Here is a 70,707-nt window from a genome sequence, read left to right as displayed (position 1 = left end):
AACCTCACTCCTGCTTCCTAACCTTACTCCTGCTTCCTTACCTTACTCCTGCTTCCTAACCACACTCCTGCTTCCTAACCATGTGCTTTGACTCCTCCCATTCTGATACCTATGCCAGTTTATGGTTACTACACTCTTCCCTTCTGAGAGCCTCTCTGCCAAATCTTTCCATCTCTCTTTGTTTCCCACTCCCCTACCCCACACCTATTCCTCACCCTGCTAGCCCAGAATATTTCAGGAATGAACTTCTTATTGGTTGACCAATGCAGAGTGTTCAGCCCTGAAGCCATATTCTCTCTCTCTCTCTCTCTCTCTCTCTCTCTCTCTCCAGATATGTATGTATGTATGCATGTATGTGTGCATATATATAAAACCTACTGAGCCCTTTTTGTTGTTTGTGTGTAATATACACATATATACACAATATATACATATATACATAATAAATATATCACATACATACAATATATATACACACACAGACACTATATGTACAAATAGGCATATATATGTGCATATATATATATGTACAAATGTATATAAGTACAATCTGCTGAGCTCATCTTTGTTGTTTGTATGTATATGGTTTCAGAGTTGAACATTCTTCATTGAACAACCAATAAGAGGCTTATTCCTGGAATATATATATATATATATAATTATTACATATAATATATGTATATAATTATAATACATTATATTATATATAATATATGCAATATATTATATCACATGCCTCTCTCAAAATATTACATAAAATAAAAACATATTACATATACTATATATGTAAATATACATGTGTATATATCTATGCATGTACAAATGTATATGTGTGTATATATGTATAATATATACTATATATAATATACAATATATCCAGAGAGAGAGAGGGGGGAAGAGAGAGAGGGGGGGGGGGAGAGAGAGAGAGAGAGGCATGGATGAGGTTAGAGGAAGAAAAGGGAAGAGAGTAAGTGATATAATTCTATTTCGTTTGTTTGATTGGTTGGTTTGGTTTTTCAAGACAGGGTTTCTCTGTGTAGCCCTGGCTGTCCTGCAACTCACTCTGTAGACCAGGCTAGCCTCGAACTCTCGAACCCAGAAATCCGCCTGCCTCTGCCTCCCAAGTGCTGGGATTAAAGGCGTGCACCACCACCGCCCGGCTTATAATTCTATTTCAATTAAAAAATATTTTAAAAAGTGATAGTATAATCAAGTTAAACTGACCAACTCAGTCATGCCTCCCTTCCACGAGGATGTTTCCCAAAGGCCCATGGTCAGCCCAGATATACAAGTTTCACATGGTCTCCTGTTTCTCTCGGTGGTTAAATAGATCATGTTGTTTTAATGTGCTTTCAGTTTGTTTACGTGGTGCGGTAAGTATTATACTCATGTAAATTGTCTTTAATGTCATGAGACCTATGGCTACTGGTAAGATTATAGAGTGCTATATGCCTGCTTTTAAGACATGTACACAGGTGTGGGTATATAGAGATGGATACATATGTTTATAGAAATATTTTAAGATGTTTTAATTTTTTTATACTGCATACTCTTTTCAGTATATTTAAAATGATTACCATGCTCTTCTGGAATTTATGACTTAAGCATTTGGAATACCACATACATGCTTTCTGTGTTTCAAATATGATTTATGTTTTAATTCACAATATAATATATAATATAATTTGTTTGTAAATCCTGTTTTCCTATTTGAACGTTTTTTTAATTTCTTGTGTGTATATGTGTGTGCACCTGAGTACATGTATGTGTACATGTGAATTGTGATATGCGTGTGTAGGTGACTGTGAGCTACTTGACATGGGTACTTGGAACCAAACCCCAGAGTTTTGTATAAGAACAGCAAATGCCCTAACTTCTGATCCTTCTATTATGTTACCATCCATCTTCTCCTTGGTTCCATCAACAACCTCCTGTAAAGTGAAGCACTTGGTTCTTATAGACCCCTCCTTCTCTGCTGCCTCTCTGCAGTTAACTCTTCTCTCTAGCCTCTCAGGCTGCATCATCAACTGTGTCTCCTTACCATCAATTTCTCTTTTTCTCTTGACAACCCTGCATTCTATTAGAGTTCTGGTGGCCCCTCCAGGCTTTTCCCTAACAGTGTCTTGTGGCTTTCCTGAGATCTTGCTCTACTTCTGGGGTTCGGATAGCTCCTCCTCTTCACTGGGTTCTTTGTCTTACTTCCAGGGTTCTGCCCATCTCTGTTCTGGGCTCTTGCTCTTGCCAGAATTTCTGCTCCTCTTTCCCTTCACCTCGATATCCCTCTGAGTTCTCTTGGACTCCTGTTCACTATTCACAGTGCTGATCTCTAAGTTTACCCATTTCTAAAAGGATAAACTGAGGCCCATAAATATGTTTGTTCTTTCCCCCATTTGTGGTCCAACCTTGACTTACCAAACAAACAACCCTCCCAAATGGGCACCACACAATCTTGCCCACCTGGGGATTCTCCCTTAAATGTTTTGTTCACAATCTTAAACTTACCTATTTTAGGGGGGTTAGCTATATATACGCATATTTTCTGGGTTTCTCTACTGCCATGTAATGAGGCCAAGAGCTTTCCTATAGAAGGCTCAGGAGCTGTTGATTACCAGACCTCCATGGCCGAGTTCTTTGGTTTTTGAGGAGTTACTTCACATAGTGTACCTTCTGAATTCATGTCATTTTTTCAGGTGAAAGACTGGAGATGCCTGCTCTTTTAGTACAGCCATAAGCTAACAGTTACATTTAAATGTGTGGTGAAACTACATAAAATCAACTGTCTCAGTAAACCTCAAATATCTAATACAGGGATTATCAACCTGTGAATCATGACCCCCACAGAAGAAGTATATTAGATAGCTTGTGTATCAAATTCTTGCATTATGATTCATAGCTGTAGCAATATTACAGTTACCAATGAAAATAATTTTATGGTTGGAGATCAGCACAACATAAAGAATTGTATTAAAGGGTCATAGTATTAGAAAGGTTGAAAACCACTGCTCCAGTAGAAGACCATTAACTATGTGACCACACTAGCTGATAGATGCCCAGAATGAATCGACCTCATGACTGAAAGTTTGGGTCGTCTTACTCCATCACAGGTTCTCATTTCACTTTGACTTCTTCTGATGCACTGATAGACAGTATAAACTTCACCTCTGATTCCTTCTGGCCTGAGGATTATAATGTTTTCCTTCTGAGCTGGAAAGTCAAAGGAGTGAGTCTTCTCTTTTGATTTTGCCCTGCTACAGTTATGTGTCTGAATACTCAGTGGCCTCATGACTCTTTGGTGGTGATGAAAGCAGCAGTGACTGCTGGCAGTCTATTTCTTGTTAGTAGAGACCCCGACACTTCTACGAGGACCATCTGTATGCAGCCAGTTTTAGCAGAGCCCTGCCTGCTAGTTAGTTTATCCAGGCACTGGCTGCTGAGTATCTAAGCATCCTCAGCATGCCTCATGTGACACATGCTAAACCTGTTCAGTCTTTATCAAGACAGTTAGATGATATGACACTATGTGATCTGACTTCTGTATATCTCTCCAGAATCACTCTCATCTGTCCCCACCTGCTCTGATATGCTGGCTTCTGGGGCCACCATCAATGCACTCCATTGACCTATGGGTTCTAGGCCCCAGCAACAATGAAACCAATAAGGAAGGATGTTAGAAGACAAGAGATAAAGTGAAGGTCATCTCTCAGTGACCTTTCTGTAAGATGACCAAACTCATTTGCTTCTTTGCCAGGGGCAAAGGCCATAGCTGTCCAAGGTCTATTGGTCATCTTTCCCAACCCCTCGGGACTAGACTTGGTCACAGACTTGCACTGGCATTTCTTTCTGCAACCTCTTGACACCTTTATCTGCTAGAGTAGGTGAGACCATTGCTCACTGGGAAGCAGACAGCACAGCCTATTATAACTTAGCAAACCAAGCTGGAAAGTCTACTATTTTTATCCATGCTCTGGAACATGTTAAATATTTCAAAAATGTTCTATTCTTTGAGGGTCAGAGAACTAGTCTCAAGTGCCCTCTTGGCCTAGTATTTTAGAGATGAGATTGTACTTTAACAAATGTTTAAAATTTTTCCCACAGTGGTCTCTTTATTTAGGTTTCTTCATTGGTCAAGTGTAACAGATATATCCTGGAAAAAAATATCACCCGTTTCCTTAATCATCTTAAATTATTAGCATGCGATAGCTTGTACAATTTTCTTTAACAGCTTTTATCTGTGGAGAAAGCACCATCCAAATAATAAAAGTTTGTATCATATTCAAAAGAAGTTACAATTGTTCAAGAAAGAATCTACTTGCAATCTTATGCAACTTTTCCATGGATCATTCTGTGTTAGGTTGTCATTTTTGATCATTCAGAAACTGTGTGTCTCTTTCTTATGCTTGGGAACCCCTACTTTATATCAGTCTACACACTGTGCTGTAGAAGTCAGGAGTCTATTTTCCCAGAGTCCCCTTGTCGCCAGGATAGATATGTGACCTGAGATTCACCAGTGAGATTTACATATTAGAAATTTCAAGCTGTGAAGAACCCGTCCCAGTGATATTGGCTTAAATGTAAAGTCTCTCTGAAGCTCTTGAGTCCCTGGTTGGCATCACTATTTTAGAGACTGGAAAATACATGGAGGAAGCCTGGCACTAGAGGCATGCCTTTGATTGTTGTATTTAGTCCCTGTTCCCTTCTTTGCTCTGCTTCCTGTCTGCCACAGGGTGAGTAGGCACTGACACATGGTGCGGTTAGCATGATGCTTTGCCTCACCTTGGCCCAGAATCAATGGAGCCAAGGATGGTGGACTAAGACCTCTGACTTTGTGAACCAGAAGACAAGCCCTCCTCACTTAAGTTGCTGGTGTTGGACATTTCGTCTCAATGATGAAAAGGGGACTAAGACAGTGGAAAGACCCTAATGACAGAATATCTAACTCTCAGGAGCCACATCGGCTTTAAAGGAACAGTCAGTGTCCAGCTTTAAAAAACAACTTAAGTTTTCTAGGCTCATTTGTGGTAGAAAGACAATCTCCATGGAAACTGTTGACTTTATATATACACATGGGGCTCTCCACAGGGAGAAGTCAAAAGAAATGATCAAGGGGCTGGAGAGATGGCTCAATGGTTAAGAACACTGATGTCCCTTCCAGAGGTCCTAAGTTCAATTCCCAACAACCACATGGTGGCTCGCAACCATCTGTAATGGGATCTGATGCCCTCTTCTGTGATGTCTGAAGATAGCAACAGCAAATTCATATACATAAAATAAATTAGTAATTCTTTAAAAAAAACCAGATGTTCAAAACCAATGATTTTATATCTTTTAGACAAAGAGCAATGATGTGTGAAAAATAGCAGAGCAGAGAGAGCTCTGGACTATGCCAGTAAGTTCTAGGAGAGTCACTAGGAAGAAGGAGCCTGGGGAAGTGTGAAGACAGTGAAAGAAATGCATGTCCTCAAGCCACAGTAGCCATGATGAGAAAGGCTAGTTCCCTTCCTTGGTATAGGGAAGGCCCTGTCTCAAAGGAGTTTTATGGATGCTGCACACAAGAGAGACAAGTCAGATAGTCTCTCTGTAAGTAATTTCTCTAATGATTTGCGGCCTAAAATCTTCAATATGCCAATTTGTCATATCCAGAGATGGCATATCCTTCTTCCTCTAGAGGGGTGCACATTGAGAAGGGACCACAAAGTGTGATGAGAAGTGTCATCATTACGGCATGTGTTACGTGAGCTCACTGAGGAGCTGAGCTGGAAGTGGGTTGCTGCTGCCCTCCCCACCCAGCACTTTAAACCAGAGCATGCCTATGCCAAATAGCCTTCAAGCCACTTTGTCTGGGGGTGGTCTGGCTCCTCTAACTCTGTGGCAGAGAAGGTAGAGAACAGTCCAAGAGTGAACACATCATGTCCTTATAAACAGCTGGAGGGCAGATCATTTCCAACAAATGTTATTTGTTTACTCCATGACATAAAAGTATTTACAGTGGGAGACAGAAGCTGGGAGTTCAGCCATGGAGGGTTATCAGTGGAAAGAAAAGCTCAATTAGCCACTCCAGCTGACAGCCTCAGTTCCCTGGCCAGTTTCTGCAGGGTTCTGTGAGTGCCTGATTCAATGGCATCTCCTCTATCCATTGCTATTCTTTTACTTGGAACCCTCGCTTGAGGGGACTCTGCTCTGTGTGGGACTCTCTTTATTGGAAATTCCAGCTGTTAGCGTCAACAGGCCTCCCCTGTTCAATTTTTGCTGGATGTTTTGAACAATGATATTTTGAGTCAATGATATTTTGTTGTCTGTCTGTCTAACTGCTACTTGCCATTTATTCTTTTTTGACTTTGGCTTGCTATAGTCTTAATAAACTCACTCATTCCAAACAAAAAGTATGGTGATCACATACCATTCTCTGGTCTGAGCAGGAAGGAGAGAGGACTTGGCCAGAGCCTTGATTGTAGATCTCTGACTTCTATAATTGTGAGAAAATAAGTACTGTTGTTTAAGCCACTCAGTCTGTCATATTTTATTTGATAATCCTAGACAGGAAATATATTAATAGTGTCCCATATACTATTTTCTGTTTAAATTTGCTAAAACACACTTGAAAAAAATAACTTTACAACCCTATTGCTGTCCCCCCTCCCCACCACCTCCTCCAGTTCCTTCCTCCCTACCGTCTAACCTTCTCCTCCAAGAGAGTGGAGGCACCTCCTGAGTAATTCCCACACCCTGGCAATCAAGTCTGCAGGATGAGGTGCTTCTCCTATTTAGGCCAGACAAGAAAGCCAAGTTAGGGGAACAGATTTCACAGACAGACAACAGTTTTAAGGATAGTCCTCATTTGAGTTATACAGGACCCACATGAAGACTGAGTTGCATATCTGCTACATATGTGTGGGGGACCTAGGTCCAGCCCGTGTGTGCTCTTTGGTTGGTGGTTCAGTTACTGAGAGTCCTCAAAGGTCCAGGTTAGTTGACTCTGTTGGTCTTCCTGTGGAGTTCCTATCCCCTTTGGGTCCCTCAATTCTTCTCCCAACTCTTCCATAAGAGTCCCCAAGCTCCATCCACTGTTTGGCTGTGAGTCTCTTCATCTGTCTGAGTCAGATGCTGGGTAGAGCCTCTCAGAGAACATCCATGATACGCCCCTATCTATATGCTTCTGCATCAGCAGCTAAGCCATACTTTGTGGTTCAAAATAAAAAACAATATTGCACTTCCTATGATAGATGAAATGCTTTCCTGACTGATATAGCTGCATTTCTATTATGTTTACCTTCTTGCAGATTATAGGTATAAACTAGGGACATAAATAAATAACTAAATAAAGCCACTTAAAAGCACTTAGAAGGAGACCAAAAGTAGAAAAACTTGGCAGATCTTGACCGATTAAATGCTTCACAGCCTTGCTCATGAAGAATTTAACCTCTTCAATCAGCTAGATCCCCCACATCCTTCACCAGAGACTAGCCTGCTAAGTTTCCCTAACCCTCCTTACCCATCTCTTCTCCACAGACCACCAGACAAGGGTCTTACATCCAGTGGCCCAGATTCAACTTCTCATGTGCTGCAACCAATCCCTAGGCTTCAGTCAAGACCCACCCTACCAATCCCCAAACCCACAAGCCCCTCCTAGCCTACATACAGCCTTTACACTGATTCAGATCTACCCTCACATTCTAGACTTGGACCAGGAGGCACATACTGTGTACAAGGCCAGTTGCCCCTGTCTATTTGACTTCATTTAACCAAAGCCATTTCCAACCTCAAGGTCCAATGACCCCGTACATCTTCTCTTTTGCCTGCAGTGCATATCAGATATAGACCTAAGAAAAGATGTTCACATGCCTAAATCTCATCACAAAAATACCACAATGAAAGATCAAGCTAATACTTGCTCTCCCAAACCTACTACTCCTATAGAAATGTTTACCAATGAGAATTACCTAGATCAATGCCAGGACATGGAATTTAAAAGACCTATCAGACACGTCTAGAATTTAACAGAATTATCAGACACTTCGTCAAAAAATTCAAGAAATTTAAGGAAGACAAAGTGATAAAGTTCAATAAATTAAAGAACAAAGAAAGTAAGGAGAATAAATGCCCAAGTGATGCTCAAGAACATATGTACACATAGGATTATGAAAATGATAAAATACAGGACTGGAAGACAGAATTCAATAAGGAGATATAAACAGTGAAGAGGACTCAAGCTGAAACAACAATGGAGTTGAAAATACAATAATGTAACTATAAAAATCAAAGAAAATCTTACAAATAGAATGATTCAACAGATGATGAAAGATCAGGACTTACAGATAAAGCAGAAGACCTAGACCAAATAAGCAAGGAATATAAAATTAAAAATAAAACAAAAAACAAACAAACAAAAATAACCCTAAAACATAGGTAAGAAACATATAGGAACTATGGGATATTATGAAAAAAATTAAATCTTTAAATTATAGGTGGAGATAAGGAAGAATTTCAAGTCAGTGGCATAGACTAGATCTTCAACAAGATCATAGAAGAAAATTTCCCCAAACTAAGGAAAAATATACCCATATAGATACAAGAAGCACACAGAACACTAAATAGAAAGGATTAGAAAAGAAGATCCTTACGTTGTATCGTTGTTAAAACTCTAAATATACATAACAAAGGAGGTATATTGAAAGCCACAAGAGAAAAAACACAAGTCACTTATACAGGCAAACTCAGAAGGACAGCTGATTTCTCAGGAAACTTTGGAAATCATAGGAATTTAGAGCAATGCATTCCAAGTCCTAAAAGACTATGATATAGAATATCACATATTCTAGATATATATACCCAGCCTAGAATATATACCCAGCAAAACTATCCACTATGATTAAAGGAGAAAGAAAAACTTTTTAAGACACTAAATGCTTAAAAATTTATGTTCAGCAAATCAAAACCTAAAGAAAATATAGGAATCAATAACCCAAAATAAACCTAAATAAACCTAAAGAAAATATAGGAATCAATATTTCTGGCTGAAAAGAAGAATGAATATAGCAGAGAGACTGCAGAAAGAAATATGAAATACCACTGAAAACACAATCCTAAAATTCCACAACTCAATAATCTCACTTAACATACATATTTCAATAATAACTAAATAATTCAATCAAAAGACAATGGCTGACTGAGCGGGTCAAGAAACACAGCTTTAAAGATAGGCATTACCTTACCTTCAAATAAAAGAACGAGCAAAAGAAGTCTAATCAAATGGGACCACAAAGCAAGCAGGTGCTATTACCCTAATATCTGACAAAATAGACTTCAAATTAAAACTAATCAGAAGAGATTTAATAAAAAGGGACATTTCATTCTAACCAAGGGAACAGTTAATCAAGAAGACATTACAATCCTAAACATATATGTACTAAACTCTGGGGTGCCAAATTAACACATTAACATGAATCCACTTTCTTCAGTCAACAGGTTATCTGGACAAAAATTAAGTAGAAGAATAATTGACAGCATACATCAAATGGACTTAAATCATGTTTACATAATATTTCATCCAAACACCAAAGAATACATATTCTACTCAGCATCACATGGATGTTTTGCTAAAACAGGCCACATCCCAGGACACAAAACAAATCTCTATGAATGCAAAAAGAACCACTTCTCGCATCTTATCTGACCACAATACAACAAAACTTAAAGTTGACATTCAACAAATCTCTAATAATTTCATTAAACTCATGAAGGTTTCTTAAAGTGGTCAAAAACAACCCATGACTGAATGATGAATGGGTCAAAGAATAAATCAAGAAAGAAGTAAAAAACTTCATGGTACTAAATGAAAATAAAACACAAGCCAACAAAACCTCTGGGATACATTGAAAGCATCCTACAAGGGAAATTGATAGCTCTAAGGGTCTACATTTAAAAAACAAATCAGTGAAAGCACAGATAAATGCCTTAATGATACAACTCAAAAAAAATCAGAAAAACAAGAACAGGCTAAATCTAAACCCAGTCAACAGTAAGAAATAATAAAAATTAGAGCAGAAAGCACTGGACAACAAAAACAACTGATGTGGGGGGGGGGGGTAGGGAATACAAAGAATCTATGAATCTAAAAGCTAGTTCTACGAGAAGATAAACTAGAATGACAGATCTTGCTAACCAAAAGAAAGAAAGATAGAACCCAACCCAAATTAATTAGGAAAGGAACAGGAAAATATAAGTGACACAAAAGAAATCCTGAAGAGACCACTTTAAGAAACCTTGATTAAGCTAGAAAACCTAAAATAAATAATTGAATTTCTAGAGTGAGCTAAACCACCAAAAATTAAACCATGAAGTCAACAAGGTAAACAGACCCATAAAAAGCAAGAAGGTTGAAGTAGTAATAAAAACCCTTTAGCTAAAAAAAATTGTTCAGGGCCAGATAAATTCACAACAGAATTCTACCAGACTGTGAAAACCAATCTGTCTTAAAGTATGCAAAAAGGGAAGTGGGGGTGGGTTGCGGGGAGGGAGGAACAGAAGGAAGAAAAGAGGAAAGGAAGCCAGTGTCACTCTAGTAAAAAAAACAAAACAAAAACAAAAACAAAAAAAACCAGAAACCTTAAACTTGTTAAAGAACAAGCAAAAGAAAACTTCAGGCCAATATCCCTGATGAACATGGTCTCAAAAATGTTCAAAAAAATATTTGCAAATAGAATATAGACAGATATTGAATAGATTATCCAACAGGACCAAATTAACTTTATCCCTGACATGCAAGGATGGTTGAACACACACTAGTCAATAAATGTGATACACAACATAAATGTACTTAAAGACAAAACAAAACCTCACATGATCATCTCAATGGATGCTGAATAAAAAGTTTTTAACAAAATCCAACATGCAATCCTGATAAAAGTCCTAGCAGATGTAGGGCTAGAGGAAACATACATCAACAGGTAAAAGATACATCTGAAAAACCTACAGCCAATGTCATCTTAAATGAAGAAAAGCTTGAAGCAATTCCGCTGAAATCAGAAACAAAACAGGGCCATCTGATATCCCACCACCCACATACTTTTTCAATATCATTCTTGAAATACTGATGAGCAATAAGGCAACAGAAGGAAATGAAGTGGATACAAATAGGAAAAGAAGTCAAACTACTCCTATTTCCAGATGATATACTGTACGTTAGAGATCCTGAAAATTTTACCAGAAAGCTTATAGAAACGATAAATTCAGCAATGTAGCAGGATACAGAATCAACTTGCACAAATCAATAACTTTTCTATACATTACCAACAACCATACAGAGAAAAAGATCATGGAAATACTCTCATTTATGATAGCCTCAAATAAAATATCTATGAATAACCCTAAGCGAAGAAGCAGAGGACCTCTACAATAAAAACGTTAAACCTCCAAAGAAAGAGAGAGAGACACTAGAAAATGGGAAGACTAGTAGAATTAATATTGTGAAAAAAAATGGCCATTTTACCAAAAGCTATTTACAGATTCAATGTAACCCTGATCAAAATCTCCATCTCATTCTTCACATGAATAGAAAAAAACTGCCCTTGAAGTCATAATGAACTACAAGAGACCCTGGGTTGCCAAAACAATCCTGAGCTACAAGAACAGTTCTGGAGGAGGAATTACCAGATCTCAAAGTTCTCCCCTTGCTATATCTTTCATTTTAGGTCTATGCTTTACATTGGAATATATTTTGATACTTCATCTTTGCTGTAATTCCTTTAAAATGTGTCAAATCCAGCTTTAGTTTTTAAAAGCAAAGTGAAATTTCTAGCATTGTTTCACATATACTTCAGCATAAGCTGTTAACAGAACTCTCTGGAACTAAGTCAACTTCTTGAAACCCTATTTGGAGGGTGGGAAGACCCTGGGGATAGTGACAGTTGGGTTGGTACAAGCTGCAGGAATGGGGCTAAAGGTACTCTCCAGCCAGTGGCTTCGCACCTGTTTTTCCCTGGATACCCATGTGAGGCTGTGTGGCTTTACTGTCTGCTGGGAATTTGATGTAGCACAGGCATGAGAAGACACTTGGTACCCACTGACCTCAGGAAATAGGACACTGGGTTCCAATGCTGTCAGTGGAACATCTGAAACCCTAGCTTGATTTGGAATTTGGCTTGTCCATTAAGGGTAGTTAATAAGACTAATTAAAGTACAGGAGACTTCTGGCCCAAGAGTACATCCAAGTTTCCCAGTATTGATTTAATATGAAAGTACAGAACACTGCATCATCCGTGCTCAGGTTCATTTAAATTCTTTATGTTTTTTAAATGCCATTTTTCCTTCAAAATACTCATACTTTTTGTATCTTAAAAGTTTTTTAATTGAAACATACATATAATTTATCATACATTTAATGAACAAACATGCTTTTCTTAAATTCTTAAGTCAATAGTACATCATCTCAGAGACACACACGTCAAGGAAAAAAAGTGATGGTGTCCTCTACACAAGCCGTGGTCTGCCTACTCAGTCCTCAGAGTGAGTTAGTTCTCCTGGCATCTTCCTGCTCACAGTCCACTGAGGCCTGGCACAGGAGTCTACAGAGGATGAAGGAGAGCCACACAACTCCTAGCTGAGACATCTCCAAAAGAAGTCTCCAGTCTTGCTGCAATATGCCAGCTGGGTTCTCAGAAATGCATGGATACTGAGAGCCCAGAAGAGGAAGGGATCCCGGGCCTCTAGGAGGTTGACAGAGGTTCTAGAATAGCAGAAGTGCAGAAATAAAGCTTCTTACTCAATCAGTATGGCCCCAAGCCAGCCGGACACTGTTTGCTTTCTTCCCTGCCACCCCCATTCACCCTGAGTAAAAGGCCTGAGAGACCTTGTACTTACTTAACATCTTCCACAGGAAATGTTGCTGTCATAGACTCAGACTCTGAAAGGGGGTAAAATATTAAAACAGAACATCAAGGAGTCAAGTCCATCATTTGTGTTGTTCTCTGACTTTCAGCCAAATGTGTTTTTCTGGGCACATCCCATGGCTAAATGTCTTGGCATCGCCAAGTACTCTTATATTAAACCACTTTAGCAATAAGCATTGCTTTACATCGTAGCATTTATTTATCAGACTTGATTCTCCTTGTTTTTCTGTGTTTTGTTTTTGTTTTTCCACGAAAGGAACAAATTTTGATTGCTTTCCTTTCTCAGTTCGATTATTTGGAGTGGAACCTCTGGCTATTCGCCACTTAGAGTAAATGGAAGACTCTGAGATGCAGAGATTGTGTGCATGCATAAATGTGTATGTATGTGTATGTGTTGTCCTGGGTCAGTCTTGGCAATAAAAACAGAATTGTTTTTTTTGGTATTCTGGATAGAATGTCTTGCCTAAAGACAGTATGCACACTGGGAGCTGATTGTCCTGGCAAAAAAAACGAAAAGGAAGCCAAAGTGAATAGTTGAGGGATCAAATAGAGAGGCAGGTTAGTTCCTTTTCAACCCCCAGTCTTCGGTCCGAGTCCTGGGTAGGGTGTGTGGCATGAGAGATGGCTTTTAGACAGATTACCAGGCTGGTGGGAAGAGGGCAGAAGTCTCCACTCTCTAATCTCTTGATCTTCTGGGAGATGATACTTTTAATTTACATCCACACAAGACTGTGTCCTAAACCAGAAGGGTTTTTCCTAATTCATCATGCTCCCGGGCCACACAATGGGACCCCTGACAAGCAGAACATTAGATAGTGAAAGGAAGGGACACCATGAGTGCTCATGAATTGCAAATACCTCATCATTAAAGGATGCGGCCTTGCTTGGGACCATCTGCTGGATATGCTGGGGCCCAGGACCTCAGGCTAGAAACATCTGCTGCTTTAATCATTTTACCTCTTAATTAAAGCACAGGCAAAGGGAAGCCAAACATAGCCATGACCCTGGACATATCACAGTTTAGCCGTTTAGATTGGAGACCACATCCGCCTTGCTTGGACAGGAATGAGAATACACAGGTGTGCTGTTCGTCCAACATATGTGCTCCCCGCTGAGATAAAGCAAATGTGGGTTCATGAATCCCCTCCCATTGGTATGATGTACCATTTTGAAGACACTTTGTTTTGCTGTTTCATTGATCCTCCAAGGATGCAGCTTCCTGATGGTTGCCTTTAAGCTGTTGTACCCTGAGGCATGTTGGTCAAGCAGTTAATGATCTATAAATAAACACTTTAGGGCACTAAGGGAAATGCTTTTTAAAGGAACCCCACTGCTAATCCTTTTGTACTGCAAAGAACTCTTTTGTAATGGAAACAGATACCCTTTAATTGAACTGTTTGGTAAATTCAGATTTTTATTTCAGTTTTCACATACATTATCAAAGCGACAATGTGCAGAAATGTGAACTCGATATGTAAACAGTAAGCACTAAATAAACAGTAGGTGACACTATTATTTCTTCATTCGCAGTGCACCCACATTATTTTGAACTCAGATCACTTGTAATGCTTGCCCATTCTGGGTTTGAGTCTCCCTCTCCTCCCTTTTCTCTTCAGCCTGCAAGCACTCCAGAGTTTAGCATGCTTTTCAGTTCTTTGACTTTGTTGTTCACATGGCTGTCTCAAATTGGGTTCTTTACCTCAGGAAGCTGTCAAAGAGCTGAAGTTATACTCATCATCTTTTTGTTTGTTTGTTTACTTATTTACATAATCAATGCCTACAATTATATTGTGCACTGGGAAAGCACAGTCATTATAGAGGCAAGGGTGTACTGCACAAGGCACTTGCCTTTCTTCAAGGAGAGTGGAGACAAGTACATGTCCATTTAAGTACAGGGATCAATAAAATGTCAGCATCAAATACTAACCATGCAGCAGAATAAAGCTGGGAACATGGGGAAGCCATGTAAAATAGGATCAGTGGGAACAGCATCCCTAATGGCCTGACTTAGATCCCTGGGACCTACATGTTAGAAGGAGAGAACTGGCTCTCATAAGTTGTTCCATGACCTCCACATATGCACAATAGCACATGACAGTGAATGTACATACACAGATATGTTTAAAGGTAATATCATCATCATCATCATCATTGATTGACTCCTATTCTTAGACTCTCAGTCTGTGGATGTACTTGCCAATAAAGAGAGAGAATATCCAAATTAACAAAATCAGAAATGCAAAGGGGAACATAACAACAGACACTGCGGAAATCCAGAGAATCATAAGGACATACTTTAAAAATCTGTACCCCACCAAATTGGTAAATCTAAAAGGAATGGATAATTTTCTCTCTATATACCACTCATTTAACTGGAGTTAAATCCAATTCAGGTAAGCAATTTAAACAGACCTATAACTCTTAGTGAAATAAATAGGAGCAGTCATTAAAGGTCTTCCAACCAAAGGAAAACAAAAACAAAAAACAAAAACAAAAATAAAGATGATTCTAGTGCAGAATTATACTAGACTTTCAAAGCAGAGCCAATGCCAATACTCCTCAAATTACTCCAGAAAATAGAAACATAAGAAAAATTGCCCAATTCATTTTATGAGGGTACAGTTACCCTGATACCCAAACCACATAAAAGACTCAACAAAGAGAATTATAATTTCCCTTATGAACATGCAAAAATACTCAATAAAATAATTGCAAACTGACTCCTCCAAGAACACATCTAAAAGATCAACCACCATGATCAAGTAGGCTTTATCCCAGAGATACAGAGATGGCTCAATATAAAAAAAAATCAATAAACTTATAAACACCATATAAACAAACTGAACGGAAAAAGCCACATGATCATCTCATTAGATGCAGAAAAGGCCTTTGACAAATTCCCCTTCATGATAAAAATTGTAGAGATTAGGGATACAAAAGACATACCTAAACGTAATAAAAGCAGGCCATGGATAGCAAGTCCATGGCCAATATCAACTTAAATGGAGAGAAACTCAAAGCAATCCCACTAAAATCAGGAAAACAGCAAGGTTGTCCACTCTCTCCACACCTATTCAACATAGTACTTGAAGTCTTAGCAAGAGCAGCAGGACAGGAGGGAGGGTTTGGTTCTGGGTGAATTCAGAGGGGTTGGGAAAGACAAGGCCTTCACAGGGAGATTTAGACAGGACTCTTTATGATGGCCAGGTAATTCTTGATGAAGAAATGGTCCTTGATTGTCCAAACTGTTTTATTTGATGGCAAATGTAAATGCATACACCTTTCTCAGGGTGAACCACAGGTTAAATACCTTTTGTGGGAAGGAATGCCCGAGAAGAGAAGTTCATTGACTAAACATTCAGGGCCTATCTAGATACCTCATTAGCATGGAAAACTCTAGGTTTTTATGTTACAGTGACTGATTGTCACAGTCCTTTCAGTGGGGTGTCGTAGTAACATGTTTCAGAGCAGATAGTTTGGCAGGGAGCTGGCCCCCACACCTACCTCAATTCTGAGCGTCACAGCACCTGGGCTCACTCAACCTTACCAGTTCTTCTGTCTGGTGGCATGATCCACTTGTCCCACACATGCATATAAATAAGAAGTAAATCTTTAAAAATGTTAAATGTTCAATGCCACTAGTCACTGAGCTCCATGGATGACAATCTCAATGATTACTACTGTAGACCATTAGGTGTTAGAGTTAAAGACTAGCAAATGGTGACAAGTTCAAACGTGCTGGAAATAGTTTATACTGAGATCACACACGGGGTACTACATGCTACAACCTGGAATAGTCTGACAATTCCCCCCAAAGTCAAGCTGACACTTGCTAGACCAGTGGTTCTCATCCTTCCTAATGCTGAGACCCCTTAATATAGTTCCTCACGTTGTGCTGGACCCCAAACATAAAATTATTTTTGTTGCTACTTCATAACTATAATTTGCTGCTGTTATGAATCTTAACGTGAATATCTGTTATGCAGGATATCGAATATGTGAGCCCATTGGGGCCATGACCCACAGATTGAGAACCACTGTGTTATAGTGCAGATCAATCGTCTTGCACTTTGGTACACCTACAGAGGCTTATATTAGAACGTTCATGGCAACTTTACTATAGTAACCCCATGCTGCAACACACTGAAACTCCCGCTTACAGATGAAGGAGTAACACAGTGTGTGGCTAATGGGAAGGAATAGCACTCAGTAACTAAACGGACTGAACTACTGATAAACACAAGAATGTACATTTTAAGGAAATGTACAATAAAATATGACATTCGTTTCAAAAAATTTACTTAGCCCAACATATCTAAGAAACTTTCATTTTACATACAGCAAACACTCAAACTACCAATAATAAGCAGAACATGAATTAGTTATGACTAAAGTTCAACACCTCCTCCTCCTCGGTCATGTGAACCACTTCCTGCAACAGTTCACACGTGGTGCATGGCTACTGTGTGAGAGAATGCAAGTCTAAGCCACGAGAGAACACTCTGGAGTCACGGCACCATCTGTATTGATGTGACAACAAGGCCCAGCCAGTGCCTTCACCACCCACCACAGATGACCGAAGCTTCCAAACATAGCCGCAAAAACTGAGAGGACCACATCTTTTCTCCTCTCTGTGTCTTAGCACCTCATTTTTAGAAAGAGATTGAAGTGGGCATTTGGAAAGGAGCTGGATGTGTTCTTCTAGTCCTGGCTCTTTAGACTCACCCCCCACCACCACCCCTGGAACACCCCCGAACTCCCTGAGACTGTTCATTTATTCATGTGAGTTCTATGGTTCTCCCAGTTCAGTCTAAAGCAAAGCCCCCATGCTTCAGGGAGGTTTTACACTCCTGCAGAGGCTTTCCATCTCCCACTACAGGAAAGCTCTTACAGGACAAGCTACCCCTTTGGAGCTCTTTTTATTATTGTGTTTTGAAATGAGTCGACTGACTAGTGGCTTCTACAAGGCTTTTCACACCCCTTAGTTTTGGCTAATCCATCCACCCATTATCCCAGCTCTTCCCCTCACCCACAATAGTGGCATGACTCTACAGGGGTAACTAACTACTTTCTGGTTGGATTTGAGGCCTGTTCCACAGAAGAGAGTTTCGTCCCTGGTACTGTAATTTTGGTCAAGAACCTGTAATTGTTGTTTTTGCTAAAAGTCATGCTGTCAAAATGCCTTGTAAATACACATGTTTATACACATAGGTCTGGGCTGCTCTCAGCCTTGGTCAGAAAAGCTTCTTTATGCTGTTGGTAGCTGTCAATGGAGAGATGCGCAGCTGATCAAAATGCCAAGATACAGCGTGCTCAGCTCTAACCCCCACATCTGCACCACCCACACCAAGGCTTAGGGAGTGCAGCAGAAGAGAAGGCAGAAAGAATGATAGCTCCGAAGGTGGGAAAGAATGCTGTAAATACTGTTTTATAGATATGATGCGCTTGTCAAATGCATGAACTCACAGCCCTGCACAAGATCAAGGCAGCCAAAATCCTGACATAAGCAGTAAGATGATTTCCAGGTCCCACCCCCACAGCTGAACCATTAGCAGTGGAAAGTTGTTTGAGGGAAGGAATGAGCATCATTCTTGTTTGAGAATTCAGTAGGTTTCCCATGCTGCAGTGGGTGGCACCACACCTCTGCACACAAGGGCAGCACTAGCAGAACTTCCATGGGTGTATTAGTCAGGTGTGTGTGCGTGTGTGTGTGCGCGTGCGTGCGTGCACGTGCACACTTTATTACAATTGCTTACAGACTGTGGTCTGACTATTCCAACAGTGCTGCCTCCTGGAAAGTATAAGAACGTAAGCTTTATTTGGTCCACAAGGTTGGATGTCCCAGGTGATCTTCAGTATATACTATAATCCTGAAGTAGGCTCTAAGGCCAGTGAAGGGACTTGCCAGCGTGCAAAGAGCAAGTGCTTCCTTGATCCATGTTCTTTATATGAGCCTCCACCATAAGGTATGGCCTGATTTGAAGTGGCTTTTCACACTTCAAATGATCTAGATTTAGGGTGGGTCTTCCCACCTCAAATGATTCACTCAAGAAAACTCCCTCTCAGGTTAATTCCAGCTGTTTCAAGAATAGCTCTCACAAGTCTGCCTGTTGTCAACTTGACACATAATCTCCTTATGTCATGTTTAATTTCCAAATGAGAATAACGACCAGATCATAATTGTACCCAACATGGTATAACTACCCAACATGCAACTCCAATGCCTTATATATTTAACCAGGTCTTTGGGTTATAAAAGCATCAACAAACAAACAAAAACAAAACAAAGATAGGAGTCCACGAAAGTGGATGTGGTTAGGGAGATATGGAGAGGATTGGAGGGAGAAAATAGGTGGTGGGTATTGATACTATCTAATACGATCTATTTTATTATAGATATTATTGAAATCTTCACTAATAAAAAGAAAGAAGTTTTAGAAGCTAAGACCGTCTCACACCTCAATACCTCCTTATGTAAACTGTGCTTTACTCTCTCCACTGTAGCCCCATGGAGTGAATTCCCACCCATGGGTAGATTGGAATGGAAGTGAAAGGGGCATTCCAGAAAGAGCTAGCAGTTAGAAGCTCACGATCACTGATCCAGCCCAGAGCAGGTGGGGCAAATCTTGTCATCAGTTATGCCGAGTTGTTGATTTCTTCAGTGTATATGTGACAGGCAGTTATAAGGTAAGCATTGTCTACTCGTGCTTACTGTAGCTCTTTCTTTCTTTTCCTTAAATGGAAAAGCAGGACACCAATGCTCAACAGGAGGAGTACTTTTACTGGATCCTGATTTTCTGTCTGCATCACAGGGCAATCTTCATGAGATTTGTTTTCTAAGACATTTTCCTCACAACTAAAATGAGATTCTGTGCCCACTCCTGTCATCTGTCCCCTGCATGGCCCTTCCCACTTGCCTTCTCCAAATACTGTGGATAGGGCCTTCTTACCTTCCACTAAAATTCAATAATAAAAACACACACAGAATATAGAACAAATTACTAGGAGAGGAGGCAAGAAGAGTATGGCTGAAAGCTAAGATCTTTGTTATCTGTTGAGTTCAAGCCCACACCCAAACAACCAAACTCATAGAGCCCCCTGACATTTCCCCCTTCCTTTCCAGCCTTCAGGTCTGAGGGTTCATGTACCCTGAAGACTCAGGTGTTCTGCGCAGAGCATATGCCCAGTCTCTTCTCAATTCTAGTTTGATTTCCACCACAGATGGCTGAGGAGCCAGCATAATTAATATTGCCCCTCAAACAACCATTTGGATAGCTTGGTACTCATTCCCTGCTATGTGAGGAGCAGAAGAGCAAGGGCTTGACTCACATACATCTGGACAGGCAAGAGTCAGGATGCTATCATGAGGACGCTGGCACCAGCTGGCACCTCTGACCACAGACAGATGGCAAGATGGGAAGTCACTGAATCCATTGCATGAGTTTCCCTGAAGCCAGGCCTGAAGTTTTGGAAGGGGCTGGACCTGAGATCGACGTGTGAGGGAGCAATTATCAACATTTGTGCCAGCAGAGATTGCAGTCAACAGTAACAGGAAAGACTGGGCTCTTTCCATGTCTCAGCACATCCTTGGAGCTACCGCAGCTCAGTGTGAGCATATGCTGAGGTTGACCAGTTGCAGATGGGATGATGAGTCAAAGTAGGGTTGCATGGGAAAATGGCAATGGTGTCAAGATGGCCTCAGAGATTATACACAGTGAATCAGGTGTGTTAAGATACACATTTGATGTCCTATTTTTCTACCTGTTAGTAGACTTAAAATTTTTTTAAAAATCTAGAATGTGTTAGCACAGCCTTGAATGACAAGACAAAGTGTAGTTTTGGAGATCAGAGGGCAAAATCCCAAGCACATCATTAAATCAGAACAGGCCTTGTCTTACCCAGGACATTCTCTGCAATGAACTTCTACGATAGCAACAGTGTTCCCTGGAGGCTTGTTGTGTGGATAAATAATCTTTGGGCAAAGTTTAGGTATTTTTGGTTTTCAGGTATTCCTAGGGTCATAAAACTTTTTTTTTAAGAGTCTGGAGAGATGGTTCGGAGGTAAAGGTCTCTGGCTGGTCTTCCAGAGAATTAGGGTTCATCTTCAGCAGCTACATGACAACTTACAATCTTCTTTAACTCTAGTTCATGGGGACCTGACACCTTCTTCTAGACTCTGTGGTCATTGCATGCATGTTTTGCAACAGACATGCATGCAGGCAAAGCATCCATGCACACAAAATAATAGAATAGAAACAAATGTGAACCCTCCTATGTATACCAATACAGTCTCAATAAACAAGCCTTATTTCAGTGTCCACAAACTCCTTCAAGGAAGAGCTATACAGATATTGTCAACTGCCTGGATATCTGTAGTACATACATTGAGTTATCCCAGAGGTTTTGGGACAAAGGTCAAAGATGGTATGGACTCACCCCTTTCTTCTGACCAGGAGCTCAGGCTTACAAAATCCTGTGCAAAACGCTGGACAAATCCAACTCTTAGTTCTGAATTCCAAAGTGACCACTATACCTAAGACCACCCGACAGGGTCCTGAACTCACTGAATGAGGCTATAACCCCAATACCTCACCATCATGCTACTACTCTATCCTCCTCTCCTTTAAGAAGTCCCTACCCCAGCCCAGACTTCCTTGACCCCCTCCTGTGAGATCAGGAAACCCACTGAGAACTGCCCCCCAATAAACCTGCCTTTATGCATACAATTTGGCTCAATTTGGTTTATTGCATTAGTGAAGAAGCCTTCCACACTGCTAATAAAATGAGTAAATAAATGATCATTGGGCTACAGTCAATTTAGCTGTCTGCTTTACCCAACAGTCAGCAATTATTATGTGTTAGTGATATAATAGTTGTTAGCATAAATTTATTAATGGAAAGAAGACTTAATACAGGGGATGATTTTATAATGTCTCTACAGAATATAAAGTATAATAATTGCCTAATCACATGTTCTTGATGCTAATCATATCAAGCTACAAGAATGGGCCAGAGATGGTGGGAACAAGAAAGAGAATTAAAGGACCAAAATGAAATAACTTCAAGTCCCCAAGATAAGCTGTAACGTAACCACAGAAGCAGGGAACCATGTTGACAGTGGCTAGGTGTGTATGGCACTTAACACTCAGCTCTGTGATACAGGTACCATAATGTCTCAGAAAGGCTGAACACATGTGAGTTGTATGGTTATTGAGTGAACAAGCCATGATTTGACTGCTTGATTCCTAAACCCCAGGTCTTAACTCCACCTGGGACCATTTCATGGGTCTATATTGGTTTTTCATTGCAATTTCTAAAATGAAATGATTCAAGAGTGAACATACATGGAGACAATGACAGAATTAAATATATAGATACTAACAATACTTATTCCTAAGTCTAGAGAAGCCACTAAGAAAATATTTTCCTTTCTTTCAAAGAGTGGTCTCTGAGTGCCCACCCCTTCAAGGACCCAATGATGTAAGCATCCATTCAGTTCCTCATTCTGTCCATTTGTGGCTTCTAAACTGCAGGAGGATAGGAGAGACTTTGTGTCAAAGAAACACAGCATTTTGGGCCAGACACTCACTAAATTTAGCCTGTGAATAAACACACAACCCAACTGCAGAATGCAGAATGAGACAGAGCAAGGGTCCCCTAGGACAGATGAAAGAGATTCCAAATGTCAGTTACCAGCCACCAGGGGGAGAACTTGTGAGCTCTACAAACACACACAGAAATCAGATCATTTCTGTACAAAAGAAAGCCTATTGGGGCCAGAAAGATATCTCCGTTAGAAGTGCTGGCTGCTCTTCCAGAGGACCCAGGTATGATACCTGCATCCACATGGTGGCTCACAACCATCTCCAACTCCAGTCCAAGGGATCAGATGCCCTCTCCAGGTCTCTGAAGGCACCAAGCATACACACAGACATGCAAGGCCGCAGAAGAGTGCTACTCACTGACTTGGTCCTTATGGCTTGCTTATCCTACTTTCTTATACACCCCAGGACCACTTTTCAGAGGTGACACCACCCATAGTAGTCTGGGCCCTCCCACATCAATCACTAATTTAAAAAAAAAGATTAGCAGACTTACCTATAGGACAATCTCATGGAGACATTTTCTCGATTGAGAATCGCTCTTCTCAAACAACTCTAGCTTGTGTCAAATTAACAAAAAGCTAACCAATGAAGTGGGCAACCAGAACTGCCTTAACCCCAGTTCTAGGATGCTTGGCCTCTTCTTTTAGGCTTTGCAGGAAATTGCACTCCTGTGTACTTATCTAAACATGGACACATACTTTATCGAAATGGTACCAAAAAGGGTTGTATGTAGTAACAATTTTGGCATTTTGGGTGTTTTTCTTTATTAAAAAAAGCCAGCAATATTATAATAATATATTTTCATTTTAATCCCAGATGTAGGATATGAGGCTGCTTCAGATTGTCCACAGCAGCTGACTATGATTTGCCTCGTGCTCTGGTAGAAGTGTGATTTTGCCAGGATCAGATAGTTTCTGTGATTGTGTGATGTTTGAAACTCTGGGAACCTTTCAGAGGGTATATAAATACTAGGGCCTGGAGAGGCAGAATGGCTTGTTGGTTGGTTGCTGTTGGTTGTTGTTGGTAACAGTTTATTAGGTATACAAAGAAGAAACAAGAAGTTAGATATCCTGACAGTGAAGATCAAACTTGTCCCAAGGAACTTAATGCTCCTAATCAGAGGGAAGTAGTCCAACAATAACATCGCCCCCTTTCCTCTCTATCCTTTCTCCCTCTTATTTAATGTTAAGAGTTGAAAGGGTAAAAAAATAAAATAAAAAGAACTCACTAAGTCCAAAAAACCAGCTACCGTTGTAATGTTAAAACAAGGCAAAACAAAACTATTTTCAAGTCCTATACATGTAATGGGGCACAGGAAATGTTACCTTTCAACATGACACATTGGTATACTGCTTACCAGGATGGGACTAGATAAAAGAACAGAGGCAAGAGAGTCTCTGTGACCAAAACTGCTGAAGACACTCAAGGAACAGGCGTCTCTCCTCAGACATAACTTTCCACAGAAGGTCACCCTAACCTGAGCAAGCGGGCCTGGCTAAGTTGCCATTAGGTATATCTGCATGTCTGTTCCTTCTTTGTCAAGTCTATGAATAAGGACACAGCATTCTGGATTCCTGGCTCTTAAGATCTCTGTTTCTGAGGGCTCTGATGTCATATAAAACTTTGGTTTAATAAATGTGCAATGCTTTTCTTCTGCCTGTCTTCATCATAAATCTTAAAGCAACCAGGACAAGAGATTTACCTTGATTCCTCCTTGTATTTTAAAGTGTGAATTATAAAAATGCATTTCTTAAAAGCTGAAAGGGGCTCACAGGATAAAAGGGGAAGCATGAGGTCAGAGCGAGGTATTTGGAGCACTTCTGCACTTTGTTCAAATCTGAAAGTTAAACAGCTGTAAGTTCAAGAGTTTTAAGAATCCCAATGTCATAACAAACAGAAATAATAGAAAGATAACATGGTCAAGACACTGAAGAAGTGTTTGCAGTAAAAAGTATATAGTTCATGTCAAAGCAGGGACATCACAAGATGTTAACTGTTAAAAGCAAAAGCTTAGATGAAGGAACACTGCAGAGATGCCAATGATGAGACACAGGGTAGTGATGTGCAGAGAACATGAGTTGAAACAGACAGAGCCACACTGCATTCTGGAGGGTACAATTCAGTCAGGTAAGCAAAAAATTCTTAATATAATGAATGTATCATGCTATTCATTATATTATTGAATATATTGTATAAAACACAAAAATACTACAGATCAGAGGACAGGTCAGTCAGATAATCATAAGCTGAAGGAAAACAAGAGATTAGGAGTGCCCGTGTATCAGCTAAACCTGAAGAAATGATTAAAAAATATTTCTTTCTATCAACTAAGAGAAATAAAGCACTACCAGGCCTAGTGTGGAGAAAAATTAAAGATGAGAAGGCGCAAACATGCACAATTAGGAACAAGAAAGTTGAGACAGGAAATTCACATGACCGTTTCAGCTGTCTCCAATGCTCCACAAAAACAAACTCAGAAATACAGACAAGGGACAGTGCTTCCTCTGAAACATATACATTTTAAGATATGTTAAGAACTCAGATGGGTAAACAGGACATAGATGAGGAGACAAGGATTTTCAAAAGTGGTAGGAGTGCCAGCCTCTGCTAGATAACTATTCAGCACCAGAACCTATCAATCCTTCAAGAAAACCAGCCTTGCTCCCAGCTGTCCCTGCATTTCATATCTATATACATTGGGCTTCTGTCTTCAAAATGGAAAGTCCTGGGCGAAGCCCTATCTACCTAAAAACTATGCTTAAAATCTGGATGAAAAACAGAAAACAAAGCAAGAATTAACCAAAACAAAACTTCACTTTAAAACATTGGGGCAGAAAGAGGGGAAGATAAAGGCCCCAGGATGAAAACAAACAACAAACAAACAACCCACTAACTCTAGTTAGCCCAATAGTTTCTTCTGATATCTCCTTCAGGAATTTTTTGGTCTGTGAACAGCATATAATGCTGCAAATAAGCTATGGTGCAATGCAGAAAAGGCAAGCAAAGAATTAGCCCCCCCACCCCCCAGGAAAAAGAGGTAAACAGATCTCAACCCTTCTAGATAGGAAGTGTGCTCTGTGAAATGTTGCTCCCAGAGTCCCAAGCAGAGCGGAATGCGGAATGTAGTGGCTAAAAGGGCAGCTTCTAATCAAAACTGCCCTGCTGTAAATTCCTAAGGTTGAAGGATTTCTCTGAAATGCTCAGGATGGAAAGAAAATGTCATAAAACAATCCCTTGGGAGGACCCAAGATTCTGTTGCTAAACAAATGTTAACCGTTCATCTCCATTGTTCTGTTTGGTTTCCCTACTGCTGTTTTAGAAGGAAGAAGAATGTCTTCCCTTAAAAATAAAATAAATACACAAAGAGCTGGAGAGACAGCTCAGTGGTTAAGAGCGCTTGCTGTACTCGCAGAAGATCCACATCTGGTTTCCAGCACCCATGTCAGGCGGCTCACAACACCTGTAAGTCCAGCTCCAGGAGATCCAACACCCTCTCCTGGCCTCTGTGGGCACTGCACAGATGTGCAGAAATCCACACCCAGACACATACATAATCTTTACAGGTAAAGTAAAATCTTTTAAAAATGGCTTTTAAAAAACAACAATAATCAAACCCACAGAAAAAGAAGACATTCTATTTTTTTAATGAGATGGTAAAGGACAGTTGAGCACACAGCTGCATCTCCCTGTGACATTAGTGCGAGCTTTCACCCCACAGGTGTGACCGCACACACAAAATTCACTACCCCCACTCTTAAACATCTTCTGCGCTATAGAAAGCAATTTGCCGTTCACCAATCCTTTATCCTTATTTGCCCCGCCCCAGCCCCACACAACTACTAACCCACTCTTGTGTGTACAGTTCTCCTGTTCTCGACCTCACTATAAATAGAATCTAGCATACAGTAGACAGGCTTCTGTGACTAACTCTTTTCACCTATCATCATGTGTTCAAGGTTCACCCATTTGGTAGCATGTACTGATATATTACACCTTTTTACAGATAAAACATGTCCTACGACACGAAGAGGCCATATTTTACCATTTATTTCTCAGTGGTAATTTAGGTTGTTTCCATTTTGGAGCTGTTATAACATCCTTGTGTAAGTTTCGATACGGACTTTGGGTTTGTTTCTCTTGGGATTATAGGAGGGCAGGATCTGCTAGGACAAACAGTAACCATGCTTAATCCTTTGAGGAAGTGCAAATACATTCTCAAAGTAGACACCACACTGTTTAAATATCCAGTAGTGGCCTGTGAGGGTTCCAGTTCTCCTGCATCCTTACCCAAGTGTGTGGTTAGAGTTTAGAGTCAAACTAGCCTGGTGGGTATAAAAGAACATCCTACTACCGCAGGTTTTCCCCATGACTAAGGCTTCTGGGCCAATTCTGTATCTTCCTTGGACAAATATTTAACCAAGAATTATTGTGGGGTTTTTTTTTCTGCTAGAGGGAGGAGAGATTGAGACAGAATCTAGCTATGTAGCCCAGACTGGCATCAAACTGGGAGCAGTCCACCTGCCCCAGACTTCTAAGTCCAGTGATTATAGGTATGAACAGGTCTTTTGACAATTTTTAATTTAGTTATATATTTTTAATTGAATTATATGAGTTTGTTATATAATCTAGGTACAGGTTCCTTGTCTGATACATGATTTGAAAACACTTTTTATTAATCGGTGGAATGTATTATTTTCACTGTGTGTCTCTTGAATCATAGAAGAGTCTTTAAAGATTTGATAAAATTCTTTTTATTTTCACCTTTTCTCACTATTTCTGTAAAATACCTAAGAATCTCTGCCAAATTCAAGGTCCTATATTTTCTTGTGAAAGTCTTACAGATTTAGCCCTTCAGTTTAGGTTGCTGACTTACTTCAAATTATGTTTCATGTATGATTTTACACAGGGGCCCAGATACCTATTATTATACTGATAGTGTTGTTGGGATTTTCAAGATGGAGATCTCATTATGTAGCTCAGGCTGGCTTCAGGGAATGCTTCTGAGCCCCTTGTGTGCTAGGATTCTAGGCATAGATCACCAGATGCGTATCAGCATGCAGGCGTCTTCTCAATGTGATGATCTGTTTCTGGTAAGCATTCTCTTGCTCACCACTGTTTTAGAGCAAGTCTTGAAATCAGGAAGTTTGAATCTTAGTACTTTGTTTTAGGCTATCCTGTGACCCTTGTCACTCATTGTGCTTTATAATCAGCTTGCTGGTGGTCTAGTTTCCTCTCTATTGCTGTAATAAAATATTATGAGCAAAAACAACTTAGAGGATGAAAAAGTTGTTTCCATTCACAGGATACAGGCTACACTTGTACTGAGGGAAGACAGAACCTGAAGGCCAACCAGCTTGCTATTCCACATAGCATCACCTCCATACAAGGCACTAACCATCAAGGAAGAACAGCAGAAACCATGATGGTTCCCATAGGTTATGCGGAGATAGATGCAGCACAGAACCACCTGCCAAGGGAATGGTATCACTCACAGTACGCTGGGCCCATATGCATAAAATAACAAGCAGTCCACCTGATCTGGGCAGTTCTCAGTAGAGACACCCTTCTCGGTCATTCTAGGCTGTGTTCAAGAGTTACAGCTAAATACCATCTGATAATGGAGGAATTCTTTTTATCTTACAGATTCCAGCATTTCCCCCTTGTCCTTGTTGGGCTGTATTGCAGAGCACTATGTTTGGGAATCGTTTCTGTTTAACATGGTTTGTTCAGCTTCCTGAAGGTTTGGAATTTACTGATTGAACAGCTAGGAGAATATTTTATTAAAATTATATTTGCAACAATGCAGTGTCTATTTGGTTCTTTTTCATAATTTCAGTCTCTGGATTTATAGTCTTTACTAAATGCAATATTGTCATAATGCCTTCCTTTCTCACTTATGTTTAACTTTTATTCTGTGACATCTACATGATGGCCCCTTAGAAGTCAGATGTGTGTGTATGCACATATGTGCATGCATGCACATGTGTGTGCATGTGTGTGTGTTTATACACGTGTGTGTGTACATACATGTGTATATGTGTCTGTGTCTATGAATGTGTGCATATGTGTGTGTCTGTGTGTATGCATGTGTGTTTGTGTATGAATGTGTGTATGAGTATGTGTAGATATGCACATCTGTGTGTTCATGTATGTGTGTGTGTATGTGTATATGTGTGTATATGTGTGCATGTGTGCATGTATTCTAATAGAATGGACAGCCCTTCTCTAAACTTTCATATATGTAATTTCAGTTACTTGTTGTCAACAGCAGTCTGGAAATATTAAATGGAAAATTCCGGAAATAAAAACACCATGTATTTTTAATTAGTTGCCACTCTGAGTCACATAATGAAACCTAACAGTGTATGGCTCTGTCTTTTCTGGGATACAAATTTGTCGTTTGTCCAGCATGTCCATCCTGTGCATCCTACCCACCTGCAAGTCACTTGGAATTATCCTCATTGTCACTACATTCATCCCAGCATAGTATACAGTAGTTTGGTAATGTTTTCGAGCGTCCACTAGGGGTCTTGGGGCACTATTCCCCACAAAGAGACTACTTACTATACACACTATCAGCTCTATTTCCAAAGTGCATGAGCTGTACTTCTCTTTTCCTTTCCACATCTCACGATTTTTATGCATGAGAAACTAGATCTTACTTTCTCTATTATAGCAACTATGAGCAGAGAGCCTACTCTCTCACCACTTAGAGCTTCTGGTCATTGTTTCCTTGTTTATTTAGTGACTGGCTGAATTATTTTGACGATGTCTACTGTACTTTGGATATAAAATGTCATCATTTCCCAGTCCCCAAGCCTCATGTGTTGAAGCTTCAGTTCCCAGTTGGTGGCCCTACTGGAAGGTGATTGAACCATACAGACGCTAACTTCATCAATAGATTAGCCCACAGATGAATCCACAGCTATCTGGACTATTAGAAAGTGAGATCTAGTTATAAGAAAGTGATCACTGGTGCTGTGACTTTAAAGGGTGTATCTTGTCCCTCGTCTCCTATTTCTCCTTCTTTGCTTCCTGTGGCAAAAGGGTGTGGGGAGCAACTTACTATCAAGATTAATATAAAGAGAAGCCAGTTGGTAGAGAGAGACTGGAACCCCTTCCTCACCTGTTTCATACAACACATAGAGTGTACTCAAGAAAACCCACAGCGTAGACATGGGTGAGGAAGTAGGTGCTATAGAAGGATCCTTCACAGCATCATGTAGCTTGTAGGCTAGAACTTTTGGGCTTTTCCCTCAGTTCTCTGGGCCACCTCCATTTTCAGGCATGTTCTCCTATTCTTAATCCAATACCTCTAATCCCACTTCTAACCACATGTCCCTGGTCCAACTCTTTCCTGATGGTCACATGAGCCTGGATGCTTCAAGCAAGTGCCCAAGACTCCAACCCACACCCATAACCCTCTTTCACAACTATCCTACCCTGGTCATTCTTCCTCAGCAAAGGCCTGGACTAGTCACAATCAATCCAGCCAACTGTGAACGGAAACCTCAGAAACTGGACCCACAAAAGCCAGTTTTTCAGTGTCAGTTACCACTATAACGTTCCACCTCTAATGTTCTTCAGAGAGGCAGAGCGTCCCTGTTGACAGTGGTTTGGGAGGACTCTCCTCTGTCCCTTACCACACCCAGTAGTCAAACTCTACTCATTACCAAATGAACCCTCTACGCTGTGGGTTTCCAAACAGTGTCCGGGGCTATAAATTGTTCTACAAAGAACTTGCCCAGATTCTGACTCCTTTGAAAGAATATTTTGCGTGGTCAGGGTTTGGCTTGGTTTAGGCCCAAAGCCCCTTCCCTGGATGTGTGTTTGGTTTTTCCTCATGAACCAGGGTGCCCACGCTTACTTTGCATCTTGGATTATTCCCAGATATCTGCGCCATAACCTTCCTTTTCCTTCATAGTCCCTTTGGACTTCGATTTCTTCACTCTGAGGCAAATAGCCACTTCCTGTGGGACAGTTTCAGAGCTGTTTGCTCCTTGGCCCATTTTTCCCTTGCCCTGGCACTCTGGGAGCTAAGGCTCTGACATTTGGCATAAGAGCAACAGCAAGCTTCCCTCAGAGGTCTCCTCATCTCTGAGTCAGGTGCCTTGAAGAGCAAACTCCTGTATTAATGTCTTCAATGTGACTTTCTATTTACTTTCGGCTAAATCCCCATGACATGGCCTGTGGATATCCAGAGGCATTCCTGTCCACCACTGTAGTTTAATCCTAAACAGTGCTCTACGATCTTGAGCTAATTATGAGAAAATGAAACAAAACCATGTTCTGTCTTCTTAAATTAACACCTTTAAGCTGATAGTGAGCTAGAATGTAACCAACTGAGCATGCTCAGAAATGTGCCCACTGTCACAGTGGTTTCGATTGTGTAGACTCCCAGCATAAAATCTCAACGCTTCATTTCTTGAGGGAAGGCACTGCTTTGCAAATAGCTCCCAAGATCTCATTTGCTGCAAGAAATCTATCCTTTCCTGCCTCATGCCTTGATCATGCTCAGTTCAGCTTTTCACTCACAAAGTGTGAGCCCACTGCTCTCAGTTAGAGCTGCATTGCTTCAAGGATCTGAGCATTGTGAGAAGCAGGAGGCTCTGTCTTCCTGATTGAAACAGGACAAGAATGAGCAGGATCCAGTAATCATAGCACAGAGTTCCTGTGCCTTCGTCTTAAAGGTGAGCCTGCCTGAGGAAAAGAAGCCCTATCTCACACTGCACTCAGCTGGGGCTGGATCTCAGGAGTGGGTAGGAGGGTAAGATGAGAAATGCCAAGGACCAGCTCCCCAGGGAAGAAAGCTTTTTGCCTAGATGCTGAGAGGCAGAACCCTGTGTTTTGGCTCTTAGAGTTTAGTGTTATCTCAGTCTCAGAGAACTGGGATAAGAGGATATGAGAGAGCAATCTTGGTTTGAACAGCAGACTCTTCGAACTTTCACCAAAATTTCTTGATGTTTTTCTATGTAACTTTTCTTGCTATCTGCTTGGTACCATCTGCACAGCGCCATTTTCTGGTTTGATCAAGGAGTGGTTTAGTGGAGATCCTTGTCCTGTGGACTGGAAGCCAGTCTCTGCTCTTTCCAAGCTTACTGCTGAAGGTTAAGGAAGTAACAACTCCGTGAGATTACAGCCAGGTTGTGCTCAGGGTGATCTCTGAGCAGATGGTTAAAGATTTCCGTGTGGTTTGGGCGTGTCTTCTTCCAAAGGTTCAGGGCCCCAAAACGGCAATGTGGCAGAGTGGCAGAACCTCAGATGATAGAGTGTGGTGGAAGGCAATTATACCTCTGGAGGCATTTACTATGTCAACTGACTAAATGCTGGTCAAGATCGGTGATCAGCCCTTAAAAGCTTAAAAGCAAGCTGCCATAAAGCAAGGCCACACTACATACTCACTCCCTGCCTTTTATGCAGCCATTTGCCTTTCTAACGGGATGTAGTGCCGCTGCAGGGCCCGTACCATAGACAACACAAATAGGATTACCCAGTTTTGCAGTTCAAACTAAATAAATCTCTTTTCTTTATGAAGTATCTAGACTCAGGTATTTGTCACAGCGTTGAACTAAGACAAAACCACATAATGCATAATGGCATTTAGTGCTTCGAGTTGGACACATGCCCCAGTGCCCAGCCTCCTACACATCAGATCCTAGATCAGACTCTATACTGCAGCAGACAGGTCAGCAAGGCAGTGAGACCGTCCCATGCAGGCCCAAGGGAACTGGTGACAGAGAAGCCATTTCTAGCATCTTTGTTGTAGCCTTCCTCTTCTTGTCAAATGAATCCCAAGAATCAAAAGCAGAAAGTAACACTTGACTGTCAAGCATAGCTGGTGTAAACTGTTTGGAGATGAAACTAGCAACGTCAACTAAGTTTTTAAAAAATACAACTGTACCTTGTCTTTGTACTTTCTCTACCAGGAATTTAAGATGAGGGCAAACTCATCAATATCCATGCATGAGAATGTGTGTAGAAATAGTCTGAGTAATAATAAAAAGCAAGGCTCCGTTCCTGTCAGTGGGGGACAGTAAATACAGGTGGATTCAGCTATGTAGTAAAAGACTAAATCAGAGATCATTGAAGGAAATAGAGTGTGTTCTGACATAAAGTGAGCTCCAGCTTTTATCAGAGAACAAAGCGCAGAACGGTGTGTCTAGTCTGGCCGCTTGGTGTCTACTTTATAGAGATCAGTGTCCAACCTATTTCGAACATTTTTTTCTGGAATAAATCGTAAGCATATATCAGCTTAGAATCCCCGTTATTGGTTTTGTGGCTACTTATGTCAAGAGAGTATGAGGTGGGAAAAGGCTTTAAATTTTTGTTATTCTGCCTAGATACAGATGCTCCAATCCTAGATTTATATGTATTGTATAATATGTGTGTATATAATAATATATATTAATCAATGGAATTGCTCACATGGGCAGAGTTGGAGGCCATTGTTAGCTTTCATTTTTGTGTGTTATCTACACCAATTTAAAAAAACCATTTTAACGTTTAACTTGTTTTTTAAGGCAACTTTTATAAAATGATAGTGTTTTCAAAGTACAAGCTGTGGGACCAAAGTCCTGTTTTCTCAATCACTCACACTTACATCCCATGTCTGGCTGTTGAAATGTGGCCAAAGTCTTTGTGTCAAAAGCATTAGGAACAGTCACTCGAGAACTTCAGATGAAACTTACAACTCTGCCCCCAGTGTTCAGGCAAAGTGTCAGTGTCAGGTAGCTACAGGTGTCACAGGTGATCATGAAGTGTCAGGTGGCTGCAGGTGCCACAGGTGTTCAGGCAGAAGTGTCAGGTGGCTGCAGGTGCCACAGGTGTTCAGGCAGAAGTGTCAGGTGGCTGCAGGTGCCACAGGTGTTCAGGCAGAGATGTCAGGTGGCTGCAGGCGGATGCACTGTAGACTCCTGCTTCTCAAACATTTCCTGTACACCAGCCTCACCCAGGCACTAGGTGGAAATGCAGGATCTCAGGCCCTGCTCATATGTGGATCTGAGTCTGTAATATCAAAGGCTGCCAAGAGCCTCGGGAGCACACTGAGGTCTGCTGAGCCTAATGTCATTCTCCCGAGGGATTGATGCTGGTCCTAAACAGAAACCTGGCCCTCAAGACAGCAGGTTGTCATAAAGTGACAGCAGGCCACCTCCTACATTTGGTCTCTTCTATATGTAACCATTCCCTTTTCTGCCTTTTTATTGTGCGGTGATGCTACTATCCACGAAGTCCAGGTGTGTCTGGGTGTGTGTGGGGTAGTGGGGACAACAGGGTGTGATGTGCTGGCAGGGACAAGACCAAGATAAGCAATCATGCTCTTCCAAACACTCCTCTAGGGTAATTTGTGGTAATTAATTCACGGAGTGTTTCCTGGAGTCTGGTCACTAATGTTCCCATCACCTTCTTTTGATGCTCACAACCTGGAGCCTTCACACCGGAATCCATATCTTACAGATGCGGGACAAGAACGTGCTCCCGTTGGGAATCAGATGAGGGCAGGCTCAGGCTTGGGCTGCCTACTTTCCACACTCTTAACGCTACCACAAGGTTTACCTTGCTCAGTATAATTTACTGACGGGAATTTTCTCATTCTTTCTTGACCTCTGGTGCAGTTTAGAGTAAGGGGCCAATAAGTATAGAAGACTATATCACCTGACACACTGCATCACTGCAAAAGGCTGGGGAGTAACAGAAGCCTGGAGCTAAGTAATGCGTGTGACCTTTGCCTTCTCGATGGGGTTAAAAGCTCAGCCACCCTACTTTATGACCATTACCATTCAAAGCACCATTCAGGCAATAATTCAGAGGCCATGCTTCTCAAGATGATCTGTGTACATGAGCACAGCTCCTGCCATGCCCCTGCGCTCCCTGTACGTGCCATCTCAGAGCGGGAGTAGATGAACACTGAGGTTGCTTCCAGATCGCTTAAAGCCTGACCTTTAGTTTCATTTCCCAACTCTGTACAACTGACAGACATTGTACAGACGCTGAAGGCATCACATGCTCCCTCCACCTGTGAGACAGCTATCACCTCACTCCTGAAGCACCACACGGGAACTGAACCCCCAACTGCACCACAGTCTCCACTGAAGTGCTTCAGCTCACCTTCATTTGTGCCGTACACACAGAGCAAGGACTCACAAAACCCAGGAAGAGACAAATGAGTTACTCTGATGTTTATTTTAATGCATCTTAGTCCACACAGTTGGTATAAAATCAGAAAAAAAAGCAAGCAAAAACAAAAAAGGTCTGGAGTCTTAGCATCAGAAGGACACCATATATACATCTACAGTTGGTGGCCAATACAAGTCATCGCCAGACAGTCCCTGGAGGCACAGAACACTCTAGACCCAGAAAGCCAGGGAACTCGCTAGTCCCAAGGATCTAGATGCTCGTCCTGACGCTCCGACCGTGAGAAAACTGTGGGAGTGACGAAGGCTTTGAGATTTATTTATTGTAGTAATAACAACAGCCTAGCTAGGTACGAAAGCAGTTATGAACCGTTTGTATCAGGTCTTCGTGCTGCTGTATGTCATAAAACTGTTAATTGAGTTTCCAGTGAGTGGTTTAAATGATTAGTAATAACAAGGAATGGTAAATCTATAGCACCATTTCACAGATTGCTTGTCTCTGACTTCTCATTTAAACGTGTGGCCCCAGTACTCTGCCTACAGGGTCAAGTGTTCCAGAGCCACCAGCTATTGTTTTTGCAGAGGGCTCCGGTCAGGCTTTTTCGTCTGTGAGTGCTTAGGGCTTCACACATCGATTTGGGCAGTGGATATTCCTGCTAAATGCACTGGGTCACCCATGGTGTGAAGGCCTCTGGCTGTCTGGGGTTTGTCCGCACACTTTGGTTATCCTACGAGGTTGAGTGGGAGGGAGGTATCTGCTTTCAGATGAAAGGGGGCCACGTGGAGTGTTTACGTCCGAGCAAAACGAAAAGATGAAAAAAAAAAGAAACAAAACAAAGATACTGAACTTGGTTATAGTGTTAGGATGTAAAGTTGTTTAAGATTCAACACGAGGCTGACGGTCAACATAAAAAGCAAACAATCCTATGTACATATATGTAAAAAGTGTTATAAATAGGTTTGATAAACCATAGATATTATATACATCTTCAATCGACAGCAATCCCCCACTCAACTGCGTTCTGTTTGGTTTGGCTTGCGTTTGGGTTTGGGGCTAGCTCTTTTTGGTTGGTTGGTTTTGCTTTTTGGTTTCCTTCCTCCCTCCCTGTGTACCCTACGCGCGCTCAGAGCCTAGACGGATGCGTCGGGCGCCTCATTCGCGTTTCCGCAGGATCACGTAGATGATGCCACTGAGGAGGGCCAGGGGAAAAGCCACCCAGGCCAAGATGTAGGCGAAGCCATAGGAGTAGTCAGTGTTGACATGCCACTCACTGTGCCTCACTGTGTAGATGGCCGCTGCACTCATCACACACAGACCTGAGAGGAGAAAGACAACAGGTAACTGTGGGGTTCTCGGTGGGGGTGGACATCCACATTGCTAGACAAGGAGGATGTGTCTAACCCAGCTGGGCCTCCCAGCTCAGAACTAGGGGGAGATGGCTGAAAAACACATGAAAGGAAAATGAGCGGCTCCCTACGTCCAACAGTGGCTGCCCAGGTCAAGGCCCCTCTCTGGGAGTTCAGCACACTCTCTCCTTCATTTCTCCTTCTTTTACCATGACACTTTTCTCAGGCCACTCAAGACAGACAGATGAGCCTGCCTAGCTCTTCCAAGAAACAGTCTGGTGCAGATACAGCTGAAATCCACTGTACAGATGGGTGGTGTCGTGCATGACCAAAAAACCAGTGGAAGTGAAGTGATTCTGTACCACTGGTGGTGTCACAGATCAACAGCAAAGGCTTGACTCTCTGCTGACCACAGGGGACCTGGTTCCCTTAGTACTGCTGTCCCGTGAACGTAAGTGAGCAGTACCTATTGGTGATGCAGGGCAGGCAAAGGTTTGCAGTGGAGGAGGATGGGAAGCAAGGAGGAATTGAGGAGGACTGCAAGGGTGAGAGTCAAAGCCCCCGTGAGAGGAGATGGATAAAGAGCAGCTCCATCCACCTGGTGACTCCAAGACCAGGCCTGAAGCTCAAAACAGATGAAAGGACTTCAGGCATGCAGGTGAGTCAGGCCACCCCAACTCTTTGGTGCAGCTGTCGTGTTCAAGTTTGGCCACCTCTGCCCATATGGTCCCTCCACAAAGAAAGGTCCAATGACATCAGCATCCTAGCCTGGAGCTGGACAAAGCCAGATCTGTTCCCTAGTGAAAACAGAGCCTTTGAGAAGCTCTGAAGGACTATTATAAAGGCAGCAGGCTGTGTGGGATTTGTGCGATTCTAAGGCTCCAGTTTCCCGGGCCACCTACAGCTAACCTCACTGCTATGTGGGCTGCTGACACGCTGGACAGTTCAACTTTGTTTGAATAAACAGCAGAAGAGGGATGATGTCACACAATCCACCCTGATCAGATTGTCCTTTGGCAACTCAGAGGAGAATATGCCCACTCAGCTTGCCTCCACTGGAAAAGCCACACAATAGTCTTGGGACTGCTGTGGGATGGACCTAGGACCTGACATTACCTATAGAAAGTGCAGAGACAGCAAAGCTGGCTGTGTCATGAGAAGCCATCATCCTGCTGAAGGATAATAGCAGTTTAGATGTCCTGGGACATGTTTGATCAGCCTTAATCCAGGGTCCTCAGTCATCTTGTCCTAGTGGTCCCTGGGACCCCTTCTTCCTAAGAACTAGCAGGGTCAGGTGTGTGAACCAGCATGGCATACTTACTTAGCATGTGCAAAGCCCATCTCTAGCTCCATAAGCACAAAAGAAAAGGAAAGCACACACTAGGCATTCGTGACACAAGCCTCAAAGTCTCAGCATTTTGCAAAGCTGGAGCAGGAAGATTTTGAATTCAAAGCTAGCCAGGGCTAGACTGTGGGACTCCGTCTTAAGACAAAAAAAAACCAAAACAAAACAAAACAAAATAAACCAAGACAGAAAGCAAACAAGGAAGGAAAGAGGGACAAAGACGGCAGGGTTGGCAACACTGAATAGCAACGGCAATCCCAGCCAAGCAATTAGAACTCAGCACCTTTGGAAAGAGCCACTACAGGGCCAACTGAGAATCTCTTGGTAATTCCTCATCATCTCCATCTCTTTGGGTTCTTACAGCAAGTAAAGGGTGTTTACTACATGCACATACTGTCCTAGATAGTGAAAGTTCCCGGATAGATGTGACAAGGCTCCTACCTTCAAGGGATGCCTGTCCAAAAGACAGACATGCCTTTCAATACTAAGTGATGTAGAAAGGAGGAACATTCCCAGTGCCCTGAAAGATTAGATGGATTGAGCTCCACACAGCAGAACAGAAGCCTTGAGGGGTGATGGTAATTTAGCTGGGTCTTAGAGATGTGAAAGAGGTGACCAGGTGAAGACAGGCAGGATGCAAACACCAAGAAGAAGAGCTAGGTCAAGGCTAAGACTGGGAGAAAGCATCAAAAGCTACCAGCAGGTGGTGACTGGCCTGACATGATGGGAGGCTGGATCTCATCCAGAGTGGAGTGGCATGGCAAGGGGACAGGGAAGGGAAGCTGTGTAGGGATCTCCAGCAAGGAAGGAACCTGATTGTGCTGGGAAGTTATTCCCAAGGCCAGATGGGGTGGCACAGGTCTATAATCCTAACACTAAAGAGGCTGACACCAAGCATCTCAGGGGCCAGCTTGAGCTATATCATGATCCAAAAATAAAAACAGATCTAGAAGAGATGACTCAGCAATTAAGAGCACTTGCTTTTTCAAAGGACCTGGGTTCGATTCCCCGCACCACATGACTAACTCCAGTTCCTGAAGAGATCTGACATCTTCTTCAGGCCTCTACTATAGTGGCATGCAAGTAGGACACAGAAATACATGTAGGCAGACAAGCACTTACAATAAAATAATAATAAGATTTAGTGAAAACCCCAAAAAAGGCAGAAGAGAGATCACCCCGGCAGCTGAGCAGAAATGGGATTTTGGGGTGGGTGTGGGGCAGGAGTAAGGAGGTGCAGGGGTAGATCTGTACACAAGTGCAGTGCATCAGTGAGTACAGAGAAAAGAACTGGCACAGCACCCACAGAGGACACCACACCACAGCACTGCCAGGTGGTGGACTGGGCAGAAGAGGAGGAAGAGGAGGAGGAGGAGGAGGAGGAGGAGGAGGAGGAGGAGGAGGAGGAGGAAGAGGAGGAGGAGGAGGGGTGGGGTGGAGGTGGGGGGAGGGCGTGGAACGGGGCCATCAGCTGTGCACCTGGAACCTGACAACTCAGCAGCCAAAGAGAGACAACTCAGAAGTAGATCTAGTCATCAAGTCTAGAAAGCAGTGTTGACATTCAACCAACGAAAGACTCCTCAGGACCTGGGAGGCTGTGCAGAGCCACACCGAGAAGACTAACCTCCCCATCAATTCTTTTGTTCTGTGTTAATCCCTTCTTTCTCCCTCCCTTCTTCTCCCCCGACCCCTGAATCCTGTGTGTGTGTGTGTGTGTGTGTGTATAAGAGAGAGAGAGAGAGAGAGAGAGAGAGAGAGAGAGAGAATATGAGAGAGAGAGAGAATATGAGAGAGAGAGAGAATATGAGAGAGAGAGAGAATATGAGAGAGAGAGAGAGAGAGAGAGAGAGAGAATATGAGAGAGAGAGAGAGTATGAGAGAGAGAGAGAGAGAGAGAGAGAGAGAGAGAGAGAGAGAGAAGAAATAAAACAAATAGGAAAGATGAGACTCACTCAGGAGTCTCCCTCAACCACAGTAACTGGGACCAGCCTGGCAGAAATGAAGATATTCTAAAGAGACACTTGAGTTCTTCAGTCTGACTCCAGCACGGCTGAAACAATGGACCCCAAAGAAATAGGAATTTCTCTAGAAATCTCATGCTGGAAGAAGAAAAAGGTACCAGCAGGGGGAGAACTTGCCTCCCTGAAAGAGAGAGTTCACAGGTTTCTATGGACTTGTCAGAACATCTTATGATGAGTCTGAACCCAGATAATGACTGGTCAGTGGTGGGTAGGGCCACACCCTGACTGGGGATGCTTAGATGTGCACATTCATGGCCCTCTACTTAAACTTTGATGTTGCCTCAGGAGCAAATACCCTGAAGACAGACTTGGGGAAAATGAATTCTGGATCCCTTTGTCCCTCTTCCCAGTGTGGTCCCATTGAATAGATCTGCTTTCCACTTTTAATGCAGTCCTTTATAAATCGGCTTGTTGAGGAAAGGTGGCTGGATCTGACTTGAAACACAAGCTGTGGCTCCCAAGTTTGCTAAGATACCTACATATTTGTATTGAGCTGGATTCTATCACAGGGACACAATTAAATAGGCACCAATCGGGGGTTTGAGGGTCTTCCATGTGCCTGCCCGGAGCTAGTTAGCTGCTGGACATTAAAGCACAGGACTCTTTACTTCCAACTCCACGTTTGTGTGGTTTTCTTGATGTTCTCTCATTTAGTCATCCTGACACAACACAGCAAATGTAAGGATAGCAAATGTGTAGGAACAAAAATGACTCCAAAATCTAGAAGCAGGGTCAGGACATTCTCCCCTACGAGGTTTAGAAGAATTCACAGCTCATGCGTGGGCTTTGCTCCTAATAGAACAGTCCTAGGAGACCTCATAGCAAGACCAGGGCATTTTAATAGCTGCACAAGTCAACCAGGGAGAGAACCCACACGGAGGTATACCTGAGGCTCTACAGGGTAAAGCTATCTCGCCCTGATTCAGACAAACAGCTGAGGAGGGCTTTTCTGTTATTCCTGCAGGAAATTGCCAAGCCAAATAAGTGTGTGATCAAGAAGAAATAGAGTTCACTCAGAGATGTTGGCAGTGACACAGCAGAGCCAAGAGAGCTGCTGTGACTTTGATGAAGGCACAGGCAGCAGGAGAGCCCACTCAGTGGTCTCCTGTCTTTCCCCTAAGCTCCAACTCACAAGTATGATCCGTAGTGACCACAGCATGCCCTTCCAAAGGGAGCTGTAGGGCCTGGAGAGATGGCTCATGAACTTAGAGCACTGGCTGCTCTTGCAGAGGATCCAGGTCCAATTCCCAGCACAGACATGGTGGCTCACAACCATCTGTACCCAGTTTCAGAGACTCCAATGCCCTCTTTTGAGTGCCTCAGAATGAGGCGTGCACATGCTGTACATGCATACATTCTGGGGAAACAAAAACTTCTGTACACGTAAACCAAATAAATCTAAAGAGTGAAGTAACAGCTTAAAATTAAAAATAATTTTTCAAAAAGGGAGCAGTGATGGTACCTGTAACAGTATCTTCTGAAACTCAATGGATTCTCTACTGCTTTCTACTTAATGTGCTTCAGTACTCTGAAGACCTGTCCTTCATGGAACGTAGCTGTCCACTGTGGTAGCCACACTCAGGTTTTACATGCTACCATGAGGCTACTTTCTCCTTCTTCCTTCCTCTGCCTCTTTCTCCACCTCCCTCTCTTTCCTTCCCAGATGCTTTAGTTTTTCTGAATTCTTCTTTGATGTTTAACTGTTAATTACCAAGTACAAACTACTTCTCATCTCCACCATGCTACCCCCATCTTCTCTCCAGCTCATATAAACACCATGATCTGGGGAGGGAAAGCCCACAAGGTTGACTTAGAACTATCACACTCTGAGAGAATCTGAGGTAATCTGAGAGAATCTGCGAGAATCTGAGAGAATCCGAGATAATCTGAGAGAATCTGAGGTATGTAGGCAAAGCCCCAGTTCTTGGTTTTCAATTTGAGTAGGAAGATCTACCAGCAATTTCAACGAACATTCTGGAGACCCGAGATTCCTAGGAGAACTCCCTTCAGATCGTTTTGACTGGAATTGACTGGGCACAGAATGTTCTTAGGCAATCCCAGCCACTGTTTCACTTCAACATTTCTAACTCCAGATAGCTTATTTACGTAAGGGCCACTCAGCTGATGACCCGTGGCTGAAAACAAGTCTCGTGAGGAACAAGCAGATAGATTCAAAGGGCCTAAATAAAAGCAAATCATGTGCTTTTAAAGCCAGAGGCATCTGAGGCAGTGTTCTAGAATGTTCACATTGAGTTCAGAGTTGAAGGAAAGATGTAAAGCAAGTACCACAGTAAGCAGACTTCTGAAAAGTTAGGGGAACTCTAAGAATGTCTGCATGGAGGGAAGGCCCTTAACCCAGAGGCCACTAGGGTCACATGGGTCCTTATCGCTGGACCTCAGAGCTCTTCTCCTAGGCCTTTTGGCTAAGATCAAGTGTAGTATCTAGACTTGATGAATAGTCACCAAAGTGATACTTTAGAAAAGAGCCTGCCTTGGCATTTACCTCTAATGTTGTGCCCATATTGTGGCTTTATTCCCAGTGATAGATCTGACATGTTGGAGGCTTTTCTCCTAGAGCCCATGACTCTTTTATATGTGTCTCATTCCACAAGAACTGGAACATTTGTAATTTCTAGTATATATGCTCATGCATGCTTGTGTGTGTGTATATATACACATACTCACACATGTGATGGGATCATGGGAGAAAGAGATAGAAAGGCACACAGAAAGACACAGAGGGAAAATATTTCAGGGTAAACATCCAATTGTCCAATGCACAAACATCCAACTCTCTGGGAGCGTGTCCTTCAAGACCCATAGGGACGTCACCACCCACAACTTACCAGCGAGGATTTGGAAGAATCCAGTGATGTAAAACCGGCCGCCTTTGGTGAGAGTGAAGAGCTGGCAGAAGAACAGGAACAGAGACAGGACGCTAAAGATGACAGACAGGATCATGGTGGCCTGGACAGACTGCAGCCATTCTGGGGGAAGAAACACCTGGTTAGACAAGCCTGAGAATGGTCAGGGAGGACCTGCCACAGAGCATGTGGGGACAAGGAACCTGATTGGCTGGCTGAGCCACCAACCTGGGGGGAATGGTTCACTCCTGCATTTTAAAAAGACAATTGTCAATCCACCTTTTCTTGTTGAACCCTGGACATTGACATTTCTGGAAAGGATTGTAGGGAAGGCATGTGTCACTAGGAGTTAGGCGCCATTTAAAACATCCTGAACTGCCTTCCAAGTTGCTTTTTCTCCCAAATGTGCTGCTTAAGCTAGCAGACAATTCAGGACTTGTATCGTCTAAGTTGTAATTTTCAACTTTACAACAAAAAAAAAGTAATACAGGGCTAGTAAAAGCTGAAGTGCACATTAGGAATCTGGAGCTTTTCCTGGGCTGGCCTGTTTGTGTGTAGTATAGTTATCTATCACAAGGGGGACAGCAGCAGCAAGTGGCAGTGTGGGGCAGCTCCCAGCTAGCCACCATCATGAGCAGAAACAGTCCACACTCCAATGTGTAGGGTGCAGGGTGCAGGGTACAGGGTGCAGGGTGCAGGGTACAGGGTGCAGGGCCCTCAGCTGTTGCTGTTTGCTGAACGCATCTTTGATTTATATTAGTTTCTACTTACTGAGCCATAACCCCATAGTAACCAAGGAGCATCAGTGTGTATACTTACTAAAGGGTCTGAGCTACGTCTGTTGCTTCCCAATATTCAAAGGTCGCCCCCCTCCCCAATATTGGCCTCTGAAGCGCTTGTTGGAATCCTTCTACTATATTCTAAAAATAATAGTTCATAAGAAATATTCAGCAACTTAGCATCCCCAAAGAGACCCCAGGAATTGCTGTCAGAGCTAGGGGTTCTCTTTTAGAAAGCAGGTACTAAAGATGAAGGGCATACCATGTTCTCTGCCAATTCTTTTTCTTGGTCAGTCTAGACCGGAGCCTTTGGCCTCAGTCATCTATGTTCTGTCAAATCACCAGATAGGATTGTGGCTCCCATGTTCTCACTGTTGTCAGACCTCAACAATTTTAGCAAATCCCTAAACTTCCAACTGAAACTCAGGCAAAGAAGGGTATCCCCAGCTCAACATCTGCTGCAGGCTAATCTGACGTTAGACAGAATGAGGAGGACCCAAGCTGAGCTCCGTGTGACAGGGGAGCATGTACGATGTCCACCAGATGGGTGGTACCATGCCTGCCCTGCTCGCATCAAAGAAGAGAACCGGAAGTGAGCAGTCTATCTTCTTAAGCAGTAACCAGTTGGTGTGCAATATCTTGAAAGTGCACATGTCACCTGGTGGTAGCAGACACCTATCATTCCAAGCCTGGAGAAGGATCAAGGTGAGTTCATGACCAGCCTGGGCTACACAGAAGGACCCTGCCATCAAAAGACGCTTGCATCATGCCCTTAGCACAACATTCAAAGCTTTGGTATCTGAATTATTTACAGATGTCAAGCACCCCTTTACCTAAATCCTGCATGTAAAATGTTCCAAAATATGTAAAGTTTTAAGCCAGCATATTGCCCCAAGTAGAAAATTCTACCCCAAGAAATGCTGGTTTTTGCACAAAATCACTAAAGAGCAGATATAAAACTACCCCCAGGCTACATATGCCATGGTGTATATGAGTATTCAATGTTTAGACTTGGGTCTCATGGCCAACACTGTGTATATGAACATCTTAAAGATTTTGAAAGAAGCCCAATTTTTAAGTATTTCTGGTCCCAAGCATTTTGAATAGGGAGTACAAAACGTATGATTAGCTGAATGAGGCGCCCCTGTTGTGAGTTCCAAGTAGCTCAAGAGAAATCTTTCAGGTACAGAGTCAGAAAATCGATTCTGGAGTTTCCAATAAGGCTTTTCCAGATGTGAACTGGCAGCCTTTTCAGATGAAAGAAAGTCAAGCTCAAGTAATCTAGCTTGATTGTTTGGAAAGAGATTTCCAGAGGCGTTGGATGAGCCCAGGTGTCACATATCTATCCAAGAGGCCCTGACTCCAGACTTATGCTCTCTCACCGCAGCAATACATGCCGATGATTGCTTTCTCAGTTGAGGCAAGACAATGATATCTGAGGGGCCAGGAGCAACCCCGATTTCATTTCAAACAACCACCACTAATGTGTGTCTTTTCCTGATGCTGTGGCTCTTCTGGAGAGTCATTCTGCAATAAAGCTGGGTTACCTACTACATTAAAACATATATAGCTCAGTGATGTGAAAAAGAAGATACAAGTTCAAGGTCCCAGTCTGAAACTAGAGCTGTGGCCTACTGTGGGTGAGAGGAATCTCCCAGAATACACTATCCTGGGGGGCAAGGCTGGAGCAGACACTACACTGGGTCTCCCTCTCCAGTTCTAAGATCTTTCACTAACACCGTGTGAATTACCTCTAGACCTCACAAATCTAGCAAAACTTGAAATCTGTATGTGTTAAGTTTATACAACTATGAAAAGTACCCTGGACTCCATCTACTGTCAGTTGACCTTCGTTATACCCAAGTGAACTCCATGTTGGTTCTCAAATCAGAAGAGAATCAGGATCAGGGAGATTTATTCTGTGAGCATTTGCTGAGCATCCTCACTGGCTGTGGGGATAAGACGATGAAGAATTCTCAACCATAAGCACAATAGATAAAACATATTAACTCCCCTTAGTGAGAGCAACTCTATCCTCAACCATAGGATGTGGAGTGAGTTCAAATTACTCAGGGAATAGCTCTTTGAGTTAAATCATCCTAGCTAACTACCTAAGAGATCTACCTAACAAACAGCAATCTGAAACCAAACAGAAACACGAAATAAATGATAATCAAAATAGAAGATGAACAGCAGCATTCAAGAAAACAATTCGAGCTGGAATATAAGGGGATGGAAGAGAAAAGCTATCTTATCTTGTTCCAAGTAGGTAAATCAGAAAGCTAAACACAGGGATCAAGTATTCCACAGCAGAAGTGGACTCAATGAATCAGACACATAAGAAATTTACATACAAATGATAAAAACTATAAACTATGTTCAAACTCACATGGCATAGGTCTTCCTAACTGACTTTGCATTAGGTGGGTATATGGGAAGGGGGTGGAGAACATCTTAGGAAAGCAGACATGGTCTAAGCATAAGATATAACCAGGAATTAGGAAAAAAAAAAGTAGCCAGGGCAGAGGCTACAGCCCAGGGTTTAAGTACTTGCCTTGCAAACATAACGAACACCCCAGACATAAAGATAAAACAAACGCCAAAATAAACGTGCAAACTTACGTAAATAAAAGGATTTAAACAGTCCTTTAAGGAAATGGGGCTGAAAGGTAAGAATTTCCCCAGCAACGAACAGCACTGATGTTAAAGCAGCCTTCAGAGAGGATGCCTGCCTCTTACGCCTTTAATGAAAAATAGTAAAATGGGAGGTGGGGGAGGGTTGAACTGTCAACTGAAAAAGTCAGAAAACAAAAACAAAAAAAAACAAGAATGTAATACGTCCAAAATTAATGGAGTTAGTATAGATTAATGAAATTGAAACAGTATGAGAGCATGTATTTTTAATAAAATACCCACTACATGAGGGCCGAGGTCAGGGGAGGCAAACATCAATGTGGTTGACGGCTTTTATTAAAGAACAAAGAAGCAATGTTAATGATGTTCCTGGACAAAAAACACTCAAGGCTGTAAGACTCCAATTTTATCAAAAGTAATGAGCAATGTACTGCTACTCTTGTAAATATCTCAGCTGGGATTTGACAGAGTGATGCAAAGCTTCAGCTAAAAGATGACTGTAACTCGTTTTGTTGAGTGCTCACCCAGTCTGCACAAAGCATTGACTGCAGTTCCCAGTACTGTATAAACTAAGGGTGGTGACTTATTGAAAGTTGAAGGTGATCCTTAGCTACATAGCAAGTTCAAGGCCAGCCTGGTTACGTGACACCCTGTCTCATTGTTTGTTTGTTTTTTTCCTTTAAAAAAAAAGAATAAAAGCAAAAAATAACAGCTAAATTTTTTTTAAATCAAGCACAGTAACAACAAATAGATCAACAATATAAAAATAAATGGAAGAAAAACAGAAAAATAAACAAAAATTACCAGACATTAAACATAAACCCCCAGGGTGTCTATTACCTTACATGTGATCTATTAGTGATACACTCAATAAAATGTATCTCTAATATATAATTAAAATACTGTACATGCAAAACTTATACAATTTTAGCAAACTAAACCATATGTTCTAGTCAAGACAATGTTAAGAGTAGGGTAGGGAAGAAGGAAGACTTTAAATGTATAGACACAAACTTAGTATACATTAAATACAGTTCAAAAGCCCTAAGGAAGGAAATGACATGTGAGGTTTCAGCTAAGCTAGGTCGCTAGCTCACAGATGCACAAGATTAAGCTGCAGAGGGATCAAAGAACCAAGCATAAAGTTATGCAGCCACATAGACATGTGACTCACAAATGGATAACATAAAGCCAGTAAACATAGGAAGACACTCTACCCCACTAGATAACCAGAGGATGTGTAGGAAACTCATGGAGAACATGATACCAATTTTTATCTATCCAAGTGTCAAAAAAAATTACTTTCTTAAAGATAGCATCAGGTCTGCTGAGATGGCTCAGTGGGTGAAAGCACTGGAATAATCTATAGTGGAAGGAGAAAACCAACTCCCAAACACTCTCCTCTTACTTCCCACACACATACTATGACATGTGAGCACAGGCACTAATAACAAATATAATTTAACACCAATCACATCACCTGGATCAAAATGATACACTGTTCACAAAAATAAGGGCAACACTATAGACATGTATACTTAGAAATCCAAAAGAATATATTTAAATCATTCAGTGCTCAAGACATAATAACCCAATAATTTAATATCTGTATCCAGAAATAAATACTTGAACATATACCTAAAAATATACTTAAAACAGCAAGGAACGACATTGAAAGTAAACGGGCCACACCCATGAGCTTCAGCCAAAGCAGTCTTTCACAGGACAATGTCTGCCTTTCGTGCCTTTACTAGGAAAATGCTAGCAAGAAGGGGGATTGAACTGTCAACTCAAAGAGTTAGAAAAACAAAGAAAGAAATCCAAAATGAATTGAGTACAGATTAATGAAATTAATCAGGGTGCTCACAGTGATGTCTCTTGTATCATTAGTAGCAATGAATTAGCATATCTTCCTACACTCTCCCTTGCAGTCTCCTGCAGTAGTGAACTAGGCCATCTGCCCACAATGAACTTGCAGCAATTGAAAAATGACAAATTAGTCAGAGGGACCTTTATAAGACCTCAAGACAATCATGAATAAAATGTGCACACAGCATGGGTCATTAGGTAAACACACCAAAAGACAGTACTTGCTCCAGCATATCCTACAGAAAATAACAAAGATCTGTCAGTCTGATGCCCAGGAGAACCCCAGGAACTTCAGTCATAACGAGGGGAGTTTGGTTAAAAATTCTTTCACTGGATCTACATCTTTTGGTTTCATTTTAATAAGAAGAGAGTGTACTCTTCACCTGTCTGAAGCTTTCACATCTAAAGACTCAACCAGACAGGTCAAAGACATTTGTAAAAGCTGTGTCTGTAGTGGACATGCACACACATTCCTTATCCACACCCTTTCAACAGTACAACGGCAGCTATTTACACAGGCTTGTGCAAAGGTTATACACAATACTAACTGCCCACTGAATGTGAGAAACTTGAGTTCGTGAGGAATTTGGCATTAGGCCTGGGATAAATCCATGCTCCGATGACAGGCAACTTCACATGTATTATTTTAACATTTAAACAGGTTTAAAAATTACAAGGCAATGAAGACATGACATCAATGGTAATGGGGGGGGGGTCCCAAAACTGCAGGATTTCTGGGAATAGAGAAGAGAGACCCTCTTTTCACTAAATGCCACCCATCAGGATTTGCTTAAGGACATCAGAGGACAAACAGAACCGAGACTTGGGGAAAGCAGCCTCCATGACAGTCCCAGGGCTGGATCAGCCAGCTGGCTGCTCAGGGGGAAGCCTGCAGTGCCCTAAAGGGGCTGCTCAGCTCCCCTAACAGTGCTCTCCAGCCAGAATCTTAACAGATCAGGAAGAGAGGGGGTGGGCAGGGCAGAGGGGCAGTGCCTGATTCCATGTGAGAACAGCTCAAGCCATGGCGAGCAAAGCCATGCTCTCCCTAGCCTCACGTGCATGTGCTCCTGTTGGAGCAACCCGGAAGTGACTGCTGCATGCCTCTGCTGGCCAACTTCTCCTTGCCTCTTAGAGACTTGAATGGCTCTCCTTTAGCTTGACTTTCTAACCCAGATTACAGGGTTGCAATGACCCGAACTGCTATGAAAGCCCTGTTAAAGGAGGGTGCACAAACTGGTACCTGAGACCCTGGGCTTCAATCTCATTGGCGGCAGGGAAGGAGGGAGAAAAGAAGGAAGGAGTGATGGGAAAGAAAGCCAATCCCACTCACACAGATGATGCTGAGCAGCAGAGAAAAAACCATTTACGTAGTGCCTGGAGGCTCCGTTTCTGGATGTCTCCATCCAGGTCACACAAAGCAGTGTTGTACTCGTGATCAGAGAATTCATAGAAGTGAGAGGATCTGTTCACCAGTTGGAACTCCAGAAAGCACTTGAGACAATTTTGATTTCACTGTGTATCTCTTTCCCAGCACAGCAGCACTGTGAAGCACCAGGAGATAAGTATCTGTCTACACAGCAAGCCGACTGCAGTCAGCTGGCCGATTAGGCTCTGGAGGCTGCTGGACCATGGCAATGACTACCTGTAGGACAAAATCAGGCACAGCCATGCAAACCAATGGATGTGGCTGACTTACCTAATAAACCCTTATTTAATAAGTCAAGTGGTGGCTTTCCATTGGCCTCTAAGGCTAGAGTTTGCACATTTTGCACTAGCATAGTAAGAGGCTAGAAAGGGCAGTAGAGAGAAACAGAAGGGGGCTGGGGAGAGACTGCTACCAGTTTGGGACTTGTTTATGCAGATACAGTGAACTACAGAGGCCAGTATTCTAACGATAAACAAGCCCCAGTGTGACAATATTCTGCCCCCCACTGATTACAAGCCTACAATAACTTGTACGATAACAGAAGCCAAGAAAACCTTCTCGTTCTCCAGATTTCACTCAGTACTGAATGCTCAGTGGATACCTGGCAAAGGTCATTAGAATTTCGGTGCCAAATCTAAGTTGATCTCAGCCCTTGGTGCTGAATTCCAGAATGAAAAAGCCCTCCTGCTCTCGGCAGGCTTGCTGTTCCGACGAGACTGCCAGGTCCCAGGACTACAGACAACTTTCTACTGTGGGCTATGGCTGTAGACAGGCCCATCCCCCAGAGCACACAAGGGATGGTGGAGCTGGATCATCCAAGCTTCCCTTCAAGGTCAGATTCCTGCCCAGAGCCAGCTGAGCAGAGGAGGAAGTACATCTGCCCCCTCGGCTGTATTCTTAGCCCAGGGCCTACAGTCTATTTGGTTAAAGGCCCAGGAAACACAAAAAGTTCATCTGCTTCTGTCAGTGTCAGCCAGCACCGAGCCAGCCTCTACCCATGACCTCCCGTTTCCCCTGGGCAACTCGTGAATGGTTTTCTGATTCAGGAAAGAGAACTCCTGGATGTTTGTAATGTAGCTTGTAGATATGTGACTAGATATGTGCTCAATGATACCGGTTAGATCTGGATCACCAAAAATAAAATGTATAAATATATCATTATGTTGGAAACATACGGTAGACTAAGATAGAGCACAAACTGATAAGATGGAAGAAAGCTATTTACTGGAGGGGTAAGTCACAAAGGCAGGGCTCAGCACCTCCTGTAGGCACAGCACTGCACTATTTTCAATGTCACATGACAACCCTGAGGGCAGGACCCCACCCCCAAATCCAACCCACTACCATCACACACAAATCACCATTTTCCCTCATTTCTCAGTATGAATGTCATTCCAGAAATAGCTGGATTTCCAAGCAGCCTCCACCCTCAACAATGTGGCCTCTGCTCACCCTTCGCCCACCGGCCTGACTGCCCAGAGTCCAGTGTGGGTCCTGTCCCATGGCCTCGGGCCCTTCCCCCAGCAGACCAGCAGAAAGTTTGAGATGAGAATCAGGGTACAGGCGAACTTTGCCCTTGACTCCTGCAGCAAGCCAGTCAAACAGAAAAGCAAGGTATAGCCCTGGGGCTCACAGAGTCCGTGAAGGTCTCTCCAGAGGCCTTTTCTGCTGGTGGTTTAAGGAGGTGTTTTAGTGAGGAAAGCCTGTGTTTGGACATCAGTGAGCACAAAGTACCCAGGGGTAGAAAGAACCTTCAAAATCACGGATTCCAAAGACACCTGATAGCAGGCTGAAGGCACTAATCCAAAAATCCAAAAAGCTCAAAAAATCTGAAACTCACAGGGTAAAGTTCTTCCTCTGACAGATACAATGTGATAAATGTACACATTCTGACTGTGTGTCCAGCCTTAGCACAGACTACTAGTAAGACATCAGGGCACCTGGCAGTCTGCCCACTTTGCTAGAGGTAGACCAGTGTGAAAGAGCATGGATTCCTGGAGCCTCACTGACTTGTTTCTCCACTACAGTGCACTGGAAGTGCCAGAAAAGTCAACCACATACTTGAAATCAGAGTCGGTGCCTTTCTCGCCAACTTTGGATTTAGAATCCATAAAAGGTAAAGAAGACGGGGTGGGGAGATGATGTGGCATGGATGGAGAGACAGCTTTGATTTTTTTTTAACCAATCAGTCAGCTGATCCAAAACCATAGGTTCAACTCAGAGAGGTAAGTCAACGTCACATTTGCTGTTGACCCAGACCCTACAGCGGGGGGTCCCCCGAACAATCTCACTAGTTCCAGAGAAGCTGTGGAAAAGAGGAAACAGCAGCCCTCTATGATTTGAGTTGTTAAACAGAACAAAGAGCGTTGTCACCCTGTGGTGGTTCAAAGGCCACTGTAAAGATTTCCATTTCTTGAGGGTGAGCGATGGGATATAATAAGCCCAAGTCTAGAGTAACAGCACAGAGGAAGGCAGCCTTCCTTGGCAGATCCCCGTTAACCTCTGTCCAAGACTTAGCTCAGAACTGTGCTCCTTTCCTTTGTCCTCTCTTCTCTACCTCAGCACTAGAACCCTGAACACCTTTCCTCACAGATGCAGGATATCCAAAAGTGAGGATCCAGCGAGACCAGTCCCTAGGGACAGCTAAATCCACAAGAAATCTTGCTGACACCTCTGTTTTCCTCCAGCTCTATAAGCTTAGTCCAAGACTCCATCTCCTACCTGTCTCTTGCCCCAAAAAACCTAGATATCATTTCCAACCACGCTTCTCACAAGCCCTACATGTAATGCAACAGCAAAAGCTAGCACTAGCTTACCTCTACATGAATTCCTTGAAATCAGCCAGGCCTCTACCAATGCCTTACAGTTCTAATGTTGGTTGAATGCAGGGCTCTGAGAAGGCAGCCTAGCCTGGAATGGCTGCTTATATCATCTTTGTCATCAGGACTGTCACTGTCCATCATTCACATCCCGGACCATCAATCACAGCTCCTCACTGGTCCTCAAAATTTGTTTTCAAAATACCCTTCACTGTGAACAAAAAGGCCTCCTATGACTTGATCCTTCATTCTCAGGAACAACCTTCTACTTCATTCTGAAACCCACTTTCCACTCTCAGGGTTGTTTCTTGATAATAACCCATGCTTCCTCCAAACTGTGAGCTCCATGAAGCAGAGACTTGGCCTTTCGTACACTACTGTGTGACCAACTTCTGTGTGTAGAATAGGATGGCTTCCACATAGGTCAAGAACAGATAGCTGCAGCTAACTCATATCTGCTCAGAAATGAAAAAATTTTTGGAAGCTGGATGTTTCCTAACACCAGTGGGCTAAACATGCAGTAGTGGGCTTATTGCAGAAGTATCTTCCAGACTGATGGGGAAAGCAGTGGATAGTTGGAGGCTCTTGAATGCCAGTGACTGTATTCTCAAGCTCTAGGCTGACACATCTTCCTCTCAGGCGACCATTCCTTCAAGTCAAGCTAGGCCCAATCTCTCCCGGCCACAAAATGCAAAGGATATTTTCTGGGCTCTGTGAAACCCTAAGGACGTGGCTGAAGTTTGGTTGTCATGAAGCAAGGTCTCACTATGTTATCTACACAATATTACCCTCCTGGGCTCAGGCAAGCCCCTCACTTCAGCCTCACACCTAAAGTTTTTAAACAGCAAAGACTGTGAACGCTCCATAGTAACTCCCAGATACTGACATCTGATAAGAAAGTCAAGAGTTAAAATATCCCATCCCATCCCCCAGATTCCACTTTTCCTGCCAGAGAAACCATGAGATCCTGAAAAATCAAGAGCCATTAAGGAAGCAGAGACGATAGGCTGGTCTGGGGAGCCACAGAGATTTTCAATTGTGAAACATGAGTCCATAAATGCAGAGGGCCTTTGGGTTTGCTGAAGTCTGACCCGAGACTGAGCCCCAGCAAGGGAATGCTCTAGTGACCTTGCCAAAATGGCAGTGTCACCAAATGCAAGAGTGAGACACAAAGTCTGGTATCATTTTGGAGCCAGAGACAAAAGAGACCACCAAGAATGTTTGGTGGAACCATGTTGGCAAGATGTATGCTTTCTGGTTTTCAGCCCAAGCAATGCCAGCCACAACCTATTGCCTGCTATGCATTTGTTGCTGTCATTTAGAATAGAAGTTCTGCTGGCTTCTGATTTGGCTCTGATCCACCCACTGAGACAGAGAGGTCCTCTGCAGCTGAGAGGTCCAACTTCACCAGAGAGCCTGCAGGGCATCTCGTAAGTGATGGCAAAGTAAAGTATGTCTTGTGTGCTTGGTTATTCCCCTCATGTACTGGGATGAGAAGACACTTCCTCTCTAAAATCAAAGATGTCTCAAGAATGGATATCTTTGTTGTTGTTTGCCCTGGTGCTGTTTGTATTCTGCTGTTAATTCTGCTTCCTCGAGAGGGGCTACCCATGAGAAGGAGTAGAGGACTACTCAGATGATCTGATGTGAACCTTCTCCTCATTCTAACTGCTCAAATAAAGGCGAGAGCCTGTGATTGGGCAGTGGAAGGGAAAGGTGGGATAGGAGTTCTCAGAGGAAGGAGAGAGGAGGAGGAAGAGGGAGGACAGAGGAAGAGGAGGTGGAAGCCAATATGGAACAGAACCACATGGCCTAGAGAAGCTGCAAGTAGCAAGAGATCTCATAGCTGGGGAATAAATTAGTGTAGTGATAGATCTGACCAATCTAGGCACATAGCTTATAAATATAAAAACTGGGCTGTGTGGTTTTTATACGGCCTCATGGGGGTAAGAAATTACCTCAACATGTTGTTGTCATGGCTCTCATCTTCCAACACAATAGAGCAATTTTTTAAGTAGGAACAGGATCTGAGTCAGGTTTCACCAAAGGCAAGTTCTGCTGACCCTGACCTCCGCTGGGTTCAATGAAGTAGAGGACAATGACAGCAAGGCCAGGTTGTGCCCTTGTAACCCTCAGACACCCAAGCAGACTGGGATCTGACCCCTCTGCTCCAGGCCAGGTCCACATAGGTGAAATCAAGAGCTGGAAATTGCTTCTATGCATTTAAAAAATGGAAATTCAAAACACAAGGCACCAGCTCATTTAATAGCGAGGCAGATATGTTGCCCAGACCTCAAGCAGTAGCTCCTCAATATATTAGCACTCATCAGAACCTGAGCTCACAGACTTTACTTATTTGAAAAGCCAAGGTCTAGTCAAAGCCGTAAGACTCCAACTCATCCCTCTAACACAAAATCCTTTCTATAACTATTTTCTGTGAAAATAAAGGTCTCCAGGAGGAAAATCTGTAAGGCAGAAAGTTTGGGTTTTGTTTTGTTTTAAGGTGCTGAAAATCTTATCGGCCAGACATTTTGGAACTCCTGGGAGGATCCCCCAGAGTCTGCCTTAGGAATGCTTCTGTAAGAAAACAGATCCCCAACAGTCTAGAGCAGACCAGGTTTCGACTGGATGGGGAGGTTAGAAGGGCCTCCAGAGGCACTAACCCCTTGCTAGCATCTGGAAGGACCTGTGGACACACCCCATTCTTGGCTATTTCACTCTGTTCCTCTTTCCCTGTGATCTTGTGCTCAGTGGTTCCCCCGCCTAGAGCCTCTCCCAGATGTTCACTCAGCATACTCCCGGATCATTCAGCTCCCCCAACCCAACACATACACGCACGCACACACGCATGCACGCACGCACTGCAAGCTTTCACAATCCCAATCCCGTGTTCAGTTCCCTGCATGGTTCCCGGTGATGCCACCATATCACTTGAGCTCCCTGGCTGGCTGCCCCACACACTGAGAGCCCCTCTGCTCTTCTCTTCACTGTGGCACAGCGTGAGTACAACAAACAGCTCTGGGTGGAATAACGGGAAGGGGAATCGTGAGGGAGAGAGGCTGGAAGTGGAGAGAAAAGAGGAGAATCCTGAGCTGGGCTGTTTACATACAAGGAGGAAAGGAAATACTGAATGTCTAGAAAACGGGAGACCCTTCCAGCCAATCCCCCTGGGCCTTGCCAAGACTGTCACTTGTAAATGGAGGCCAACGGGGCCTCAGAAAGCTTGGAAAACCCAGTGATGGGACCAGGTTTTATTCTTAAAAACATCCTGGATTCAGCTTGGAAAACCAATCCGAGGAACAAGAACAGATCAAAGCCATCTAATCAGAAGCTGCCTCTGTGTCTCTGACAATTGAGAGGAGTGTGACAGCAGACATTAGAGGACAGGATGACTCATGAGACCCAGGGCCCAGAGAAGGGGGAGAAGCGTACAGAGGACAGACTCCAGCTGGGTGGTGAAGCACTATTCACTAAAATACTAGACAGTGAGAAAGATGGTCAAGGAATGAGGTGCAGCGTGTCTCGGGATAATGGCTTAGGTAGGTTCTCATCCACAGCCCAGCAGAGCTGTCTGGCACGTGGCTGCAAACGGGGTTCTGGAGCTTGGAAGAGAAAACTGGTCTGAAAGAAAACAAAAGTCCACACATGGATAAAGGACTCCAAGATTTCAGTCCACCTGAGGAAGAGATCATGGGTGTCTAGGGAGGGAGGGAGGGAATGGAAAGGAGAGGGAAGAAGGGGGAGGAGTGAGGGAAGGAGGAAGAAAGAGGGAGAGAGAAATTCTGACAGAATTCTACTCCATTTTTCTGCTTCCTTCTAAATGAGTAAGGCATGATCTGGTAACTAAGCTCCACCAAAAGGAAGACATGACTGTGTGTTTCCGGGCACCTTCCACGAAAGAGGAAAGAGAACATTCTTTCCTGTTTCAGTCACCCAAGCAGCAGTTCTCAACCTGTGGGTCGTGACCCCTCTGGAGGTCAAACAACCCTTTCACAGGGGTGGCCTAAGACCCTCAGATATTTACATCGTAATTCATGACAGAAGCAAGATTACAGTTATGAAGTAGCAATGAAAATAATTTTAAATCTGGGAGCCGCCTCAACATGAGGAACTGTATTAAAGCATTGCAGCGTTAGGAAGGCTGAGAACTACTGGTTTAAGGCATGATGGCTGGAGCTTCAGCAGCCTTTACATTCATGAGGATGAGAACCAACCCCAAAAGATGGCAAAGAGATGAGCTAGAAAAGTATCTAGTTATCTAAAAATGTCACGGAACCGGTGCACCTCTCAGGCTGCCAGGCTCTTTGTAGGGAGGAGGAAACAAACCCATTTCCCTCACTAACATTTGAAGATGTTCTGCCCAGTGGAGTCAGTCCTAATACTAAGCAGCTACTGGTCTCCTATGTCCTGTCTTCTTGCAGTAAGCCATCGCCCAGAGTCCATCTCTCCTCTTGCCTATATTTACTTAAGCCCTGCCCACCCTTTAGAGGATAAATCATATTCTGCCTCCCACTAGAGACGGCTCTTCCACTTCCTCCCTGAACTCTGGTACTGTCTTCCTGCCCCCTCTCCGCAGGCACCTGACCTGGTGTGCCTTCATAGTGACTCACGTCCCCACACCCATTTCCCCTGACTCCTCCCTGAGGTTCAGCATCAGCAGGGGCAAGGCCCCTGGCTGCCAAGGTCAAGAGCTCCTGAGCCTCAGAGTGGGCCCCACAGAGCTGGTTCACCTCAGCAAGTGAGTGAATCCATTGAGAAAAAGTGAGAAGGTGATAAGAGATTAGACACATTCTAAGACATGTAACACATGTAAGACATGTAACACATTCCAGCACGAAGAGACAGTTTTGAGAAAAGACCTGATACACCTTCAGGCTTAATCACATAGTAGATATTGAGCTGACTGAGAATACAACCAGGTAGGCCCCACCCACATTGCCAGTGGCTTCAATGACAACAAAGATGGCCCCTGGAGAGAGGGTAGAGTGTCTATGTCCCTTCAGAGATACAGTGGGCTGGAGCTAAAATAGTAGGCATGTGTCCGTGATGTCCCAGCTACTCAAGGAAGCTGCGGCAGGGAGATTCCCTTGAACCCAGGAACTCCAGACCAACCTTAACCTTAGCTGCAGCAAATTCCATCTGAGGTAGGGGAGTCCATCATGCAAATGGGAAGTACACATTTGATACATATCCTTTACAAATCACTATTGATAACTAGTACTTCAAAATGCTTGCTGCCATCAACACAAGTGGCTTCATTCTAAGAACTAAACACAATTCATTCATGAAGGTGACCCAATGCTTTAAAGGGCCCAATGCTTTGAATATTCGGTACTTTGTAACTATATTGTTGCACAACTCATTGTTGAACACCACAGAACAGGCAAAGCAGGCCCAGAGGACTTATCACTCAGAGCTTAGGCGTAACATGCTGACACACCAGGAAGACGTCAGCAGAGGTAATTACTACTCGGGAAGTTTAAACGGAAACTCCTAATTTAGAATAAGCCTCAGTGGAAGCAAGCCCAGCTTCTCTGGAGCCTTTCCTGAGTGCCTCGGAAGCCCATTATTGTCAGAGCTGTGACCTGGGGTTCCCAGAAAAGCCACCAAGCCCACTTGGAATCATGCTAACAAACTGAGCAAAGTCAGTGTGGGCTAGTTCAGGAAGATGAATATGCCAGGCATGGAGAATTTGAGAGGCAAGTCTCCTCATTTAAATAGCACTAGTGCTTCTTTAAGATATGCTTCTGGCATCAAGGGACAGCTACTTACTGAGCAGGAAGAAACAGAGTTTGGGCCAGCTAACAGGCTATATCTTCCATTCTCTCTCTTGCAGGTTTGCACAATTTAGTTCCTCTGCCTCTTCATTTCAACTGAAACTCAGGCAGATTTAATACTCCTGCCAAAACGGCTCCCTTCCGGGCCTAAGAGTCTTGAATTCTGTGCCAACCCCACGTGGCCAGATGCCACTTGGGGACAGCGCCTGTGGACACCAGGCCCAAAGCCCCAGAAAAAGCGGACTTTTGCAGGATGCCTTACCACTTTTGACCACTAGATGGCACTGGAGAGCCAGGAGATGCGTATTATGACTGTGCAAGGAACTGCCAGACCCTAGAGCTGCAGTGGTTGAAACCTGATGCTGTGGCTTTAGGGGACCAAGAGCAACCTCATCACATTCTCAAGCACTCATGAACAGTCATTTACTTGGCTGCCAACACACCATGCAACCTCTAGGATGGTTTCAATTTAATGTGCCACACACACTCAGATGAAGACCCATTTTGAAAGAAGTGAGGTCTTTTACCTTGTCCCCAGCCCTAGAATGGAGAAAATTTAAAAGAGCATTTTACCTGTCCGCAATATGAATATTTTACCAGTTCCCATTTCTAATGGGACTAAGACTAAGGTCTTTCGTTTGCCACACTTCAATGATACTCCTGCAGAGTCTATAGGAAGAAAAATTCAGCCATGGAAGTGGCTTGCACAGAACTGAGTCACTTCACTGCCTGTTCTATGCGGCTGGATATGAACTAGTGGTTCCTCTCATGGAGTGTGGCATCTTCAAGCAAACAAGAGAAGGGGGGAAGGGAGCGGCGGCAGGAGAGCAATTTACAGTAAGATTGGAAGCTGTCCTTAACTAGCCTTTCAAAGCCAGAATTCCAGGCCTCGGGGGAACACAAGACCAAGTCTTGGCACCAATCTCACTTCCACACAGCCATCAGAACAGCCCAGGCTCCCTGATGAGCACTCCTAGTGTTCCCTCAATTTTATCCTCAGCTTTGTTTCCAACACCACATAGCCAAAGATGCTGAGAGCAAAGGAGAAACACAGTCTTTGGAGAAGGGTCCACAGGCTCAGTTTATGATGCTAAATGGCACCCCTGTGACCCAAGACATAGGAGGGCAGTCTTGTAACCAGGGAGCCTAAACCTGGCCAGGCCGTATGCAGGAAGGCCCAATTGCCTGCTGCTGCAGCAGGGTGACACAGAACATTTCTGGTAAAGACAGCCACCAAACCAAAAACGTCTACAATATCACCTGTGCTGTGGGATCTGCTTTCAGTGTGTCCTGCTATGTCACCTTCTCTGCTTACCTGTGTCCATATTTCTTTGCCCACAAAGAACACTACACAAGGCGATTGGGACAAGCTGAAGGCGTGGGTTAGGTATAGTCACGGTGAGACTGAAGACTCAAGACAGCTATCCCCTCCCTCTCATGTTGGATTCATGACTCTGTGACACATTCCACCCCAACCCAGTAGGGACTTCCTAGACCAGAACCTCAAGAATTAACCATTTCAGGTGCAAAAGAAGACCTATCATGACCAATCTGTGCAGGGCATGAAACTGGTCTCTCACCGCTCACTGATGAGGCGTAGCAGTGCTGGACGGCTCCCGAGGCGGATGTGGTACAGTTCTGCCAGAGATCAGTCGTGTGTCCATTGCCCACGACCCATTGCTGCAAACAGTCAGACACGCCCAGTCAGTGAAGCAGTGAGGAGCAGAGGCAGAAAGGAGCAGGACAAAGGATGGTAGACTGGCCTCATCCCCTGGACACCTGGCCCTCCCCCTCCTGCCCAATCAGATCAGCAGGCCACTCCTCAGCCTCATCCCCTGGTCGCCTGGCCCTCCCCCTTCCCCCTTCACCACTCCCTGGTAAAGTTGACAGCTGTGATCCGGAAGTGAGAGGTAACAGTTTGGTACAGATGTCACATGGAGGTGGGAACACTTTTTTTTGTGTGTGAAAGGCACTTTGGAAGCAGAAAGGTTCCAGACACCCAAACTCATACAAATGGTACTATGCGCAGAAATGTATGGCATAGTAGCAACCAGGGACTTGCCCAAGGACAAGTCCATCTTCACCACACTTATAACTTCTGGGTGTCACTCCTAGCCATGATTTCTCTGAGCCTTCTTTTTTACATATATTTGAGGGTGGGGATCAGGCTGTCCTCAAACTCTCTATTGTAGCCAAGGGTGATCTTGAATTTCTGACTGTTCTTCTACCTCAGGAAGGGCTGAGGTTACAGGCATATACTACCACACTCAAGTTCAAGGTTTTATGTATGCTAACCAAGCCCTGTGCCAACTAAGTTTATCATTCTTATGGCCCTGTCGAGATTAGCAACAGCCATAGTCATAATTAAGATTTTTGTAAGCAATAAAGCAATTAACATAAATAACAATAACCCCAAACCACACTTCCAGCCTGCCTCACATTAAGACATTAAAGTCAGAAGCATACATCTTCATGTTTCAAGAAGGCAACTCCTAAATGAATTAATCCATTGTGTCTGGCAGCTCCATACCAGTTATTTCCTTGCCCAGTTCCTATCAGTGGAGGGCAGTCCGGTAAGATAGTACAGTCCACTGCAAGACTGGCTTGAGATCTGAACAGCTTACGTTCTTCCAGCCCTTGCTCAATTCCTAACCCTGACGCTGGCCTAACTTTCTCAAAGAACTGAAAAGAAGCGGGTGGCAAAGAAGTGCAACGACAGAAGTCCTGGTGCCTCTGGGATGTTCAGCTGTCTGCAAACATCATTCCAGTTTGGCACCTGGGGAAGCAATGGCAGGGAACCCAGAGCAGGGATAGCTGCCGCCCCGCAGGGAGCCTCCCCTGCCCGGCTCGCCCCGCACTCACGCTGACGATGGTGGAGACGAAGAGCAACACTAGCACCGCGATGTGGAGGAACAGGATCCCCAACAAGAGAAGGAGCATGGTGGCTGGGAGTTGGGCTTGGGATCGGTGGAGCGGTGCCTGCGGGGAAAGGAAGACGGTGTGAGGCCGCTGCCCTGGCCCGGGGGCCCAGCTGGCCGGGAGGGGGCGGCCGCCGCCATCCATATCCGCGCCCAGTGCCCGCCCGCGACCGAACATCTTTTGCCTTTGGAACAAAACAAACAAGTGGTACGCACGTCTCGATCACCCCGGGAGGCGCGCGGAGGAGAGGAGTTTCCTGAACGATGAGCGGAGGCCACAGCAAGCCTCCGCCCAGCTTGGGCGCCTTTCAGGGCCCGTGGGACTTGGGAGGCTACCGAGGCCACGTCCCTGCCCGAGTCACAGGGCGGATTCCCCCGGGGAAGGGAGGCTCAGCGGGCGGCGCCAGGCTCGAAGCCAGAGGCCTGGGGTCGCCCGCCGCCCGAGGCTGGTTTCCCAGACCCCAGCGCGCCCCGCGTTCCGTTACTTGCCTCCAAGTTTCCACCCGTTTCTGCCAGCGGAGAGCAGCCGCCCCGCCCCCGGCTCGGCCTAGATGCTGGAAGCTGGGGAGCCGGAGAGCAGGCGGGCTGGAGGACTGCCCGGCTCCCGAGCTTCCCGCGCGCAGGGTTCCGCGCCTTCCCTGCGCCCCGGGGGGTTAAGAGCCTTCAGTCCCGCCAGCTCCACCGGCGCCCCCTGGACGGCCCCACGGACAGCTAGGCTGAGCCTGCCGCACACACAAACCCTGTCCAAAGCCCCATCCCGAGTGGGTGCGACAGGAGCCATATCCCCGGGTGCGGCTGACTGGAGGGAAGGTGCAGTGCGTAAAGGGGCTGATTGAGTCTGAGAATACTCGCAGGTCAGAACTGGCAAGACATGTTTCCGAGGTCCGAGATACTATCTCCTAGAGCCACCCCACCACCACCACTACCACTTCAGACTTTAGGGAGCTAAAACTTGGGTGACCTGATAGTGAATGTGTACAGCTGTGGAAATCTGGCTGCAGCTGAGAGAGCCAGTTAAGGATAGAACCTTGGGCAAGGAGACTTCTAAGTTAGTTTTGACAAGTATTCTATCCCAGACATGTCCATTTTCCTCCCAAGGAACACATCCAAGACAAAAAGTCAGGAATGCACTGAAGCTATAAGCAGTATTTTCCCATGATTTCCAGAAAATTCAAATTACATCGGATAGCTTCAAGTAGCAGAGAGCAAGAACACGACAGTGCCTGTGGCTAGAACCTGAAGGACCAGAGGGCCGGGTATTTTAACAGTACATCCTTTGGAAAGAATTGCAGGGCCGCCCCAGCCACCTTCTATCCGGACACCGCCACCACCCTGGTCTGGACGATGTAGAGACAGTCCTAGGTGTGTCCCTCGGGTCGGCTAGGAAGCAGGAAGGGGTCTCAGCGCTCCTGCCACAAGGCAGCCCTATAGAGGGTCAGAGACCCGTCCCCTCTTTAGGGACACCATTTCCAGACGATGCCCAGCTGTATCCCCCCACCCTCTTCACTTTCCCTGCCAACTTACTTTCAGTTCAAAGGGACAACCGTCTGTCTCAGAGCAGAGTAGCCTCAGGCACAAATTCGGGTGCGTTCGCAGAGTTGCTAGCGTCCGCAAAGACAGCTGTGCTGCGGGGCAGCGCGCGCGCAAAGCAAGGGGGCAGTGGGAGGCTCCCGGCATTCCCCTTTAACGGGAACTACGCCCTGTTTGCGTCGCTGCAGAAGGGTGTGTCCCGGGGTCAGCGTGTGCGGGAGGGCGGGCCTCCCCGAGGAGAGGGGGCAGGCGGGAGGGGCGCTGACTGCCAGAGACAGTTACTCTTAAAGACGCCCCCGGAAAAACCAGATCTCTGTAAAACCTCGACTTTTACTTGAAGCTGGAGGCCCCTGGACTTCTCACCTCTCACCTTCCCTAGCTCTGTGGTACTTGGGCCCTGTTGACCAATACATTTCATCCTCGCTCCTGCCCCTTCATGAATAAAGCTTGCTAGATTTCGTACCCACCTTCCTGCCACATGCCCCAAGTGGTGCGCAGTGCTAGATTTTCAGGAGCACTGAAGTTAACTGTGCCCATGCGAGGACTGTGAGGCTGGACCCCCTCTCCTACCAGCAGCCAGGACCTCTCAGGTCCTGGCACATCTGACTTGCGCTGGGGACTTAACTGTGCTTGTCTTTAAAACACCCATCCCTGCTATTCCTGTTTGTACCTAGAAAGTATGCTGGTTTACTGGGATTCAGGGGACATATCTAGAGGGCTATGCTGGGACCCGAGTCCAGAAGTGGGGAGAGGAGGAAAATCCAGGCTTGACAGACAGGGGGCCCTAGGATCCGGCTCCTCCTAGGCTTGGCAAAACCAGATTTTACAACCGCATATATGCTCCAGGCAAAGTTTGCCTGAGGCAATCTGGCCTGGCTCCCAGTCTTGGCTGGAGTCCTGACCATGGGGGTAGGGGTGAGAGAAGTGGCCATCTGAGGGGCGGGAAGAGCAGCCAGAGAAACTAGCTGATTCATAGCCACCTGAGTGTGGCCGCCCAGAGTTAAGGAGGGAGAGGCTAGCCGGCTCTTCTTGGAGATGCGCCCAACTAGCCATCAGGTCACCTGTACTGGCTGACTGAGCAAGGAGCCAGTGTGGTGAAGTCTCTCCCCTGCACATCCACACCCTCCTACCTGTTAAGAGCAGTGTGTCACAAAGCCCTGGGAGACTCAGATAGCTCCATATTATTTTGCTATTTGAAAGGAGGAGGGGGGATGGGATAGGGGGTTCTAGGGAGGGGAAATGGGGAAAGGGGGTGACATCTGTATTGTAAATAAATAAAATATCCAATTAAAAAAAAGAAAGTAGCTGCTATTTGAACTAATTGTATATGCTTGCTCATTAAATAAAAAATAAACTTGAAGCGTTCCTCAGACAATGATCTTTTAAAATTTCTCGTCAGATTAAAAAGAGCACATGTGGCATTTTTATTCAGTGCCCTGCCGATGCCAGGTGTCATACCTGGGCTTGGCACACAGGAGGCTGAGAGGAGATGCGGGGCAGTGGGTGAAGCTAGAGCTCTGCACTCAGGGGCACACATAATCAGACGGACTCCTCCTGGTGTGAGCATTCATTGAACGTCAATGTTTTTGTCTGGGAAGAGCGGCTGCTGCCTACACTGAAGGGCGTGGTGATCCTTAACAACAGGCTCAGAGCCATTAGCTGTGTGTCTGGAACGAAAGGCCCAGTCCTCAAACACACCACTATTCTAAGAACACCACATTTAACGATCACAGCCCTTCATGGCCACCTCGGTACTAAAATAGATTGGAGTATACCCAGAGTTATACAGCTGCATGAGAAGGCATGCAGCTGGAGAATGACTGAGGCAATGGAAATAAATCTTCTGTTTCCTGGGTCATTTTTATAAGTTAGATGTGTCCTGGAAGTCATCACTGAGCTCTTACTTAGGGCCAAAAATAAGGCCAAGCATTCTCGGTGGTATCACATTTAACTCTGGATTCTCTTCCTGTTCTGTTAAGTAAACTTCTAAAGGAAGCCTAATATACATCTTGAAAACAGCATAACTGTGGCTGCATCCACAGCCAGCTCCTCCCCTTTTTTGAACTCGGTATTTTGGTCAACAGTCTCTTAGGTCATAGCCACACCACAAGCTGCCAGAAAGGTGACCCCTTCTGTCCCTTGCTGCCTCTTGCTTCCTGGCCAGCTCCCAGTGCTAGAGAGGAAATGCCCCTGAGGAAATGCTGAGCAAGCTTGGCCACACCCAGAGCCTGCGAGTCACAGGTGGAGATGGCCATGTACCGGTCCACTTGCCAGCTGGGTGAATACTGCATCTTCACCCTAGGTAGGGCCATCTAGGTGCCCCCCCTCCTTTCCCTTCCAAGTGGGATGTATTCGGATTCTAGACACTCTCAGACCATTCTCTTGGACTCCTCAGCCAATTACACACCCAGGTTTAAAGCAAGGATTTGAGGACCCCTGAGTGTCTGTTACTTTGGGGACCTATGTACTGTCTTCATTGCAGTTACTTCCATTTGCAGGTCACAATGGACAGGAACTGAGCCATCGTATAAAGTACACACTATCCAGAGACACCATTTGCCAATAAAACTCACCAGACCAAAGGTGTAATCCCTTCCTCCACTTGGATTTCTCTGCAGTCAAGCACAAAGGATGGAAGCCCTCCCCGCAGGACAGCAGATGCCCACAGCAGACCAGACTCTGAGCTCTGCTGCTTCCAGCCAGGCTCTCTGAGATGTTCTCTGGTGGAGCTCCCTGTAGCTGAAGCTGCACTAGGCGTCTTTCCAGTTTATTCAGGGGCTGGTCCAATGCTGGGATATGTCATGGTGGCCTGAGAGGTTCTCAGCCTCTACTATTTAAAGAGACAGTGTCCAGCTTGTGTATCTTCTAGACAAGAGTGATCCCAAGAGGCCCTGCAGGAAATGAACTTGGAATGAATTTGCGGTGTTCCTGAACCTAAAAGCTCAGGGCTGTTCTCCCTGGAAACACTAGCCTATGTACAGGTGAAGAGGTCCAGCCCATTCTTAGTAGGCTATCTGCAACTTTGAGTGGATTCTGCAGAACTGAAATCCGTGTAATGGGTATACACATACAGTGTTACACAGTGCAAGAAAACCAATATCATTGTACAGCATTCCAACATGCCACAAATTACCCCATCAATATCATACCAGGGAACCAAAATATCTCAGTGTTACTCAAGTAGGGTTTATTTTGCTGTGTGCCCATGCTGTCTGCTCTTTCTGCTGTGACTCCCTCGGCCCCAGCATACAGTGCTGGCTGAGTATTAGAATGGAAGTTGGGGAAACATGTCTTCCAGCTCTGTCTTTAATGTATCCCTCCTCAAATCACTATTAAACATTGACCTTCAATGTTTAATAGGTCATTTCAAGCTAACAACCCTCTGCAGAGAAGGGTTCGGACATCTCAGGCAGGGTAGACTGGAAGGACAGTTGGGACATCGAGAGCTTGGCAGATGATGCTCCTGGCATTTTCTCAGCTCAGCCCACCCTTTCTATCTTATAAAGGGTCCTTATCACTAACAAGTGCAGATGCTCATCTAAGGGAAGAGGTTTCATTGAATAGATTTCCTGGAATCCTGGCCAGTTCTCCAGCCTCTTGTGTCAGGAACTTCCACTGTGGTCAACCCAAAGCATTTGAGGAAGTCTTCGTCTGCCATACAGACCTCACATCTTGCTGGACTTCCTAGTCAGGGGCATGTCTGAATGGTCCAATTGCCCTGCTCACAGCCAACACTCTTCTAGTTCCCAGAAGCCCCTTCTTTCTCCCTTTCCATAACCATTTCTGTTTTCCCAGCACCCATTCTTAGCCCTGACTGTCATGCTTAGAAGAAACTGAAAGCATGGCCAGTGATCTCACTAGGGCCCATGCCAGAGATGCTGGCATTAGTAGTAAGGGATGGGACTCAGAGTTCGGTCACTCGTCCCACTGTTTCTCCAGCGTGTCACATTGTCCAGCAGGGGTGTTCTGGAGTTTTTACACCTTTGTTTTTCCTTCCAGATTCCCTCTGTGGTTCAGTATAAATCAGGTCTTGGCTAGGGATGGGCTGCTGTATTATGCAAGACATAGATTAGTCTCATCAGGTGAAACGAGGCAGGGATATGGACACAAAGAAGAGACTCCATCCCAGTCCTCCTCTGACATGATCTGCACAGAGTTCTGGAAAGCAGGAAGCATGAGTCCTTTGATCTTTACAGACACTCCCCCCTCCCCATGAATAAATTGAAGACTGCAAGCGGCCAGAAGCTGTTATCCATCGGCCCAGGACAGAATGGTTACATCAGAAAATATTATTTATGACCAGCCTGAAATTGGAGGAAGAGGGAGAGCGAAGGATACAGGCATGGATTTTGCATTTGGGCCTATCAGATCCCTTCATGAGTCCAGTCTTCCCTAGACTGACCCTCTCACCCTCTTTCTCATCTGGCCCTCCATCTCAGTGGCCAGGCCCTGGAAGACCTGTTGGCTATAAAGTTTATCCACACTAGTCAGCACCCATCAGGACAGGGTTATCTGCCTTCTCCCACTGGAGCCACCTGAGGAAAATGTCCTTCTGGTTCTTTTGTGCTGCTGTAAATAGCCCTCTCCTCAGCCAAATAGGACTTCATCGCAGCCATGACTAACATCTCAGTGAGCCACTTGCTAAGATAATCACATAGAACAGTCACCCAACCATATTCATCATCGTGGATGTTTGCCTCCCCTTTACATGTAGAGAAAATAAGAATCCTGTATCTTCACCAAGAAAACAGTGAAGTCACCCCAGACTGGCTAATTCTACCAGCTGAGTGTTTCTGCTGCATTGAGTTTGAATCTCTCAGGAGTGATCACTCCATTCAGAAGTCATGGACTAAATTAATAGCATTAGCCATTTATATTTACCAAGCCATTCTATTAAGACCAAGGACCACCCTGAGTACTTCATATGAATCGAATCACTAATCTTTACAATGACCATATGGGTACCAGTAACATCTTTTATAAGAAGAGGCATAGCATGATACCTTGAGCTCATATTTAGGCCCCATTCTGTCTTTCTCCTCACTACATCTACAATATCCCTAGCACACTCTCTATAATTCAGTTTCCTTTTATTTTCATCAAAGATACACTTTATATACAGCTAGTCACCCACATCTCTCTTTTTATTAAATGAGAAAATTATCCCTTGGTACTGATTTCCAGAATCGAGCTTCAGGAGGTCCACATCACACACATCTGTGTCTATCCTGCACCTGCATTGGGACAATGCCCAGAAGTAACAGTTGACTCCATGAGACTGTCACTGTTGTCTTTGTGGAGCAGGACTCCAGCAGACTCTTTAGGAGGATGCCCTTTGTGCACTTGGCAGCTGATAACATGCCGTTGACTAGAGCATCTTATCCAGAGGGAAGCACTGTAACCATTTCCACGTGAGTGAGCTGGGGTAAGAAAAATGCAAGCGTTTCTCCCGGCATCAGCTCACAAAGGCCAGGCTGGGACATAAAACCTGCTTCCCTAAGCTGTGGTTTTCCATTCTGCACACTTCCCAATAGCAAAGATGAGGAGAGCCTGAACTTGGCATATGTACAGATGATGAAGTGGCCATTGAAGCATCTTTTCTCCATCACTATCTGGACAGTGTTCACACAGCAAAGGGAGCCTGTGCAGCCTCACAGCAGCCTGTGTGGGAGAGTTCTTGGCCCAACCTGGATGCAGCTGGTCTGGAAAGATTTTCAAAAGTCAACTCACTGGCCCTGGATGCATCTACACTGTTCTGACCTTGTGCAAGAGCAGCTTATTAGAAGAACAGGCAAAGGGGGAGAGGATGCATAGAGAAGAGGAGGGAGGATGGAGGCAGAGAAGAGAGAAAAGAAGGAATGAGACTAAGTTTGACTTCCATTGGCTTCCATTCCTCTCTGCTAATACAGAAGTTTGAAACTATGTCATGCCCAAGTCCTGGAAGGATGGGACAATACTCTGTATAAACAAGGAAGCAGAAATCAGCCACACACACACACACACACACACACACCACCATCAGTACCACCACAACATATACACATACTTCACCACAACACACATACACATGCACACATATACCACCACACCACACACATATCACACCACATGTCACCTACATGCCACACACATGCACACGTGTTCTCACATGCACATATACACACCACCACATACATACCACACATGTACCTCCCACACTACACACACACATTACACACACACATCACATACACATGCACACACCAGTCACACACACCACATTCACGTATGACCTAACTAGGGAATTCACACTTTTATCTCAGAATGAAGTGGATCTTCGGCTCCTTCACCTGTGGGAGAGAGAAAGTACAGAATAATTATGTTGCAGACACAAAGAAAACTACAGAGCACAAACGACTCTTTGTCCCTGAGTGTGTTGTTGCTTAGGGAAGCCAGATTCCAGAGATGCACATGGATTGGAGAAAGCTGCCTTTCTCTGACATCTCATGAGCTGACAGAGAACAATTTGAGTGAGAGAAGGTCAGAAACAGACATGTATTTACAACGCTGAAGTTTTTCTAAAGCTCCCAGTCCTAAGAGGCAGGCTTCTGCTCCAACAGAGGTGGGGAGTGAGCAGTCTCATGCAGAACTTATAAAGGAGGAAAGCGGACCATGAGGTATTGTCTGAGCTCCTGCAGACCAGCTGTGATCCTTCTTAGAAAGGCAGCCTGGACTTGATATGAGACACAAAGAGGGGACAGAAAAGACTACTAACCACAAGGGGATGCTTGAATCCAACTTGCAAGAAACGGGCATTCACTTCCAGCAGGAAGATCAATGTGGGGGCCTGGGGAAGTAACCTCATTGTAGTCCCAAGGTGTCTCACTCTGTGTGGCCTCTGAGCCTGAGGTCTGAATGACCCCAAGGGCAGGTGTTCTCCCACTCTGAGAGCCTCCATCCGCTTTTCAAGTGTGACACCTTTACACCAGGACAGTCACAGGCAGAGGTCAAGGGCCAAACCCTTTTGTGAAGTTCAAAGGAAAAGTGGGCAAAATTTCAAGCATGTTTCTTCTTCATTGTTATGGTCCAGGAAATACCTAATCCAGGGAACTTTGGTGGCTGACTGGGGCCCTGTGTGGAGATTGCTTAAAAAAATTTGAGCTCAGAGATGAATTTTAGAAATGTATTTGAAAATAGTCTTGGATGTCTGAAAAGCTGCTGCTCAAGTATATTAATTATGACAATTCCTATAATGAAAGAAGTTATGAATATTCAGTAAACCTTGGTATGGCCATAAGCTCAACTATTATAGAAACCTTTAAAAGTAATATAGAGGTGGAGAATAATGAAATGCAGAGACATGAATTATACATATGCAATATTGAACACTTTCTGCGAGTCAGTGTTAAACATCTCATTTAACACACTCCTCTAAGAACAGAGTGACCGTGACCTCTAAGACATCCACACAATGTATAGGACAGTGGGGCCCAAATATAAACTTTGGCCATCAGACCATATTCTTAACTACTCAACTCCAGGAAATAGAGAGGGGTGTGTGTGTGTGTGTTTGTGTGTGTGTGTGTGTGTGTGTGTGTGTGTGTGTTATTTAAGGTATTGAGGATTGAACCCTGGTCCTTTCACATGCTAGGCAAGTACTCTACCACTGAGCTACCTTCCTAGTCCTCTGATCCTTTTTAAGGCTTTTGTTTGTTCATTTATTTGTTTTAATTTTGAGACAGGATCTCACTAAGTTGCCCAGGCTGGCCTTGAACTCATTTTGTGACCCAACAAGACTTAGACTTGCAATCCCCAAGAAGTAGCTGGGGATCATCAGGCTCAACATGTATATAGTCTCACAGCTCCATGGTAACAGCAATGAGGGTAAACCCATGATCATGCAGAGCCAGGAGTGCAGTTGTGTGGTATGTGTTGTGGTTGGGATAACCATTCCTCCAGCCACGCACATGCTAAGACTTTGTCAGTGGAGAAACCTATAGATGGTAGGACCTAATAGAAGGAAGCTAAGTCAGTGGAGACTCGAAGCAGTATCATCAGGACCCCAGCCCATATCCTCCCTCTCTTTGCTTCCTGGCTGCCACGAGGTAAGCATCTTTCCCCATTGTGTATTCCACACTATGGAACTCTGCCTCGATGTCAGCCTTGCTGCCTAGCGCCAGCCAACCCTGGCCTGTGATTCCCAAATCCTCCTCATAAGTTGAATGCATCAATATTTTGATTCAACAATGGGCAGGCAGTAAACACTGTGCTTCTACGATCTGACTTAAAACAAGTAAACAAACTGGAGGGAGCTAAGCACATCACAGAGCTAATTGTAGTGACTAGTCAGACATTTTAGCCTCAGGTCTCCAGCACATGGAATCTGTGGTTTTCTGGCACACGTGGAAAGAATACAAACAGTCCACTCCAGGGAAGGAGGGAGAGGGCCAGGAGCCAGGGCTTGCTAGTCACAGCTGGACAGAGGGGTAGGCAGTTAGTGTTGGGCTAATTGATGTGTTTCCCAGTGGTGATGGTAAAAGGCTAAGATTTATATGCTTTAGGAGTTTGATAATCCTGTTTTACTCTAAACAATATATCAGACGATTCTGAAGAAAGAAAGTAGGCCTAAATCTGTTTTTATCTTGAGGGATCCTTACGGAATCCAGAATTCATTGGTTTAGGTACATGGCTTTGAATGTGGAAAAAAGAATGAATGAATGAAAGAGAGAGAGAGAGAGAGAGAGAGAGAGAGAGAGAGAGAGAGAGAGAGAGAGAGAGA

General features: G+C 44.0%; 1 protein-coding gene across 1 annotated transcript; it reads right to left on the bottom strand.

Moving 5' to 3' along the window:
- Positions 1 to 34,650: 34,650 nt before the first annotated feature.
- Positions 34,651 to 62,145, bottom strand: Pmp22 (peripheral myelin protein 22). Its single transcript, XM_028781937.1, has 5 exons — positions 61,944 to 62,145; positions 60,364 to 60,480; positions 59,082 to 59,181; positions 42,180 to 42,320; positions 34,651 to 35,937 (listed from the first exon to the last, which is right to left on the bottom strand). The coding sequence occupies exons 1-5, from the start codon at positions 62,094 to 62,096 to the stop codon at positions 35,774 to 35,776; spliced, it is 675 nt and encodes a 224-aa protein (XP_028637770.1). The 5' UTR covers positions 62,097 to 62,145; the 3' UTR covers positions 34,651 to 35,773.
- Positions 62,146 to 70,707: the final 8,562 nt, after the last annotated feature.

This window comes from Grammomys surdaster, unplaced genomic scaffold (genome assembly GCF_004785775.1).
Source record: "Grammomys surdaster isolate TR1022 unplaced genomic scaffold, NIH_TR_1.0 581, whole genome shotgun sequence".
Classification (NCBI taxonomy): Eukaryota; Metazoa; Chordata; class Mammalia; order Rodentia; family Muridae; genus Grammomys; species Grammomys surdaster.
This window is presented reverse-complemented; position numbering and strand designations above follow the sequence as displayed.

Coding starts and splice junctions, on each gene's coding strand:
- Pmp22 (XM_028781937.1), bottom strand. CDS start 62,096: ATGCCGGGAGCCTCCCACTGCCCCCTTGCTTTGCGCGCGCGCTGCCCC. Junction 60,481..61,943: donor GTTGTCCCTTTGAACTGAAA/GTAAGTTGGCAG, acceptor CTTTCCCCGCAG/GCACCGCTCCACCGATCCCA. Junction 35,938..42,179: donor ATTCTTCCAAATCCTCGCTG/GTAAGTTGTGGG, acceptor TTCTCCTCTCAG/GTCTGTGTGTGATGAGTGCA.